Below are 70,874 nucleotides of genomic sequence, written 5' to 3'. Positions count from 1 at the left end.
CACCCAAGGCAACCAAACAGCGCCTGGTGTTCCGCGGCTTCTCTCAAGAGACGCCTCCGGCAGCCGATACACAAGAGCCAACCGCCGCAAACATCTTCAGCCCCAATACGCTGATCAACAAGGTCACCGAGCAGTTTGAAGCGTCAGGGGCCGTTGCTCCGAAGAAGCCCCGTAAAAGACCTAGTAAGAACAAGGAGAAGTCTCACGAGCCAGCCACCTCCGACGATCCGTCATCGGTACTCCATGGTACCTCCCAGCAAGGATGGCTTGACCAGAATGCATGAAGCTGGAAAACCAATACTGGGTCCGGAGCTGCAACACCTTGCTTCCGGAGATATGCTGCCTCTGTAGGACAGTATCCTGGTCCTAGAGAGTATCCTTCTTAAGGACAAAGATCCAAATTACCCGGTCTTCACTGGTCAAGGTGCCAAGAGATGTGGGCTTCGTCACTGATGCCCCCGCGGATATATTCTTTATAGCGTACGAGGACATCTTCAAGCTATTCCACGCGAGAAGGTTGGACTATAACTTGGTCCGCCTATTCGCGCTCAATCTGGCGATGAAGATCAAGAGAGAGAGTACCCCGGACGTCGCGATAGCGGATCCCTACTACATGCGTGAAAGCCAGTTGAACTTATCAGCGGTGTGGGTACGGGCTTCGTTGTACCTACAGAAGTGCTTCTTGGACAACAAGAGGAAGGACAACATCCTCTTGGCTTACTTTCCCGAGTAAGTACACATCCGCTAGCCCTGTAATAAATTTCTTTTCCATTGCTCATTTCCAACCTCGATCTTGTTCCAAATTTGTGTTGCGCAGAGACACGCACTGCGTACTCATCTCCATTGCCCCGAAGTTTTCTCTTGCCACCTATTTCGACTCGGGAGTGCGAAAAAGAAGAACTACGCCAGAATAAGGGGTGTGCTAGATGATGCTCTCGAGGGCTACTTCAAAAAGGGAGGCGCCTTCAAAGAAAAGGCGGAATGTTTCAGAGATGATGGTAAACACAAGTTCAAGCACGTGTTCGAGTTCCCCTGTGTCAAGCAGCCGGAAAACAGCACTCTGGACGCCTTCTATGTCATGCATCACCTAAAAGGGTTTGTCCGGGATAGCCAGAACTTGCGTTTACCATCTGCTCTCCGAGGATGGGCCGAAAAGTTGGCGCGGATCAACGATGATGACCTCAGAGAAGACTTCCAGGATACCAGTGTCAAGTTATCACATATCATCATTCAAGACAGGGGGAGGGCCCTTGCACCAGGGTAGAGCGTTATGCAAGAGGGACATCGAACACCGCCTCAAAGCGCAGGGTGACACGAGGACGTGGATTACAAAAGATCTGTACAAGCCGTTCCCGGAGCCCTGCGAGCCTTGACTTAGTGTGTGATAAACTAGCTATCTTCATCGGTTAGTTTGTATATATATCGATGGACGTGGTCTTTTGTGTGGGTCGTAATTAAACTCTAAGTACTATGTTCATCGGTTTATGTGTATCGGTGGACGTCGTCTTGTGTGTGCGTGTCGCAAACTTATTGTTGCCGTGCTCAACTTTACTATATACTTTGGTCTAATATTTATCAACATATATATATATATATATATATATATGCATGATGTACTAATATGATATACTAATATGCCCTTGTCAATAGAGATGCCGACGTACGTTGTGTACAAGGGTCGGGTTCCAGGTGTCTACGAGGACTGGCAGGACTGTCTCGAACAGGTGCACAAGTTCAGCGGGAACCGCTACAAGGGATACGCGACTAGAGAGGAGGCGGTAGCACAGTGGAGGGCACACGTGGGCAAGAAGAAGAACCGGCTGAAGTTCTTGGTCCCCCTCTTACTCACCGCCACCGCGGTTGTACTCTACTTTACTTTAGTCTAGGTGGCCGGTGACGATGCATGTGCATATGAGACGAGATGAACACATGTATGTGTATGCGACGATCAAACACATTTCTACTTGTGTAATTTGGATCTAAATGATGTAATGATGAAGACTTGTGTGTATCATGTCATTTGTGTGTCATTTCTGACTATTTCTATTATTTCTGGAATGTGCTATATATACCTGTATATTTCCTGTCAAATACCTGTATGTACTGCAGAAATGAAAAAAAAATCGAAAATCCAAAAATTAACATTCTGTGGCGCATGCGTTGGCAGTGCGCCATAAAAAATTGTAAGTATTCTGTGGCGCACGTATCCACCGGTGCGCCATAAAAACATTTTGTGGCGCATGCGGGCTAATGCGCCACAGAATTCCAAACTTCTGCGGCGCACTGGTGCGCATGCGCCACAGAATTCCAAACTTCTGTGGCGCACCCACTGCTGCGCCACAGAATTTAAATACTAGTCGCGTGGCATCTGTGGCGACGGCCATATGCGCCACAGAATCCTAATTTAGTGCGCCACAGTTAGCCCTTTTTCCACTAGTGGAAGACAGCGCGTTGAGGCCCACCACACCACGAGCGAGCTTATCTCTTCCACGAGAGCTTTTCCCTTCCTTCGTACATAGAGTTCTTCACGAGCGCGCCGCCGCCGATTACAACCTCCCAATCGCGTTGCCGCCGGTCGCCACCTCCGCGAGCGCGTCGCCACCCCCGCGAGCGCGCCGCCGCCGGTCGCCACCCCCGTGAGCGCCGTCGCCCGTCGTGAAGGGAAGGGCCTTCGCCTCGCCGTCCGGCGCGCCGGTGATCCCCTTCTCACCTGGCGGCGTCGGGAAGGGCGAGCCGCTGGGCCCTCTCTCCCATGGTCCAGCGCGTCGCTGGTCCCTACCACCACTCCTCTTCTAGTTAATTTCCGCTCCTCCCAGGCTCCTTAGTTCTACATCTAAAAACATCCAAGGATGTAATAAAAGCATGCTCCCCATTGTTCTGGTTGTATTTTTTTCTTTGAAGCTGTATCTATTTTTCGATTTTTTACATCCCAAATGATGGTAGTGGTGGATGTATTTTTTCTTCCTTTTCTACATCCAAGATCTGATTCGCCCCTATTTTCGATGTAAGAATAGTAGGTTCACCTCAGGTTTTTTTTTACATCCTGAATGATGGCAGTGTTAGATGTATTTTGTTTCTTTTTTCTACATCCACCGATCTGGAACCATAAAACTTTCTTGAACTTGAAGTCTCGAAATGCAATAGAAGTAGATGATGTATTTATTTTGCAGGATCGATCTTGTATTTTTTTTCTCTCGTCATGAACTTGAACGGAGCCACGAAATGAGAAGTCGCTGATTTTGCACATCCCGTGTGTTTCACTTGCAGCGGACATTCCAGACAGAAAGAAGAACGTGTGGGAGTAGACTTTCTATTTTTAGAAGGTGGGGAATGTTAGACTAGTTTATTTCTACTAGTACGAATGCCCGTGCGTTGCCACGGGTACTAAATTTCATTTCTCAATGCACATATATAATTCACAACTTTCTACAAAAATTAAAAACAAACACTCACTCCAAAATTTGCATTATCCATGTTTAGAAACACTAGTAAGCGTGCACGTGCAACACACGATTTCTTAGTTAAAGAAAATAGGTAATAATTCACAAATCATATCGTACCATCAGATGCAATCCCATCAATCCACTATTGCCAGAGGAGTTGCGGGTACCGACTCAATAGTAAAAAGATGTTCAAAAAGTCGGTGCCGACTTTGCAGTAAAAATCCTAAGCCTTAAACGATCAGGGAATTATGTTCAACAACTATGCAACCAGGGTCTTTGACATATCTAGAAGCCTCAACTTCAAAGCTCGCCATCATCCAGTTGGGAAGTAAATAAAGTAGAGTAGCCAATATTCCGGATCTGAGCACCTCACGTAAAAAAGACTATATTTGGCCCATTCGCCCTCCAACGGTGACCCAAGCTCCGCCACTGCCTCAATGGATTGTTTTTATGGACCATATGCATTGATCACTGGCCAGAGACAAAAGGTAGGCCCTGGCATCACAAAAGTGGAATTTACACAGCTGTTTAGCAATTTGTCCACAAATGAGTTAATCCTCCAATTAGAAGGAAAACAAATAATGTCAAATGATAATGAAGCACTCATGCAAGGATCGCTCAGGGATATATAAATATTTCGTTGCACATGATTGAAACTATGCAACTGGGATGGGCAATCAACGCATGCTATGTTATGTCAAGATCAAAGCAATTAGATAAAAATTTGTGCCATCAGAACAACTGCTCGGTAAAAAAAGGAGGTAAAAAGTGCAACTCAAAATTAATTTGGACAAGCATGTATACATTCTTGCAGCAGTCTGAAGTGTTTTTACGATGGAGACTGTACCGTTCGTAACTTGGAGATTGGATCATGCATGTATGTGGAGTACAATACCAAAAATCGTAAAAAATACCCATTATTCAGCTAGAGCAGCGGTACAAGCATATGCACAGCCACTATTGATCGGAGACAACTAACATGCACCGAATAATATCCAAACACAAAGGTTTTGATCTGGAGAGTGATTCCTGTGCTAATTATCCGAGCTATAGTCAGTTGTATCTCCCCTTGTGATCAACTCCCGTGTACATAGATTTGTGAGCCTTCTTTTACCATGGGATTAGGATTTTAAGCAGGTAACGTCAATCACAAAATGTGCCTCGGTTATCATACCAATTGTGTAAAAGGTTAAGATTATTAAAGCGAAGGAGGTAAATGACATATAGTATAGAGGCAAATCAATGCTAATATTTCTTTGGTTTTGATTTACCCATGCCTGCTCTGATCCAAAAGTTCTATTTGGATTCCTAGCTGTTTATGCAGTAGCAAATATCACCAAATTGGCAGGTGCAATTCATCAAACAACTTATGATTCTTCAGTTCTTCCTAGTTATGTGATTCAACATTCTCAGTCAGTAGATTCTAAAAATCTAGATCTGAACCAGGTAGATATTAACAAAAGTGCACATCATTTAACATATCTAAGCTTACATGATCATACACTCATACTCAGAATACACACTTTCGTGTTGTAATAACTATCATAATTGAACATTCGATCTATATCCATTCAGGTTTTATTCCCTCTATATCCATTCAGGTTTTATTCCCTGATTGTCGATCATTAAAATCTGACGCAAAGAGGAAGAAATTGATGTGATACCGGAGAAGATCCACGCCCTAGCTTGACTTCTACTGTCGGGGGCTGTTGCCATGCTAGGTCGGCCTCTACGGAAGATATCAGCATGAACTCAGCTTCAGGAATCGGGACAATATATAGCATGGCAGTAGACCCCAACACACAATAATTAAGAGCTTATAAGTGCCTGCAAAAAAAAGATGTCAGAAAGCAAGTTCCAGCTATCAGTTTCTCTTATGAAAATTTACTTATATTTTTGATAATTGATTCCATAATTGCTGATTGCACGAACAAATCTGTCATGCTTTAAAAAAATGAATTGTTGTTAATCGCCTAACCTCGCCTCCTGTTTCCATCGCCCCCACATTGCTTCTGCATCCACATCTTCTGTGCCTCTATCTGGGTTAATAACTGCAAGATGATCTGCTCATTAATTGTTTCGAAATACCAAGCAACAACATAATTTTCTTGTACTAAACATACCGATGGAAATGCATATTTCAGAAAAATTCAAAACCGAAAAGGAAAAAAGATAAGGTTGAACTGAAGAGACGTCAAATGATGTGTATGTTAATATCGGAGTATGCCAAACTGCATTTACATCTAAACTTTCCAATCACAGTTCAGTACTGACCGTGGCCTATGTGCTATCACAGCCCTCTCACCACATAGAGAAAACGAAGTTCATGGTAAATAATAATTAAAAACAGTAAGATGTCATATCACGAATGCAAAATCATGGAGAGAACAAAGTGGGGCAGGGCCACAATGGCTACTTACGGTTGATGAGGCGGTGATGGAGTTGCGCTTTCCAAAATCTAAGGGTGGCATTCTGGCGTTGCGCTCCTTGCCGTGCACAGGCGCTCCCCATTGTGGACTTGCAAGGTGCTTCATAATATTCCCAATCACCGGATCCAGGAAGTTGGGAATCAATATCGGATGTGGTGGCGACTCCGTCCACGGTCGCAGATTCTATGGATTTGGCGGAAGTTCCTCTAGGCGGCAGGCCAAACAGCGATGCACAAGCTCGAGCGCTTAGTAAGAACTCCAAAAGAAGCAGCTTTACTGAGAAATTTGATAGAATCGACCTGGTTGCTGCTCACCTGCGAGGCACATCCGACGCGACTTCAGTCCCCTGCCCTCTCTCCCTGGAACTCCGCCTCTGCTCCCTCCGACTGGGGTGGCACCGCGGAGGATCTAGGCACATATGGCGGCATGGAGGAGGCGTGTGGGCGAACAACAATGAAGGTGGTCGGGAGTTGGGATACGGCGGAAGAGAAGCAGAGCGGATGGGGCGCGGCGGCAGGATTCTTCGATTCCTGGGGAACTCGCGAGGAAGAGGGCAATTTAGGGGAACCATAATTTTGGGATGCTGAAATCTCGGGAGGGATATTTTTGATATACAAGGGGCGTGGGAGATTGTCCAGCGAAAATCATGGGTGGGGAGAATGGATCATTCTGCACCGTGTGATGGGAGTGAATGGAGGGTTCAGATTGTATTTTCCAACGGCACTTCGTGCCTTTATAAGTAGTAGAGATGATATTAGGGTAGTCGTACACTTGTACATAAGGGCATAGCTTTAGGAAACGAAATCTCAATTGAGGAACAAGAATTCTTGTATATCTACAAGAATATTATGTTGATTCCTTCGCTGAAACAAACACAGATGGTCAAGAGCACGATTAGCTGGTCGGCAGGTCAATTAAGGGAAGGAAACAAAGTAAAACATTGAAAAATGAGGAAGATAATAAATGATGCAACATGTCCTTGACACTGCAGCGGGATCCATAATCTCAAACTTCTCGGCAACAATGACGATCTTCCTATCGGCAAGGCAGCAGAACCGGCCGAGGTCCAAGTTTGCATGGCAGAACCGATAAAGGTCCAAGTTTTGCATGGGCCTTCTCCCTCTGCAGGTGTAGCAGCATAGACATGGCCTCGCTAAAGGCCAAGGTATGACGGCGAGGCTATCCTCTTCCACCTAACCCTTCAGCACCTCAATGATGTCCTGTGCTGACTACTTTGTCATGCTCGAATTGAAGCACATCAGCATGAACACACATGCAAACTGGTTCTTTCAACATAATCTTTTTTGGCAACGGTTTTTCTTACAAGTGCGGATGACGGGTCGCACAGATGATGAATCTCCCTCTTCATAGTATTAGAGATTGTCATATGTACTATCGATGGCGCCACTATAATAATGTGAAAAGTATAATACCGTGTGATATCTCGTAAAAAATATGACTGTACCTGAAAACTAATAACCAAGGAGTAAATATTTGTATTAAATGACCACATGATCAGAGCCAAGTAAAAAAGATTTGTCCACTATACATGACAACATAAAAATATCCGATTTTCTATTCACTATTCGTGTTTAGTCTAGAATAAATTTTGCTTGTTCCAAGAAGTTGAATACTACTATGAGCATGGTGTAGTTGAAACAAATTAAAACGTAGTCAGCACAAGACAATAACAAAAAAATTACAAAAAATCATCACTACGTACCTGAAGCTCATGTAACTTATTCACATCATTCGAGAAAAAACTCCTGCATCCTCTTGAAGCATATTCTCCCGACTCAAATGTCCCAAAATATCCAGAATGACAAGACTTGAATAAGCAGAACAATCATGCATTTGTTCTTTCCACATATCCCAAATACTTGCAAAGAAGAGAAATATGATCAAGTAAAACCTTGCAAATTAATTCTCTGCCACATGCAATTTTATACAATACTGACATCAGCGCTCATAACTCCCAGTTGAATCCTTCTTTTGCATAGTCCTAACTGTATCTCTTATACAATATTGTCAAGATTGCATCTTTGTACATCTTTACACTGTCATCTAGGAATCAGCAATAAGTTAATACATGAGAGATGATATTCCAGTAGTAACATATATCAACACATTATGAACTTGATTTTTTGCTGCTCCGTTAAATCAACACAATCTGACATATGAGAGATACCAGTGTAATAAGTTAATAAACATCAGAAACAATAAACCCCTTGTATGCTTTAAAGGTGGCTTTCCTAGACCCAGATAAAATCTTGTCATTGTTCGCAGAATAGCTCTTCAAATCTCACGAAGCAATGCAGAAGATGACAATATCTCCCTTTGTAAAATCCATCAGCAGGTATATGGAACAAAATTAAGTTACTAACAAGTCCACAATTAAGTCACTAACAAGCTCTAGAAAGATCTTTATCTTATTGTACAGTGTATGAATCTTATGAATCTGAAGGGCAGCGTTGAGACAAAACCTAAGAACTTCTTGCTCAACCTTTTTAAGATATGATTTATTTGTGCACAAGAGATGTCATGTTCCTGTGGCCTGTGGCATGTGGCCGGATGCTTTTGATTCAGAATCATTCACCTCAAGCCACACAATGTGTTGCTTGCTCTTCATCAAGTGCTCCGATGACAAGGTCACATCCAGAATAAAATTGGATTTGAGTTTTTTACACTTCAATATTTTACTATTGCTATTTTCTTCTTAGTGTGCAGATATATTTTTATGTCATTTTAATACTACCAGTCAAAGATAAATACATGAGAAAGACATATCGGTACAGGCCATGCCTACGTAAATGATCAACCAAATTAAGAGAGGGAACTCAAATGTTAAAGCTAATACACATATTCCGAGATATTCTTATGCATTTGAATCAAGAAAGATGCTCCTAACAAATGTGATAAGTGATGCGATTATAAGCTGGGATTCCAAAAGTAGCATTGGCTCCCTAGACCTGATTTCTAGAATCTATACCTAGTAATGAAGGAGTAATGTTTCTGCCAAAATTTTCGTCCAACAATTTTTTAGACCGTTTTGCCCTCTCACCAAAATACATAATACAGACAAAAGCCACTATACCGGTTCAGTTTATACTCTTTCTAGCGCTCGTCGGTCCAAGCAGCAGGGAAAGCAGTCGCGGCGCATCGCCCGCGTGGGGAAGGCGAGCCTCGCCGCTCGGAAGGGGTGGGGCAGACATGGGCGTCGCCCTGATAGGAGGAGGGGCGTCTGGTGTGCAGTTGGACAGAGGGGGCGGTGTCGGGGTTAGGTAGAGAGGAGCTCGACGCGGTGACAAGAGAGAGAAGGGGAAAAGCATGAACAACCGCAGAGGACACGACGGTGGCAAGCTCAATTAGGATGAACCGCAACCAAAATACGAGTACCAGATGGTGCTAGATGCACAACAATTAACAAAGGCTGCTCTGTCTCCTTCACCACTGCATGCACTGCACGCATGCCGGCACCTTAGGCATGATTAAAGATTCTGCGAGGCACAGTGGAAAGCAAATAAGGGCATGCATGATGTGGTTACCTTGAGTTGAGCTCGCAGACAGGGCAAACTGTCGGTGCACGAAGAGTATCCCATTTGACGAGAGTAGGAAGAGGTAGAGACAATGTTCAAACCGCTCGAGCTACCCGCCGCCCCCATACCTCCTGTGAACAAGGGCCGTACCAGCAAGAAGACGACCATAATATTATGTGTACTAATGTTAAATTGTTTTAAATTTGTATCTTACTAATAAAAATTAAGGATGGAGCCCACCATTATTACAAGTTAGTGCAGTGAAGGGTTTGCAATCTGATTTTATTATGCATAATTATTTTTATCATGAATAAGAGAAAATGTGACCACCATCAACAATGGTAACAAATAGAAGAGGCATGACTGCATGAGTGTTTGAGTATTTGTCTTTCCCAGTGCAATGCACGGGCACTTCTGCTAGTATACTATAACTCGAGTATCTAACTTCCAAGATACACCATAGACTAAATTGAAGCATGAGATAAACTCTACTGAACAATACAATGTTTGACACACAAATTTTAATATAAAAAAGGAACATCAATAATTTGTGCTAGTCATATGCTTACCCACCAGAAAACATCTATCTGGTACATAAGCTACTATCTTGAGTTCTAAACAATTATACCAATAACCCTCATTGGGAAAATAGTAAATCTAACCAGAAAGCAGCATGTAATCAGCCTTTCAAATAAAATAAAATTCTATCCATTTCATCATAAAATATATAAATCCATTTATCATACCAAAATGTTAGACGTTGGTTGAGACTGGTAAACTTACACATACAACAAAATTATAGAATGCTTGATAAATATCCAAAATGAACATACCAGGTGAGTGCAATGAGTACAACTCGATGAGAAACGACCCTGCTAGTTTATCTAGCCCTGGCATCAAATCCAGCACTCCTTTACTTGAGAAGATGCAGCACACGCAAACCTTCTTCCTGTCGTACAACAAGATGTGCATGAAAATGCAAAGCATAAAAAATAGGCTAGAACAACACTGAAATTATGTCTTGTAAACACAATAATGAAATCCAGTAACAGCCATATGCATCACTACGTATTAAGGAAATATGCTTTATGCGAGCATGTGTATCAAAGGTAAATTTTCAAAGTCAGACTTGCAGGCTGAAGGGCATCAATTAGTCTGAACCTTTCTTATCCCCTGATGGCTTTTCTTGAAGATTCCTCCTAGAAACAGGAAAAGAGGACCTCTGTCAACAAAGGGCTTAACCCGGGAGAAGCAAAAGCGAATTGCAGAAACAAAATCTGAAGTTAATAAAAAAGGAGAAGCCCTCTATCAACCATCATCGGCTTAACTTGTGACGTATATGTAGAATTTCTGTCCACCTGTATAGATCGTGTGCCTCTTCCCCTCTCGTCCTAACTGGCATCAAATCAAAGAAAAGGAATATTACTTCTGCACTATGGAGATGGAGCTGAGTCGATGAGCTGCAGGTTAGCACCAGTGGCTCACCTGATGATGTAGGCCAGAGCCGCTGATTGGTTTGTTGCCCTTGACGGATGCTTGAAGGCTGGTAGGAGGCTGAATCGCGGGCTGTAGGCTGCAGGGGTCGACGACCGGCGGAGGACGGGTCGTCTTGTCGTTGGATTTTGAGGAGTGGAACGGCGATCAAAGCATTCCCCATCTCATTGAGAAGAAAAACCGGCCGGCCGATTAGCTGCACCAAGATCGACAGCCTTGATGAGTGTCCCGTAGGAGAGCTTCCTAACCTTTTGTCAAGCCGGCGATCTGGTCATCCGTTCGCCGGGCGCCGCATCCCTCTCGCCTTCGGTGCGGGTGCACGCACTGCGTTGGAGAGGAGCGCGCCGGTGCAGCCACGTGCTTGGTGCAGCGCGCCAGAGCGACTCCTCTACGCCGGCCGGATTGAAGGGGCGGACGCGGCGGGGCGGACGCCAGATCAACAGGTTGAAGATCGAATCGATGAATTTTGGGGAGATCGAGCAGGGGTAGGTGGATTAGGCGGCGGCGGGGATGAAGCCTGAATCGATGCATTTGGGGGAGGTCGAGCAGTGGAGAAGGTGGATTTGATCTGCAGGTTTCATTGGGCCTGGCCCATGTGGACGACGGACGAGGAAGCGCGACCACGAAAAGGAACAACGAAGCAATTGAAGCAATTGACGTATTGTGGATGGCAGAATAAGGAATCACTTTAGTCTTTTTAAGTAGTAGAGATAGTTGGTTGGGGCACTCTGTACGACTAACCGGTGAATCACAGCCACCTTCCCGGCGAGCCTCTGGGAGCTCGACCCCGTGGAGTAGCTGCAGTGGTTAGCGATCCCGGGCAGCGCCGCCGCAGCTCCATTCTTTCCTCTGAGGACGATCTGCATCGCTCGGAACATCTTGCCGGCTGAATGATCTCAGGTTCGCACCGAGCAACGCTACAGCTAGCTGGAGTTGTGTTTGCTCGGTGAAGTGTGAAGCGGTTGTGCGCGTGCTGAAGCCGCTATTTAACATGACCAGAGGCGACGCCGCCTCGTGCCGGAACGTGGCGCGAGCGCCGACATTGCCAGACATTACGTTGTCTTATTAGTCACAGGCTCACAGCTCATCATTTCCCCTATTCCATATTTGACATTTCGCCTGATCTAAATTTGGCGACCGGCAGTGAAGCATAGATGATAGTCTGAAGCTGGTGTGTGTACTGAGGACAGTGCAGAGCAGAGCCATTAGCATCTCCAACGACGCGACGCATTTTATTGTCCGTGCGCGTCCATTTGCGTCGCGCAGCGGACGCTCAAATGATCGTTTTCGTTCGCGTGTCCGTTTGCGTCTGGGGTTGGCTCCAGCGGCCCGACGCATTTTTTGTTTTGTTTTTGTTTTTCTCTTTTTTATTTGAACAAAGTTCCAAATATTACAAATTGGAAGATTATTTTACACAAACTAATACATAGTTTGGAACATGGTTTACACAAACTAATACATAGTTTGAACCATGGTTGACACAAATATAAATATTTTAAAAATAGAAACCAGTTGTGTTGATTTCCGTATGTTCGCTGCCAAGAAAGAACAGGGCACACCCAGTGACCCAAACTGGAAAATCCAGCTGGAGGAATGACGGTGCCCTTGTTGGTTCTACCGAGGAAGAACAGACAGAAACCTTCCACTACTGGCTTCGTCTGACCCGTAGCCAGATTCGCCGCAAAGAAAGAACACTCTACGTTCTAACTATCGGAGTCCGACGCGGATTCGCCGGTGTGGTAGTGCCTGCGGCAGGTCGTGTCATCGAACACCTTGACGACCATCTCACCGTCTCCCTCGTAGAGGAAGGTGAGCTGGCAGCCGGGCTCGAGCGCGAGGTCACGGGCGAACTTGCCCCACCCGGTGTGCAGGTACATCTTGCCCTGCCCGTCGAACAGGACCTCCACGGTCCAGCGGCAGAAGTTGCAGCTGGCCTCCCGTAGCTGCAAATGCGCCGACTCGACGCCATCGACGAACTCGGCGAACTTGTCCGGGAGACGCTTGATGCCGAGCGGGTCGTCGTCGATGCGGAGGAGGAACTCGAAGCAGCGTTCCTCCACGTCGGAGGAAGACGAAGAGGACGCAGGCGACGGTGAGTGTGGGGCCGTAGCTGCTCCACCACGGCGGCCCCTGCCCCGTCCCCGGGGGCGCCCAGGGCCGCGGCCTCGACCGCATCGCCGGCCACCAGGACCCGCCATGGTCTTCCTCGCTGGCCTGGCTGCGTCGCAGGAACACCTAGGCGGCGGAACGCTGGAGCTTTGTGGCGGCTAGGGTTTCTATGGAGGAGTGGATGAGGAAGAAGAACGCACGGCTCCTTTATATAGGCCGGAGGCATGCGGTGGCCGCGGGACGCGTGGCGACGCCATTGACGTGGTTGGCGGAGGTGGGCTGCGGCCGCTCGGTAGCCGAGGCATCGCCATTAACGTGGCGCAGACTGCCGAAGCGACGCAGCGGCGCCAGTCGCTGCCGTGTTTCAGAAGACGCATCGACGCAGGGTCGCTACCAGACGAGCCCGACGAAACGTCCGCCGGATACGAGCGGACACTTTCGGCGTCCGCACAGTATCCGCAGAGACGCATCTGACGCGCATATTTGTGCCAGGTTTGCGTCTCCGTGGACGGCCCGGTCACTTTGCGTCGCCCCGCTGGAGAGGGTGCCAGACGCATTTTCCGGTCACGGCGGACGAAAACGGTCGCTCAGCGACCATTTGTGTCGCGCCGCTTCGGATGCCCTTATCTAAGAGCATCTCCACTGGATGTGCAGCTGATGTGTCCGCTCTTCGGGTTGTTGGGTTCGGCCTGCGATCGCGGGATAAAAAATTGGTCCAAGCCACCAAAAATTGGACACCTAGGAGCACGACTAGGGAAATTTCGTCCATCCGACATTAAAAAACGGCCTGAGAGGGATTGCTGGGGAGCCGAGTGAAGATGCTCTAACAAGACCACATGCGACGCCACCCCGCCGTCTCTAGCAACGAAACATGGCCCGACGCTGACTTGGCTGGTATCATCTTGTCTTTAGTCACAGGCTCACAGCTCATCGCTTCCCTCATTCCATACTTATTTGACATTTTCCCTCTAAATTCGGGCCTGGCAGTGAGCATAGATGCTAGATCAGCCGGTCAGGTGCGACCTATTCCATCTGTGAGATGGCTATTTGCCGTGCATTTGGGACGGCCGGTGCGAGGGCATGTACAATGAAAGTAGGATAGAAAACAAGCTTTTTTCTAAGTCGCTTTCCCTATTATTTAGATAATGTAATATAGATATATGGTGTATAATATAGAATTGAGATGCAATAGTTATGTCAACCTAAGGTCTTGAACTAGTAAAAGGTGTTAGGTAAAATGTTTATTTCAACACTCTCCCCACCTCGTATCGGCTATTTTAGTTCTTATAGGTGAGTTTGTTAAAGGTCGCATATTTGTTTCTTTAATACTAGGTCAGCAGAGTCTTTTGGCTTTGATACCATATAAAATTGATGCACGTACTAAGCAACTCAACCAAAACCAAAATTGTTAGAATAAGCTAGGCAATCTAATTATTTCAACATAGAATGCACCATTTATTACTGCTATTCTCGCAACTAATAAGAATTAATTAAATTCTAGAAGAAAGTAATGTTACTAAGGAAAGATATATGGTGCAATGGAGAAAAATATCTTCTCTTGTCTTCTAAAGGGATCATCCCTTAGTTTAGTAAAAGAAACATTTGCTTTCCATATTATGCGTGGTGGCTCTAAGAAAAGGCTTACGTCATTATCATGGTTTCAATCGATTGCCTACCCACACCGGAGTTTTGCCTCTGCTCGTGACGTTGGAACACAGAACACCCGAACAAATCATATGCATGTGTCGTCAATTTCCAAATTATAATAAGATTGCACCATAACTTATGATGGCTGAGTTGCAGCATGACGGATGATCGCTTCGTGGTTCATGTTAGTCGTAAGTTGCAAGTAAAACTAAATAACATCACGATGGCTAAGAATTCTCAACTTGCTAAGCTCCGTGCCGACCCATGTGGAGTACTAGTAGCTAGTTTTGCAAATAAATACTACTCCCTTCAATCCGAAAAATATCGAATGCCACAGTCTAATTACATTTTACAATTAACTTCTTCTAAATTAATCAAAGGAAGCCCATCACCAGCTCTCCTCTCCCGATCTAGTTTCAAATTTCAAAAACATGGTCCAGCTCGCTCGCGTCCATGATCGCGAGCTGTTGCTCGCGCAACTCGCGTGTCGCATCTGTGCAGTACTCACCAACCCCATGCATGTCTATGCTGCCGCTCATAGGCACACGTGGGAACAGACATGCATGAACGTCAAAGGCGGTGGACCATACGTCGATCGTTGGTGTAGGCGTGTAGCTTTCTTTTTGGGAAAGCAGCGTGCTTCTTGTTCCATCGAGTTTCTTATTTTTTTCGAAACGAATTGCACCCTTCAGCGGGGCTACCACAAGACAAAACTCGCATTTCTTTTGTCTAGAAAACTCGCAGCAAAAACATAAAAAGGGGGCATTCCGAGAATCGAACTCGGGACCTCTCGCACCCAAAGCGAGAATCATACCACTAGACCAAATGCCCTCGTATGCAATAATTCATTGTAAGCCTTATTTAATTAATCAACGTACAACAGTCAACTGTAACCCCCCTGCCAAGCCATGGCAACTAAAGTTAATGGAAATCAAGGTTAAAGAGGGTTGCCAGGTTCCTCATGTACACTAAATCTCCATCCCTTACATCACCTGTACTCTCACCCCTCTTATCAAAAAAAGTATTCAAGATTCACTCTTTAGCCTGTATAATTTATAGCAATTCTAGAAAATACAGAAGGTCCAAGCCGCAACATACCCTGTCTCTATCCTTTCCAAATATGCAAAACAACACTGACACTTATAATTTTCTCTGTGATTACTTCTAGAGATACATACGTATATACATGATGTACACAAGTAGCTATGGTAGAAATAAGAGGTATATAGTTCGCTCGATCAATAGTAATAAATAGTTTCAATGTCTCCAAAGACCATGGATCTTTTAAATGTAAATATTATTTAGTTTGCTATTGTATTACCCTAATACTTATCTTTGCGGAGTACTAATATGTTTTTTTAAATATTTTATGTGGGCTGAAGTGGAGGAACCTCACGGAGATTGTTAAGGGGTCCAAGAACACCAATCATGCTTAAATTGTAAATAATATTTTTTAAAAATAGCCTAAATATATGTATATGTAAGGAAATTTCTAGAGTAGGGGGCCATCGCCCCCTGCCCTAGAAAATCTTCGCTATTGTAAACAACAACTAGTTAGCTACATTACCCTTGCAGTCAAATGGTGCATGTGCGGATCCACCACAGCTGTGGTAACCGCTGATAAGTCCAAGTTGAGCTGTGATGACACCATGTACATCTACAGCATAGACGAGTGTGTCGTAGCACGACGCTGTGGGAGAGTGAGGAGACTCCTGCCAAGATAGTGTCGGGAGGCTACTGAGCTTATCCCTGCAAGTGCTAGGTGGCGCCAGGCCCGATGCCACCGGCAGAGGAGCATAGGCGAAGCACATCACGACAAAGCGCAAAACCCTAAGTCCGACCATGGTTTCTCCTAGCAAAGTAAGGACTTAAGAGTAAGAATGAAGGTTTTAATTAATGAAACGAAGCAAGAAAACGTGTTCCTCGAACGCAACAAAACTGACCAAGCGTGGATGGGGGGGGGGGGGGCAGCCCCCCGCGGTACGGATCAATGCCACCGTCTATATATACCTCTTGTAAGCCGCCGGCTAGGGTTTATCAGATTACAAGATAACCCACGACGTTTGTAAACACTCCGTGATATAGTGAAGTTTTGCTGGTTGGCGTCCGTGATTTTTTTTTTCTCTTTCAAAAGGGGTTTTCCACGTTAAATCTTATATCTCCGCTGCATTTTCTTTTATCGTTCTTCATTATTTAGTTGTCGCCGTATATAACATTTTCCTTGAAGATCTGGAGGTTCTTTGCTCGCCCCGTGCGCTTTGCTTCGCCTCTTCCAATTCTGCTCTTGTGTGTGTAATCCCTTCTGCCTCACTGGCTCTTATAAAGGCAAACGATTGTAGCAGTTAGGTGTCAAATACTCTGACCATGCAATTCTGGTTAAAATTGTTGTCGAAAATAATCCTGCAGCAAACTATTATGGAAAAGATTCCTGACGTGTCCGGTTCCCCTCCCCCCCCACGTCTAGAAATGAGCAGACACAAAAAAAACTCCACGCCACCATCTTTCTATTTTCACGTGGACCTGGAGCTGGTTATAATCGATCATCGATGGCAACGTAGATTTGGCGCCCCGGCCGGCACGCTAGCACCATTACTGGGCTCTCATTTTTGTTCGACCAACATGCGGTTTGCATCAATGCATCGTGCATCTAGAGGATTACATAGGCCCAGTTCTTTTGGCGGCTTCTCGGAGAAGCTGCCCTCCCCCAACTTTCTGAGGAAGCTGGTTCTAAAATTTTTCGAGACTTCTAGAATAGCTAAAGCTAAACTAATTTGGAAGCCTCACAAAATTTTGTCACCGGCTTCCCCAGGGGAGGGCAGCTTCTTGGAGAAGCCGCCAAAAGAACTGGGCCTACATGCAGCTGTATAAAGATGTGCATGCAAAAGACTGCAGATTCATGGTATAGAAGAGCAAAAGAAATCCATCACTCAATTCTTTTATCATTGAATCTCGGAATATAGAAAATAAATTAACAAATTGAATTTTCCTATGAATTCCAATCGGAGTCAACAAAAGCATGATCAATTAACTTAGTCGGAAATTAAAAGGAAACTAGGAATTAGATTTATTTATGTGCTTCGTATGAATTGCATGAATAGATAATACATCAGCTTTACACTATATAATTGGTGTATGGTTCAAAAAACAATATCTCCATTGCATATACTAGACCCTCGCGGTGCCCCTGGTGCACCGCAATTAGGTAGTAGATCTTTTGCTGCTACGGTCGATCAAATGCACGTTCTTTTAGAAAGGATGACGGTAAGCACACCATGTTTTGGTTGAGCAGATCTTAGAGGGAATCCTAAGGACGGGCTGTTCACTGTTTCTCTACTACGTAAAAATACTAAACTGGTTCCCTATTTCCCCAATACGTTAAAAAGTTTCATCGTTTCCTTAGTCCAACATTAGTCACATGTCGCTTCGTTTAAAGTCTCTGCACCGAGGTCATCTCTGCCATCTCCGCCTGAGCCTTCGTCCAACCTCTCACAACGCTAGCGCAATCTCCGCCCTGACCTCATGCGCCATAAAAAAAACCATATCCATCCCTCCCCGCGTCGGCTACGCGCCTCCTAGATCTCATTTCGTCTCCTACGGAGAAGTCACCGTTGTCCTTCGCGCTTAAGGATGGATGTACGGGCTGAGTTTTTAGCTCAGCCTGAGCTTTTCCCGGCTCACTCCGAGTTGAGCTCGGCTCGCTGTTGAAGGTGACCGAGTCGAGCCCAATAATCTGGACCGCCGCAAGCTCGTGGCTCGGCTGGCTCGGCTCGTTCCAGCCCAAAAGCTTACCGTTTCTGTTTTCTGTCACCACGGTGACCACGGAAGAAGGCATGCCGCTCACGTTCCCAACAACCTTTAGCTCCTTATGACAAAATATTGCGCCATAGCGTGTTCATGATAGTTTCAAATAGGGGTGTGGTGTTAGATTCAACAAATGATGTAGGTAAACATGTCATTGTCTTCTCCCAATAACTGCAGATAAATTGTTTGACTAAATGTTTTTCGTATTCCTGCTGCCATGCTTCTCACTGCCTCTGCACTCTCCCTACTCAGGTGCTGTGCTCGCACTTAACGTCCGACCACCTCTGCCATGCTTCTCCGCTGCTGTAGATGGTGGAACCCACATGGTAGTGACACAACTATGGTTGGCTCGCGAGCTTCTCCGAGCTGCATCGAGTTTGTGCAAGGCTCGGGCCGAGCCCATTTCTCTGGACCGAGAGGCAAACGAGCTGTAGAGAGGCCGTGATGCTCCACACACTGTAGAGGCGACCACAAGCGGAAAAAACTTGTGCAACGGTAGATAACCTGCAAAAGAGAAAATGATTTATTATTAAAAACCTTGTCATTTCTACATAGCCAAAGCGACCAAATAAGTAGTTTAAACCTAGGATCCACACCATTGCTCTCATCCTAATAAGTAGTTTAAGCCTAGGATCCACACCATTGCTCTTTTCCTAATAAGTAGTTCAAACCTAGTATCCACACCATTGCTCTCATCCTAATAAGTAGTTTAAACCTAAGATCCACACCATTGAGCCATTTGCCGAATATGTTCGCAACACTTCGCGGTGGATATAAGGTAGAACCTATATGGATGGTGACCATGTAGATCTAGAAAATTTACATTGGAAGAAAAAGTGTTTTATTGTCTCGTCATGATGACAAAAGACACACTTTTTTACTTCCCTGCCAATTATGTTTTGCAAGGTTATCTTTGGTGCAAATAACCTCGCGACGAAGATACCACACAGACACATTAGTTTTAAGTGGTATCTTCATTTTCCAAATTTTCTTATTATTATCAACTGGAATATCAGGTTGATTAAAACACAGTACACTGAAGCCACCGAGAAAACACCACTATCAGTGAGATTCCAACGAAAAAGATCTTGCCCCTGAGTTAGATGGACTGAGTCCACACGATGTAACAAAGTATTCCACGATGCTTGTCTAGGCCCAGTGAGACTTCGTCTGAACGACACATTCGGTGACACCGTTTTCATCACCTTAACAAGTGAATCACTCTTATGCCGCACAATATTGTATAATACCGGATACTGTTCTTGGAGCGTGGTATTTTTCAACCATTTATCCTCCCGGAATCTAATCTCCGATCTATCTAATAGAGAAAGATCCATATAGGAAGAAGCTTCTTCGTCACCATAAGACCCGCCCATAAATGAGAATTCCTAGGTTTTCAAGAAACTTGAGATAACTCATTTAAGCTGATGTACTTTCTCCTAAAAAAGAGTTTGCCAAATTCCATCCTCCCTAAATAGCTTGAACAGCCATTTACCGAGGAGGGTCCTGATTTTGAACTCAAGGTTTTGGATTCCAAGTAGATTAAAGATTAGGTAAAGATTAAGTGTCGACTACATGCATGAGGGAATTCATTTTCGTACAACCTTGATGCGATATACTGAAACACCATTAATGCACTCAATCACGTGAGGTCCTTGTAGTCACAACAGATTGTTGACTACAACAGGATGTGTAAATACAGCTGAATAAAATGGAATAGTCCATCAAGCAGCATGGTCTACGCGTGCCACATTTGTCAAGATGATCTGGTTACCAAGTGGCGGGATACTCTGCTCGTTCCTGAAGTAGTCGTTGGGATCTATCTGAGCCTTCGCCATTGCCAGCCTCCTGAAGTTGCCCTTGTAGTACTTCTCGCCCCACACCCTGCCGGCCTCGAAGCTCGTGACGTTGCCGCCGCCGACCATGTTCTCGCCAAGCGAAAGGTCCTTGTAGTTAACGTACGCCTCTCTCGGGTTCTTGCTCACGTGCGGCGCCATGAACGTGTACAAGTCCCTGACCCATCCCGTCCGCGCCGCCTCCTCGCCGGCGCTTCCCCAGAAGTTCATGTATTGGACGTTGTACAACACGCCTGCGCGGTGCGGGAACGGCGTCTCCGATTCCGAGACGCTGGCGATCTTGCCGCCGTAGGGGTCCAGGATCATCAGCCCGGCCGTTGGCCTCGCGAGCCAGCTGGTGAAGATCTGCGCCCATATGTCCCTGGGGATGGCTTGTCGGACGTAGTCGGACGTGGCCTTGTTGAAGACGGCGTCCCCGGAAGCGGTCCGCTTCAGGAGGTCCTCCACGGTGGCGCCGTCGCCGAGGAAGATGTTGGCCACCGACTGGAGCCAGTTCATCTCCTTGCAGTGGTTCCGATCAACACCGAGTTCCGGGAAACGGCTGCTCATCACCGGCAGCAGCGCGTCGCATGTGCCCAGGTACAGGGACTGGAAGTTGGCCACCTGTCCCTGAGCGACCACCCTCACGAGCAGCTCGTCGGGGAGAGCCGGTGCCACCTCTTGCCACTTGGTGACGATGTCGATGGCGCCCTGCTGGACGGATTTGGGGATGTTGAACACCGTGACCTTCGACGGAACGGCCACGAGATTCACCCGCCACGACAGCACGATCCCGAAGCTCCCGCCGCCAGCTCCGCCGCGGATGGCCCAGAAGACGTCGCGCCCCATGGTGGTGCTGTTCAGGAGCCGGCCCTCGGCGTTGACCAGCAAGGCGTCCACGACGTGGTCGGCGGCGAGTCCATGCCTACGCAGGAGCATGCCGAAGCCGCCGCCACTGAGGTGGCCGCCGACGCCCACCGTCGGGCACAGGCCCGCCGGGAACGCGAGACGGTCGCTCACCTTCCCGATGGCGTAGTACAGCTCCCCGAGCGTCGCGCCGGAGTCCACCCACGCGGTGGCCGGGGTTCCCCGGGTGACGCGCACGGACCGGAAGCCGGCGAGGTCGACCACAGCAAACGGGGTCGCATCGGCGCGCACGGACCTGTACGATAGGCCCTCGTAGTCATGCCCGCCGCTGCGCACGCGGAGGCGCACGCCGTGCGTGCGGCCGCAGACGACGGTTGCCTGGACGTGGGACGCGTTCGTCGCCGTGACGATGCAGAGCGGCTTCACCGTGGCCGCAGTAAGGAACCGCGGGTTCCGGACGGACGACGCCAGGACGGACGCGAACGATGGGGAGCTCCGGGTGAAGACGATCTGGTTTGGTATGGACGCCGAGAGGCACTGGAGGAAGCTATCTGAGGAAGCTTGGGTATGGGTAGAGAGGAAGAAGAAGCTCGAAATGATGAGCATTGCTAGAGCCATGATTCGCGACGAGGCCATTGAGCTGCACTGCACGTCTCGTGATGAACAAAAGCTGGGCCTTAGCTAGCCTCTTTCTTTGCCTAGTGCAACAACACAACACGTACGTAGTTATATAGTGCGTGGGAGCCGGATTATATACTGTTGGTTATCGACCGGTAGTTGATTGGCACCAATCGATCTCATGATCTCGATCGTGATCCCGTTTGGGCAAGAATATAGAGTCGTTTGCTCAACCGGTAATTTAATGTACATCTCGATCTGGTCGGAATGGCCGCACAGTTGGCTGCTTTTGTAATGGGTAATACTGCTGTGCACGTCCCAGGCGCTACAGCACACACACGTCATACTCTGAGGAAGGCGGCCCTGCAAGGCTGAAAACCTAGGGCATATGACTTCCTCATCATTTGAGAATGCAATAGATAAAAAATTGTACAATGAATTGTTTCTTATTGTAACCAACTAGCAAGGTGGCACTCTCAAATGCGAGGGCACTATCTTTAGTGTGTCAAAAAATAATTCATGATTTTTCTGCAATTTTAGTTAATTATGGTGAGTAAGTGATCATATATAATAGGCACTTAATCTAAGAAAATAGAAATTTGGTAGGTAATGATTTATTTTTTGTAAATTTGAATTTCTAAGGGCTTAATATTCAAATCTACTACCATACTTACAATATTCTTCCATCAAAAAATGAAGATAGGGTCATCTAAAAAAATTCGTTCTCCCTGGTTTCTTTTGACTTCTATTAGACATTGAGAGGTGAGTTTATGCTTTCATCAATTTATATTAACCAAAAAAACAACAAAATCTTAACAAATAAATCAATTATCTGACTTCAAGCTTTGATTTGGCAATACTCATATGAAAACATAGTTGAACACTTTGGCAAGAAATACATGGTTCAACATGTGTATCCGCCTGTTGCGGAAGGTTCGAACGGCATGTCTATTTTTGGGAATTAATGTGTTGGTTGTTTAGGATATCCCACGCACAATGCTTGATGATTTACTTCATGGGAAATGATTGGACGCAAACCTTGTATAGAAATTTTTCTCCTCGTTGATATTAAAAACAAATCTATTTGTACACGAGAGGGGAGAGATAACATGCAGTCGGACATTAGTGGTGACGGGTGGAAGCGTGGTCACCGTCCGTGATATGTATGCAAAATGGTTGTCGACCGGAGACGTTGTGCTGCCGGATATTCACGGTGATGAGTGGCAGCATGGTCGCCGCCCACCAATCTATATGTAAGATGGCGGTTGGTTGGACGCGCAAGGGCAAGGCTACCTAGCTAGTAGTAGCAGGTCGTTATATGCATGGACGTGTAGCTAGTTGTGCCCCTGGGCAGCCGGATGGATCGGATCTCTCATGCTTCCGTACCAAGCTAGCAAAATGTGCTACTCTAATCAAATGTCCATGCCAACGTGTTGATGTAGTATTTAATCTGGGTGCACGCATGTATCATGCCAACAACGATAACTCACCTGTAGGATTGGCCAACAAAGAACCCTCACGCTAGATGAGGATGGTGGCCACTTGCGCTGTAAGCAGGTTAAAATATTGTGGAGACAAATGGGGCTTGAGGAGGCACGACTAGCTCTACTGGAGTGTCCGAACGCAAAGGACATGTTGATGAAAATTTTTGGGATGGAGCAGACGCGTAGATTGCTGGTTATTGCACTAACGTGGCAGTGGTGGACAGCAAGGAATAAAACAAATGCTGGAGAAAGGAGCTGGTCTGTGGACGAGGTGAGCTTCCAAGCAAGAAGATGGGCTACAGAGTTTACTGAATTTTATGCCAAACAACTTCAGCAACAACCTAATGAAGATGTAGAAAGATGGAGGCCTCCGAGAGAGGGTGTTCTGAAGATTAATGTAGATGGAGCTTTTAAGGAAAATCCTAAATCAGGTGGATGGGGTTTTGTCATCAGAGGACAAAACGCTGAAGTGTTGGGTTCTGGAGCTGGTTGTCTGATGTTTCCACAGAGTGCGCTGCATGCTGAGGCTGAGGCTTGTATCCAAGGGCTCACGGCGGCAATGAACTGGGGTATGACAAGGGTGGAGGTTGAGTCGAACTGTCAATTGCTGGTGCAGGCATTGAACAATCAAGATTTTGACCGATCACATATTGGTGTGTTGGTTCGTGATGCGAGGATGTTAGCTAGGCTAAATTTTAATTCGGTTTCTTTTGGTTTTTGTCGTCGTGGTTGTAATAAGATCTACGGTAGTTCTCCACTAATAGATTTAAACTACATGATGCAAGAGCTTAAACATGATCTACTTGAGAGCTCAAAATAATTGCCAAGTATCAAATTATTCAAGACAATATGAGGCATTTTCTGTTTCCAACCAAATAGCAATCAACGAAGCGGCTTTCAACTTCGCCATGAACATTAAAGTAAAACGAAGAACACAAGTGTTCAAATGAAAAAGCGGAGCGTGTCTTTCTCCAATACAAGGATAGCTGGGATCCAAATTTATTCAAACAAAAACAAAAATAAAAGCAAACAGACGCTCCAAATAAAGAACATAAGATGTGACGGAATAAAAATATAGTTTCACTAGAAATGACCTGATAATTTGTTGATGAAGAAGGGGATACCTTGCTCGTCTACGGTGTAGACGAGAGAGTCGATGCATGACGATGTCGGAGAGTGGGGAGATTCATGGTAGAATAGTGTTGCGAGGCTGAGAAGATCAGCCTTGCAAGTGCCCGATGCCGTCGGCAAGGAAGTGACGATGCTGCCATCAGCCGGCAACCAGAGTCAAGATGTTGTAGGTGCCTATATCCGTGTGGATATTTTTTGAGGTTTTTTCTGCGGATCATCCTCTAGATGTGGGCATCGGAAGATCCAGAGGACCGTCGACAGTCACCATTAGCCTCAACCGCAGAAACATGGAGGATTTATGTCATGGCAGCCCGATCAAACGAGGCAGCTTTTCAATAAATAATTCTAATAAACATGGCCTTAACGAGCAACCGGTAGCACAAGGCATTGGCACGATAAGCAATCGACCCGATGGCGAGAGGCCAGTCTGCAAGAGTGCCCTGTGGCGCTGAAGGTACTGACGCTGGCTTGAAAAATAGCCATGAATGCACACTCGCTACCCAGGCAAATATGCACCATGGTGGAATGAAACTACCCAGTATATCCATACGGGGCAATGGGCGGGAAGATACTTTCCACACTTTTATTACTGCCAGCTGGCAAGGAATATGTTGGAGACCATGAGGTCAACCTCGAGTCTTTTTTTCGATAAATGATGCTTTATTACTTTAAGAAGAAATTACATCCAGCCTCTGCATAATCAGGATGCACACAATCGTTTTTGTTGTCTCAAGTCAAAAAGGATAAATATAAAAACTAGACGAGATACATATCGGAACGATGAATCATATGACGCTTAAGGTGTAGGTGGGGCTTCTATCCATAGACTATGCTGCAAATCACTGATACTGGAACGGAATGGCTACTCCATATCTTCTACCAGACTGGCGGAAATGCAAAAGGCTATGATGCTCATGGTCTTATGGAGAGTTTGACATATAAACAACGAAGTCACGCATGCAAAGCCTATGCCATCAACTAGAAAGCTCTAAGCGCTTCCTTGCAAGCTACTTGGATTCATTGGTAATGATTAAGCAATGACCTAACGCAGACATGTTAAAGGGCAAATCAGTGGTGACTCGTGGTCAAGATTTCTCGTGAAACACACCGTGCTAGTCATGAGCTGGCCAAACTTGGTAGAGCACATGATAGAACTGCTACGCTTTTTAGGAACTTTCCTATGGAAATTGCCACGGTGATATCTTCTGATTGTAACTCTATTAACTCTTAAATAAAATTTCACACCGAGTCGTCTCCCCCCGCGTCGTCCTCCTCTGGCGACCAGGGGGGAACCCTAGCCGCCACCGCCCCTAGGTCCCCTCCCCCTCGCTCCCCTGCCTCGCCGCCACCGGAGGGGGGCCGGCAAAGCCGCGCGCTCCCCGGGGAAGGTGGCGGCGGGGCGGTTTTCTTCCCTCACGCGTACCTGATGAGAGGGAGCTCATCGGGCGCGGCTGCGGCGGCGGGCGCGTCGGCGGTCGGTGGGCGCGGCGACGGCGGCGGGCGTGGCGGCGAAGGGCGTCGGGCGCGGCGGCGAAAGGCGTCGGGCGCGGCTGGCTGCGGGCGGCGCTTGGTGGCCGTGCGGAATCGCTGGCCATCCGGGCCCGATCTTGGCAGCGATGGGCGGCGTGGCGGCGTGGTGCTGGGCTGTGCGACGGCTGGGCTGGCAGCGTGGGCGGTGGAGCCAGCCGGAGGCCATGGCGGCGGTGCTGGTTCTGGTGGCTGCGGCGATGGGCGGGCCCGATCTGGGCCTGTCGGGCCAGTTTGGCTGTGCGGTGGCGGCTTCGGTTGGTGCGGGGTGTTCACGTCTGCGGACTTCGGCGGTCGTCCTCGAGCCTCGTGTCGGTGTTGTCGGCGTCCCCTCTATGTGGCGTTCCGGCGGCGCCCACGGTGATCTTCGGCGGTTCTCCGTTGGCTTCGGGCTGTGCTGCCCTCTGCGCGTCGGCGACTACGGCTTAGCGGTTGGAGATGGTGGTTTTGTGCCGGTCCTTGTTGGCGGGCGGGCGCGAGGTCTTGGAATTCTTCGCTGGGCGAAAGCTCTGTCTTGGCGGCCGGCCAGGACCGACGACGGTGACGCCTGTGGGCGCCGCATACTTCTTGAAGGCGTCGTCGAAGCGGGTGTTTCTTGTTCTCCGCTCGGGTTCTCCGGGGGAAACCCTAGATCTCTCGCAGGATCGGGCGTGGGCGGCGCTCTTGCGTCGTTTTGCCTCTTGAGGCCTCGCTTTGGATGTCCACCGGACAAAGGGTCTTGTGGAGTGTTTTGGTGGTTTTTCGGCGGAGGCGGGTTCGTCTTCGGCCAGGCGGGGCGCGGCCTCGGGGCCGGTGTGGTAGTTGGAGCGGTGGCTCCGGTCTTTCGCCTCCGCCTGTTGCGTTGAGGTGTGGTGTCGACCTGGTTGGTCGTCGACCCGTGTGGAGCGCAGCCTCGGGGCTGGCGTGTGGTGTCGTGTTGTACGGTTTTTCGGCCTGTTTTCCTCATAAACGGGCCAACTCTTTTCTCCTATATCAATGAAAGGCAAAGCTTTTGCCTCGTTTCAAAAAAAAAAATTTCTTTTCCGTGAAAAAAAGCCTCAGCCTCAGAGTAGAGAGTTTGCCATATTGTATCGAGATAATGTTGAGATACTTATTTTAATAATGAACGAATATGTTTTTTACAAGATGATTACTCCAAGTGAATCGCTAAATGCGAGGTGGGCAACAAAAATAAATGTATGGAATCATCCCACTCTAATCTTACTCACGATTAAACTTAAGTTAACCAACTATAATCATTCTAAGCTAAACACAACTGATCGTACCACCTGATATCTGCAAACAGGAAGTGGGCTCATCTCATTCATGCCAACCAAACACTTAATCTTTATCATCCCATCTACACAATCTACAGAATTCCATCCCATACTTATTGATCCTTTCAATCAAACACATCCTAAGTGGCGGGATGCTTTGCTCGTTCCTGAAATAGTCTTCAGGATCTATCTCAGCCTTCGCCATTGCCAGCCTCTTGAAGTTACCCTTGTAGTACTTCTCGCCCCACTTTCTGCCAGTTTCATAGCTCGTGGTGTCACCGTCGCCAACGACGTTCATGCCAAGGTCAAGATCCCTATAATTCCCGTATGCCGCCCTCGGGTTCTTGCTCACGTGGGGTTCCATGAACGCATACACGTCCCTGACCCACGCCATCTGCGATGCCCCCTCGCCGGCACCCTCCCAGAAGTTCATGTACTGGATGTTGTACAGCACGCCGTTGCGGTGCGGGAACGGCGTCGCCGACTCTGGCAGAGCGGCGATTTTGCCGCCGTATGGTTCCAGAATCATCAGCCCCGCGTCTGGCTTCGCCAGCCAGCCGGTGAAGATTTCCGCCCACACTTCCCTTGCGATGGCTTGTTGGACGTAATCCGAAGTGGCCTTGGTGAAGACCGCGTCCTCGGCAGCGGTCCGGTTCAGGATGTCTTCCACGGTGGCGTGAGCGCCGAGGTAGACGTAGGCCACAGACTCTAGCCACGTCATCTCGTTGCAGTGCGTCCGGTTCACGCCGAGCACCGGGAAGTGGCTGCTCATCACCGGCAGGAGCGCCTCGCAGGTGCCCAGGTAGAGGGACTGGAAGCTGGCCACCTGTCCATGAACGACCGCCCTCACGAGCAGGTCGTCAGGGAGAGCCGGGGCGACCTCTTGCCACTTAGCCAGGATATCGACGGCGCCCTGCTCGACGGACCTTTGGACGGTGAATACCGCCACTTTCGGCGGCACGGGCACGAGCTTCACCTGCCACGACAGCACGATCCCGAAGCTCCCGCCAACGCCCCCGCCGCGGATGGCCCAGAAGACGTCCCGCCCCATGCCGTTCCTGTCCAGGATCCGCCCCTCGGCGTCGACCAGCGTCGCGTCTACGACGTGGTCGGTGGCAAGGCCGTGCTTGCGCAGGAGCATGCCGAAGCCGCCACCGCTGAGGTGGCCTCCGACGCCCACCGTCGGACACAGGCCCGCCGGGAACGCGAGACGGCCGCTCACCTTCGCGATGGCATAATAGAGCTCCCCGAGTGTTGCGCCGGAGTCCACCCACGCGGTGGCCGCTCGCTGCTTGACTCGAACGGAGCGGAGGCCTGCGAGGTCGACCACCGCGAACGGCTCCTCTGCGCGCAGCGACCTGTACGAGAGGCCCTCGTAGTCGTGCCCGCCGCTGCGCACGCGGAGGCGCACGCCGTGGCGGCGGCCGCAGACGACGGCGGCCTGGACGTGGGATGCGTTCGTCGCCGTGAAGATGCAGAGCGGCCTCACCGTGGCCGGCGTGAGGAACCTCGGGTTCCGGACAGATGACGCCAGGACCGACGCGAACGACGGCGAGCTCCGGGTGAAGAGGAGCTGCTCGGGTATGGCCCTGGAGAGGCACGGGAGGAAGTCATCAGAGGAAGCATGGGCAGAGAACAAGAAGAAGCTAGAGATGGCGAGCATTGCTAGCGCCATGGTTCCCCACGAGGACGCCGAGCTCAATCTGCTCATGCTCAGTGAACATTGCTAGTGGTGCACGTCGTCTAGTTAGAGTACTACGTAGAGCCGGCGACTAAAATTTGAGTCTCCGTGGCTAATTAACAGCGCTGTATTATTTTTGGCGGGAAGTATAAATAGGAGTACTTAATTTGAATCCGATCTTTATCGATCTGACATCTCGATCGTGATCCCATGTGACATATATATACTCGTTGAATGCATAGAATCTATGCTTGGTGATCCTAGCATCGGTTTTACTTGATCATGGTCACATGGGGTCCGAGCCCTTGAGGTGGACCACCATGAACCGAGCGTCGACTTGTTGGGCCCACCTGGTACCTATGACTTTGTCCATCATGTCCAGCCTTGTCTCCATCATTTGTTCCATTTTTGTGTCTTTTTTAGACTCAATCATCACATCATACCTTGTGACGAGGACATCCCTACCTCACCACTACCTCCGTCATTACCAACTAAAGATGAACCTGCTGTGAAGCTCAAGTCCAATGAAGTCAGGATTGGACCAATGACACGAGCTCGTGCGAAGCTACTTAAACAACAGGTGAACTTGTTCCTAAACGATACCTTAATTCATGAGAGCTTTATACTACCTAAGTCCTATTACTTATGTATTATCAGGTATGAAGAGGAGACAAGCATCGCACGAGGAGAGGAGCAGCTGTACGTGAAGATGGACGTGAAGCTGGACATGGAGCTGGACATGAAGATATCTCATGGACGCGGGGAGGCATGCGCGAGAGGAGACGAAGAAATCCAGGCCGGTCCAGCGCCCGGTCAGACCGGCCGCCACGCCGGGCCGCCCGGTCCCTGGCCCGGTCGACCGGCCGCCAACCGGCCGCCAACCGGAGGAAGCCCCTCGTACCGGACGAAAACCGGAAACCTCGCAGATTTCCGGTTGCCGACCGGTTGACCGGACCACAGACCGGTCCGGCCGGTCCACGCCCGGTCGACCGGATTCCCGGACCGGACCGGTCCGAGTCCGTCTCGACCAGATCTATTCTGGGTCGGTTATTTTCATACTTTTTGGACCTGAGGTCGTCCCAGACGCCTATATAAGTCCCTGGGACGCCCCACAAGTTGCTTTAGACCATGTTTAAGATAAACCCTAGTTCTTAGTTGTTTGCTCTGCAAAACTATTAAATTCCCTACACCATATTGCTTGGATATTGTGTAGATCATGTTTAAGTCTTGTGTGATCTGCAGTTCCATTGGGAATTAGACGATTGCAACTTACCGCTTCGTGGTCGGCGGCTACGTGCGCAAGTGTGTGGAGTTGCGAATATCTTGCAGGGTTGAGAGCTGTTGCATCTGGCGACAGGGACCAATCGAGGGATCTCGTTGCGTCATACAAGTTATCATCCACTACATTGTCGTGTTTCTCCGTTGCCATCACCCCGTGATCATCATCACCACCGTAGCTTACTGAGAAGATCGGGCCACCCCTTATCATCTTGGTATCAGATTTCTAGTTTTCCTCGGTAAGCCATCCACAATCCACCCCATAGTTGAGTTGTGAGTGTTTTCCTATCCAGAAAAAGCCAAAAATATTTAGGGTTAGGGTTTGCCATAGCCATAGCTTGCACTTATTTCGAGTTTTAGTTGCTTTTCGTAGTTGTTTTTGCGTAACTTTATTTTTCTTCTAGTAGAATTGTTAGGGTTTGAGTTGTCTCTATCATCTAGTTTATCATATTGTGTCAGTTTTGTTACTCCGAGTCCACATAGCGTACAGTGTGCTTGTTCCCAACCATAGACACAGCCTTTCGATATTCGTGACTAGGAACTTCCCCAGAAGAGACTAGTTTTACCGCTCGACAGGTTGCTCGTTAGGGTTTTTGGTGCTTTGCATATCTTGTTGGCCGTGTTATCAAGGAGTTGAGTCATAAAATCAAAAAAAAAAGAAAATAGAAAAGAAGCAAAAAGAGCTACATAGCTGCGTGTATTACAAAAAGAAAAATACAAAAAGAAAAGTGTCGTGCTAGTTGAATCAAGTGAAAGGCCTAAGTTTTCTTTACTGCACCCGTAGTTGAGCAATCTTGTGCCTGTCTTGTTGAGCTTTGCTAGCGTCTCTCTAGTGCATTGCAACCTTTCCTCCATATAGTTGCATTGCCCCATTTATATCGCCTTGTGTGAGTATCATTGGTTGTCTACGGTCAGCGCTAGAGCTTGTTATTGGTGCAAATAGGTAGCCTACCTACAGCCCCACATATACCCTGTTTTGTCGTGTGATTGTTCTTATACCCTTGATATTCTCTTCGCTACATCCGTGCACTAGTTGTTACTACAAGTGGTAAGCAACACTAATTTACTTTGGAACGGTAAGATTTCCTTTTCTTATCAGTTTTGAGTGAGTTGTGAGAGTACCACCATATATCTTTGATTTAGTGCACTAACCTACTAATCATGTCTGCTAGTGATCATAAGATTGTTAACCAGGAGAACAAGGATTCTGCAGATATTATTAACTGGAGGGAGTTTGAGGCTCTTCGTAATGAGATGCGACGTGAATTCCGCGCTCAGGATGAGGAGCTTAAGGGTACAGTTGACGAGATCAAACAAACGCTGGATGCTACTAATGCAACTGTCACTGGATTGTCTGATCAAGTGACGGATATACAGCGCAATATTGCAGATATGCTCATCGCTATTGAGAATTTGACTGCACAACAACAACAACAAGACGATGATGAAGATCCTGAGCTTGAAGATGATGCACACAATGCTCGTGGTGCACCTCGTGGTCATCGTCCTCGTGGTTGGGTTCCACTTGGCCGCAATGGTCGTGGACAGGATGAAGAAGATGGATTGGGTAAGCCCAAGTTTTCCATACCCAAGTTTGAAGGAGGAGCTGATGTTGAAGAATATCTCACTTGGGAGCTCAAGATTGAGAAGTTGTGGAGCTTACATCCCAATTACTCTGAAGATAAGAAGATCAAGCTTGCTTCTTCTGAATTTGATGGTTATGCATTGCGTTGGTGGGATTCTTTGGTTCGTAACCGCGACGAAGATGGTGCGCAGCCTATCCGGACATGGCGTGCAATGAAGGAGGTTATGACTTCTCGTTTTGTGCCTACAAATTACATGCGTAATATATTTGATAAGCTAACACTATTGAGGCAAGGTGTGAAGACTGTTGATGAGTACTACATGGAGATGGAGATGCTTATGCAACGTGGTCGTGTCCGTGAGTCTCTAGAGATGACAATGCAGCGTTTTCTGAATGGACTGAAGTATGATGTTAAAGGCATTGTTCGTCATTACACCTACACCAATATGAATCAATTGTTACATCATGCAAGAGAAGCTGAATCACAGATGGCTGAAGAAGCAAAGGTTAAGGGACGTGCTACAGGAGCTGGGCGTTTTACACCCCGCGCGCCCTCTACAGCGCCGGCGCCTTCGACGCGCTCTGCTCCTTACTCTAATCCGCCTAGCAAACCGGTCTCCAATGTATCTAATGCAAAGAAGTCCAAATCTGCTGCAAGTACGAGTGGTTCTGGTGTGTCTACAACGCGCAACCGCGATATGCTTTGCCATACATGTGGTGGCAAGGGTCACTTCAAGAGAGATTGTCCTAACCGCAAAGTCATGTTTATTAATGAGGACAATGAATATGAGACTGGAGATGATGTTGATCCAAATGCTCCAGACAATGATGACTATGACACTGATGGTGAAGATGCATATCCTTCTGATGCTCGCACCATTGTTGTGTCGCAGCGTGCTCTTAATGTGTTGTCTAGTGCATCTACTCGCCGCTGCAATTTGTTCCAAACCAAAGCTTTAGTTGGTCCTGACAAGGCTTGCAAGGTCATTATTGATGGCGGGAGTTGCCGCAATTTAGCAAGCAAGGAGTTATGTACCAAGTTGAAGTTGAAGTATCTACCGCACCCGCATCCATATTATATTCAGTGGTTGAGCGACAATGGTGAGATGAAGGTAAACCACATGGTGCGTGTTGAGTTTGCGATTGGACCGTATAAGGATTGCATTGATTTTGATGTGGTTCCTATGACGGTTTGTCACCTCTTATTGGGTCGGCCTTGGCTCTATGACCGTTCAGTGCAACACAATGGCCGTGCCAATACATATCACTTGGAGTACAAGGGCAAGAAAATTAACTTACAGCCTATGTCACCACAACAAATTGTCAATGAGTCTCGTCAGAAGATCGAAGTGAATTTGGAGGATGCACCTCTAGATAGGCGAGAGAATTGTAATGTCGTGAGTGATATAATGAAAAGTGAGAGAGTGAATTCCTTAGTCTCATTAGCCACCAAAGAAGACATGAGAGAATTTAGTGAGGATCCTACGGCCATGCCTCTTGTGCTTTTGTACAGGGGTACGGTTTTGGTTTCTAACGACATGACCCCTCTTCCTCTTGGTGTTTCTAATGTTTTGCAGGAATTCGGCGACGTTTTTCCGGAGGAGGTACCCGCAGGACTACCACCATTGCGAGGTATTGAGCATCAAATTGACTTGATTCCCGGAGCATCGCTGCCCAATAGGGCGCCATATCGCACTAATCCCGAAGAGACGAAGGAGATACAGAAGCAAGTACAAGCGCTACTCGACAAAGGTTATATCCGCATAAGCCTTAGTCCTTGTGTTGTTCCTGTTATTCTAGTTCCTAAGAAAGATGGTACTTGGCGTATGTGCGTAGATTGTAGAGCTATAAACAACATTACTATTCGATATCGTCATCCTATTCCCCGTTTAGAGGATATGTTAGATGAATTGAGTGGTGCTGCTGTTTTCTCTAAAATTGATTTGCGTAGTGGTTATCATCAAATTAGGATGAAAGAAGGGGATGAGTGGAAAACAGCCTTTAAAACAAAATTTGGTTTATATGAGTGGTTAGTAATGCCTTTTGGGTTAACTAATGCACCTAGTACTTTCATGAGATTAATGAACCATGTTTTGCGTGAGTTTATTGGCAAATTTGTGGTTGTCTACTTTGATGACATATTAATCTACAGCCGCAATGAATCTGATCATACTATACATATTAGACATGTTTTGCAAGTGTTGCGTGATAATCAACTCTATGGTAATCTTGAGAAGTGCATATTTTGCAAAGATAAGGTCATATTTCTGGGTTATGTTGTCTCTAAGCATGGAGTAGAAGTAGATGTGTCTAAAATTGAAGCTATTCAAAATTGGCCTACTCCCATGAATGTGAGTCAAGTAAGAAGTTTTCATGGTCTTGCTGGGTTTTATCGCAGATTTGTGCCCAACTTTAGCACTATTGCTGCACCTTTGAATGATTTAACTAAAAAGGGTGTTGTTTTTGAGTGGGGCGCATCCCAAGATCATGCTTTTGATGAACTTAAGAGATTGTTAACTTCTGCACCGTTGCTTGCACTTCCTGATTTCAATAAGCAATTTGAGATTGAATGTGATGCTAGTGGTATTGGAATTGGTGGTGTGTTGATGCAAGAGGGTCGCCCAATTGCATATTTTTCCGAGAAACTTTCTCGGTGCTAAGTTGAACTATCCTATATATGATAAAGAATTGTATGCTTTAATTAGAGTTCTTGAGGTTTGGCAACATTATTTGTGGCCAAAAGAATTTATCATACATTCTGATCATGAAGCTTTAAAATACCCGAAAGCCCAATCTACTTTGCATAAGCGTCTAGCTAAGTGGGTTGAGTTTATTGAGTCTTTTCCATACATTATTAAGCATAAGAAGGGAAAAGATAATATTGTTGCCGATGCTCTATCTAGGAAGAATATGCTATTAACTCAACTTGATGTTAAAATTCCTGGTTTAGAGATACTATGTGATTTATATGCTACTCGATCATGATTTTGCTGAACCATATCGCTTATGTGCTCTTGGTAAAGCATGGGAAAAATATCACATACATGATGGGTTCTTGTTTAGGGCTAACAAACTATGTGTTCCGGAATCGTCTCGTGCGTTTGCTCTTATTGCGGGAATCACATGTCGGAGGTTTGATGGGTCACTTTGGGCGTGAGAAGACGCTACTCATGCTAGCTGACCACTTTTATTGGCCAAAGATGAGGCGGGACGTGGATCGATATGTGAGGAGATGCATTACTTGCAACAAGTCCAAGTCCAAGCTGAAGCCTCACGGTTTGTATACTCCTTTACCGGCACCTACTACACCATGGGAGGATATTAGTATGGATTTTGTGTTGGGTTTGCCGCGTACTAAGAGAGGCCATGATTCTATATTTGTGGTAGTGGATAGATTCTCTAAGATGTCCCACTTTATTGCTCGCCACAAGAGCGACGATGCGTCGCATATTGCTAACCTGTTTTTCAGGGAGATTGTACGTCTACATGGAGTCCCAAAGACTATTGTTTCTGATCGTGACGTGAAGTTTATGAGCTACTTTTGGAAGACGCTTTGGAGAAAGCTGGGGACGAAGCTGCTGTTCAGCACTACTTGTCATCCCCAAACTGATGGTCAAACTGAAGTGGTGAATAGAACATTGTCACAACTGTTGAGATCCATGATCAAGAAGAACCCGAAGGAGTGGGAAGAGTGTTTGCCGCATGTGGAGTTTGCTTACAACAGGGCGGTGCATTCTACCACGGAGCTATGTCCTTTTGAGGTGGTGTATGGTTTCAAACCCATTACTCCACTTGACTTGTTGCCTTTGCCTATACATGAGAGAGTTAATATGGAGGCATCCAAGAGGGCAGATTTTGTGAAGAAGATTCATGTGAAGACTAAAGAGTTGATTGAAAAGAAAGGCAAGAGCAATGCTGCAAGGATGAATAGAAAGCGCAAGGAGATGTTGTTCAAGCCTGGTGATTTGGTCTGGGTACATTTTCGCAAGGATAGGTTCCCGAAGCTAAGGAAGTCTAAGTTGAAGCCTCGTGGTGATGGTCCTTACAAAGTGCTTGCCAAGATCAATGATAATGCATACTCGATAGATCTTCCAGAGGATGAGTTTGGTGCCAGTAATTCTTTCAATGTTGTTGATTTGACACCATATGACGGAGAAGACCTTGGAGCGTCGGGGTCGACGCCTTTTGAAGGGGGGGAGATGATGAGGACATCCCTACCTCACTACTACCTCCGTCATTACCAACTGAAGATGAACCTGCTGTGAAGCTCAAGTCCAATGAAGTCAGGATTGGACCAATGACACGAGCTCGTGCGAAGCTACTTAAACAACAGGTGAACTTGTTCCTAAACGATACTTTAATTGATGAGAGCTTTATACTACCTAAGTCCCATTACTTATGTATTATCAGGTATGAAGAGGAGACAAGCATCGCACGAGGAGAGGAGCAGCTGGACGTGAAGATGGACGTGAAGCTGGACATGGAGCTGGACATGAAGATATCTCATGGACGCGCGAGGGAGGAGCGGGAGGCATGCGCGAGAGGAGACGAAGAAATCCAGGCCGGTCCAGCGCCCGGTCAGACCGGCCGCCACGCCGGGCCGCCCGGTCCCTGGCCCGGTCGACCGGCCGCCAACCGGAGGAAGCCCCTCGTACCGGACGAAAACCGGAAACCTCGCAGATTTCCGGTTGCCGAACGGTTGACCGGACCACAGACCGGACCGGCCGGTCCACAGCCCGGTCGTCCGGATTCCAGACCGGACCGGTCCCGATCTGTCTCGACCGGATCTATTCCGGGTCGGTTATTTTCGTACATTTTGGACTCTGAGGTCGTCCCGCACGCCTATATAAGTCCCTGGGACGCCCCACAAGTTGCTTTAGACCACGTTTAAGATAAACCCTAGTTCTTAGTTGTTTGCTCTGCAAAACTATTGAATTCCCTACACCATATTGCTTGGATATTGTGTAGATCCTGTTTAAGTCTTGTGTGATCTGCTGTTCCATTGGGAATTAGACGGTTGCAACTTACCGCTTCGTGGTCGGCGGCTACGTGCGCAAGTGTGTGGAGTTGCGAATATCTTGCAGGGTTGAGAGCTGTTGCATCTGGCGACAGGGACCAATCGAGAGATCTCGTTGCGTCATACAAGTTATCATCCACTACATCGTCGTGTTTCTCCGTTGCCATCACCCCGTGATCATCATCACCACCGTAGCTTACTGAGAAGATCGGGCCACCCCTTATCACCTTGCGCCATCGACATGCATCAGAAAACAAGGGCCAAATTTTTCTAAACGTGGCAATCTAGATGAATTTTCTCTGCAGGAGTTATTATTGTCACAAATGCATAACTAGATAGTAAAAAAGTTAAATTCATTTAAAGATTTTTGATGAATTTGCACTTTCACCATGTTGTGGTTACTTGGTTTCCCCTATAATGTGTGTCCACAAAACAAGCAAAAAAAAAGTACAGATCCAATTTATCTTAAATTCTTAATCGAACATACCTTGATCCGGTTTGCAAAACCCAAACGTTCTGGATCAAATCCATTGTCCCAGAAGAGTACACTTTCACAGTATCATATTTGTTATATGAAAGGAATGGGAAAGCATGGTGTAAAATGAAGAGTGACTTATATTATCTGATTCTGATCGCTGTGCATTATTTTCAGGGCGAGGCTGCGCACTTCATCTATCTTATTCTGATCGCTGTGAAGTTGTTGAGATTGTAGCCGTACTTACAAAGTAAATTTAGAGCATCTCCAACAGGCGCGCTATATCGCGGCGCGCTAAAACTAAGAATCCGCGCGAGGTAAACAGATAGCGCGTGCTGTGCCGTTTTTTCCTCCGCCGGACGCGCTATTATACAGCCCGTAATTCATTCGCATGTACTTTCATGTTAAACTTCTTCACTTAATCAATAGATTGGGGCTATGATGCCGGGAGAGTAATCCCTTGTAATTCATTCGCATGTACTTTCATGTTAAACTTCTTCACTTAATCAATAGATTGGGGCAAAGCTTTTGCCCCCGTTTAAAAAAAAAAAAATTATACAGCCCGTGCGCGCGCAGGAAAAATGGTCCTCCGCCAGGCGCGGCAAAATACAGCGCGCGCGGGCGCGGAAAACAGATTTCTAGACTATTTTGCATTCACAAAGATCAAATAAACAAACATAAATTGCATTCATAATTCATGAAACAAATGATACAAAGTGCAACAACATCACATTGTTCAACAAGGACACACAAAATGACGTAGTTCAACAATGACACACGACATATGGTTCAAATGGACAAAGTGGAACAATGCATATCACAAATGCATATCACACTTCCGTATTTTCCAAGTCAACACCTTCTTCTTCCTCCTCGTCATCTTGGGTTGAAGGAGGAATAGTAGTATTCATGGAAGACACGAAGCCACCCGGTGGTGCTCCCATACTCCCATACACACCACTCACGGAGCCTCCCATGGTCCCTCCAAACACTCCTCCATAGCTTGGTCCTCCAATGCCGGCCATGCCTCCATAGCCTCCCATGCCGGCCATGCCTCCCATGCCGGCCATGCCTCCAATGCCGGCCATGCCTCCCATGGTGGGCATGGGCATGCTTCCCATGCCGGCCATGCCTCCCATGGTGGGCATGGGCATGCTTCCCATGCCGGCCATGCCTCCCATGCCTCCTCCAAACGTCGGCATGCCTCCTCCAAACATGCCTCCTCCAAACATGCCGGTAGTGGAAGTGTTCAAGTTGGCTACCAACACTCTCTTTTTGGCCAACACTTCATCGCGAAGAAGGTTGATGTACTCATTTTGCCTCTCATCCATATGGGAAGTATCCATCAAGAAAAGCTTCCTCTCCTCCTCCGCTAGGCGTGCATACTCCTCGGAGGCTTGCCTCTTCTCCTCCAAAGCCAACTTCCTCTCCTCGTTGGCGGCAATCCTCTCCTCCAAAGCGGCTCTCCTAGCTTCAATAGCATCCATAGCCTCTTTCTCCAAGTTTCGTTGCATCTTTCTATCTTCATTTGCTTGCAACCTTGCATTTGCAATCCTCTCCATAGCCATGGCAATGTCATCATCTCCGGCCTTCCTTCCCTTCATTTCCTTGGCGGTCTTCCTACCATGCACATTCCTCCGCCCATTGTTGACGGAGTGAGGAGTGGAGCTTCTCTTCTTCCCTTCATCACTTGAATCATCATCATCGATGATTGTTGCATCACCGGTAGCATTGGCCGCCATAGTTGCCGCATCCAACTTGCCGCGCGTCTTCCACTTCTCTTCATTCCCTAGCACTTCATAGCAATGATGCAAGGTGAATGGCTTGCCAAGAATCTTGTTGCCTTTCTTGTTCTTCTTTCCCACATCCCTAAACATCCCTAAACAATGCCTTTCTTGTTGCCTTTCTTGTCCTCCGCTATGGTGTAGTTGGCGGCCCGACCGGGATGGCGAGGTTCAATCAACCCTTCTCCTTCCTCATCTACATCCTCATATTCCTCCTCCCCATCGGCGGCTTCATCGTCATGCAAGAACGAGGATCCAACATTCATTGCCTCCATGAATGCCGCATCATCCACTCTACATTGCAATGAAATTCATTACCATCGGCTAGGTATGCATCTAAACCACAATTCAACAAGAAAGTAGTGTTTTTTACCTCTTGGGCATTTCACCATCCACCATATGTGCGCCCGCGCGGTTGCCGGACGGAGGCGTCGGCTGGGTCGGCGGAGGAGGAGGAGGAGGCGTCGGCTGGGTCGGCGGCGGAGGAGGAGGCTGTCGGCGGGGGACGGACGCCTTCGCTTTCTTCGGTGCCGTGACGGCGGCGGGGCCGATGTGAGGCCGTTTGGTCGACGGCGCCTTCCCCCTCCTCGGCGCGGGCCGCGCGTTGCCGGCGCCCTGCGCGGCCATCTGCGCCGCGGCGCGCCGCTGCGTGCGGCGCCCGCGCGGCGGGACGAAGAGCGCCCGCGCGCAGCCGTTGGGTTCCCGGCGCGGCGCCGCCGCTAGGGTTTGGCGGTGGCGCGGCGGAAGTGGCGGCGGCGGAGGGTGTGACAGAGTAGGGAGGGGTCGGCGGGTTGCCGGCGGGGTCGTCCATCGTCGGGATCGCCGGCGGCGCGCGGAGACGACGGATTGGGCTCGGGGAGCGACGCGGAGGAGGAAGTTTCAGCGCGGGGGATTTTTCGCGCTTGGACGAGCGATGCCGCGCGCTGTAGCCGACGCGCCAGATATGCCGCTCCGGATTGTGCAAAACGCCGCGCGCCCTAAAAATTTTACAGCGCCGCGCCATTTATCACGCCTGCTGGAGCGCCACATTCTGTTCCGCGCGCGCTATATCGGACGTTTTTATGCCGCGCGACCTATATAGCGCGTCTGTTAGAGATGCTCTTAGTATTCACGCGATATTAGCCGTACGTACGCATCGCGCGAGGCTATTCTTGGCGGGTCGCGAGATATGGACAAGATAATACAGTAGTACGAGTAGTACTATAGATATTCTCTGACGCAGATCGAGATAATGTTTTCTTCTATGTATACTGTACTTTTTTTTGGATGAAGCAGATGGACACAGTTTTCTGACGCAAGGGAGGCGAACGGCCGGTTGGTGGGTGGAACCAAACACGCGCCGCGCGAGCTGAATATTTTGCTCTTGCTTCGGTGCCCGATCATGCTTAGACAGCGACACAGCGTGATGCCAGCGAATGCAAGTCAGCGCGTCCCGGTTGCGGCATCGCCGGAGAGGCCTCGTCGGCTTGTTAAATAACGGCTGCTCTGTAGTCACACGGTCACACCCCCGCTTCACACTTCACAGATCGTCCTCAGGAGGTCAGTCAACCGGCGAGATGTTCCGAGCCATGAAGATCGTCCTCAGGGGTAAGAACTTTACTGGGCTGACGATGCCGCGCGTCTTCACCGGTAACCGTGGCTACTCCACGGCCCCGAGCACCCAGCGGCTGGCCGGGAAGGTGGCTGTGATCACCGGTGGAGCCAGCGGCATCGGCAAGGCCACCGCCGAGGAGTTCGTCAAAAACGGCGCCAAGGTCGTCCTCGCCGACGTCCAGGACGACCTTGGTCACGCCCTGGCGGCCGAGCTCGGCGCCGACTCGGCATCCTACACCCGCTGCGACGTCACCGACGAGGCGCAGGTCGCCGCGGCCGTGGACCTCGCCGTGTCCCGCCACGGCAAGCTGGACATCATGTTCAACAACGCCGGCATCCTGGGCTCCCTGGCGCGGCCCCCGCTCGCCTCCCTCGACCTCGCCGACTTCGACGCCGTCATGGCGATCAACGCCCGGGGCGTCATGGCCGGGGTGAAGCACGCGACGCGCGTCATGGCGCCGCGCCGCACAGGCAGCATCATCTGCACCGCCAGCATCGCGGGCGTGCTGGGCCAGCTCACGCCGCACCCGTACAGCGTCTCCAAGTTCGCGGTGGTCGGGATCGTGCGCTCCGTGGCGGGGGAGGTGGCGCGCTCTGGCGTGCGCGTCAACGCCATCTCGCCCAACTACATCCTCACGCCGCTGGTGGAGCGCATCCTGGAGGCGTGGTACCCCAAGGAGGGCAAGGAGGAGCACCGCCGGATCGTGGAGCGCGACATCAACGAGATGGAAGGGGTGGTGCTGGAGGTGGAGGACGTCGCCAGGGCGGCGCTCTATCTGGCGTCCGACGACTCCAAGTACGTCAACGGCCACAACCTCGTCGTCGACGGAGGCTTCACCGTGGGGAAGGCACCCAACATGCCGGCGCCGGCGCAGTGAAGGACACGACCATGCGGAAGTGCAGCGACGCATGGGGGCAGCCTGGTCGGGGGCGAGGGCAGGCCACGGCGTAGAGTTTGGATTTAATTTGGCGTGCTTTCGTAGGTACAATGCGTCAATATACAGTTAATAATATTCAGAGTTCATGAATTTCAGTTCGAAAACTACTGACCAAGAAGAGCTTCGATCCACGGGATTTTATCTTGCCGAGAGGCGAGAGCAGATGTTCCAGTCGGTACATTTGGAGTAAACTATCTCAGAAATTGATTGAAAACATGGTAGGATAGATTTACTTTTGCAGAGATGATTTGGAACCTTCACATCTTTCTTCATACCGGATTCATCGTCAATCACATTATTACACTGAGAGATGAGCTCAAGGAATGAACCGATAGTAGCGTAACCAACTTAAAATAAAAGCAATATTTACGAAAGTCATCGAACTAATCGCGGATCGAACATGAAACGGGTTCGTTTAGGTAGGACAAGTAGTGCTGAGGTTGTATGAAAAAACAAAAAACCGCCCGTCCTATCTAGACTGCCCACCATGCGTCAAGATGTGTGCGGGTCACCGTACATTTTCTACGGACACGTTTGGTAGCTTGTAGCCCACTTGACTCACATTCGGAGGCACGCAACTAGCTAGGTTATCTAGTATTTTAGCCTTTTTTGACATTGTTGTATGAACCGGTTTTTAAAATACCTTTGGGTCAGGTTTTTAAAATACCTTTGTACGATCAACAGGTGCCATAACAAAGAAGAATTTAGATATGTATGTCTGGTTTCACACATCCATGCATGACCTACCAACATGCTCTTTGTTCTACGGTTGGCTTACACATGAAAAGTGGCCTTGCCCAGTATGCAGGCATGCTATGACTTCCTTTTGGCTAACATAGGGAGGCAAGTATTCCTATTTTGACGAACATCAACACTTCCTTGCCCCGGATCATAATTTCGGAAGTGAGACAAATGGATACAAGAAAGGCGTTGATGTCCATGCTCCAAAACCACGTCCGACGTCTGACACCGAAATAAAGGGGTAGTTAGTAGCTCCTGGTCTAAATCCAATGGCATTGGCTTTGTGGGATATGGCGAGACACACCAGTGGACCCACATTCCATGCTTCCGAGTTTCTTTAAGCATCTTGAGCTTCCGCACTACATTTATCTAATGCACACTTAAAATAATATTGATGAGGCCCTTTGGAGCACAATCATGGACAATAAAAAGATGAAGGATAACATCAGGGCTATACTCGATCAACAACAATGGTGTGATAGGCCAAAGATGAACTTGCAACCTCTTGGAGTCAAAACGCCTAAAGTGGTATCACAGTGTACTGCTTTTCCTTTGCTGGTGGATACACAAGTAATTCTATGATGAGAGCGAACATGGAAATTTTTTGAGTAGGAGGGGGCTCAAGAGTTATGACTATCATTAGTGATTGAGCGGATAATGTCAATGATGATTTAAGGCAATGTCGACGAGGAGACTTGGCGAGTGCTACCGGAGTTGAGCTTTTTCTTCCGTCAGCTTTCTAGTAAGGAGTTAGATCATAAATTTGTTAACAAGATACATGCATGAACAAGCACCTGAGTTGTTTTGCAAGCTAGAGATGTTCCTTCCACCAGGGTTCTTTAATCCGATTCAACATATGATCTTGCATCTTTCGTACGAGGAAAATAAAGGGTTGTAGTTTTCTTTTGGTTGACGAATGGAAGTATCTTGGACTTGGAAGCATTGCCGTCATGCCCATGATATCGAGGAAAAATTCGGAGATACGTGTCCATCACCAGGTGGTTTGCCTATTTTGGGTAAGTTTCTTTGACATTTCATCATTCAATAACTCCGAGGTTGACAATAGTTGCACTAATGACTTTGTACCTTTTTATCTATGTGAATGCTTTTAGGTGTACTTTACACCAACCAAGGGTCACCATGATACTTGCATCCTAGTGACTCACGAGGTTGCCAAGAAGCTTTTCGCGGACATGCACCACAAGGCACGTGTTAGTTACATCATCAATTGGTACACCGATCATCACAAGATTAACCTATCTAAGGATAAAGCCTGAAAGAAGCCATTGGGGGCGTGGCAGTAAATGCATGTAGTTAGTTGCATTTTCGTATTATTGACTAGGTTTCATTAATGTGTTTATTTTCTGTATGTGATGCCTCCTCAATGGTGCAGTTCCGACACGGAATGCTTCTCCGGGATGGTTGAGTGGTGGACCAACGTTGGCGAAACACGCAGATCCAGCACAGGACATCAATATGCTAGCTCATGTCTCCAAGAAACAAACATCATACAAAAAACTTAATAAACAGTCACTCCATCCGTTTAAGAAGCTCCAGTCTAGTATTTGACCTAACCTACTTCAAGCAACATCACAAAGAAAAGAATGTCCGGTTCCGGTGTCCAGCTCCACTTCGCACCTTCACATGGGGCAAGCCAACATGCTGCTCCGTCGCCGAGTGCCACCGGCTTAATCAGCGCACCTCCTTTGTCACCTGCACGATAACATACCAAAGAAAGTGACACCTCCACATAAGACAACTGTACATGCATAAGCAAAGATGGCAAACTGAAATAGCACGAAAGTAGCACTACTCTAACGTCAAGAAGAAAACGCTATAACATGTACACATAATTTTATAGCCACATCGGAGCTACATATCAGAGTAACCAGCTACATGTAAATGTCTATATCTAAAAGGGAAATCATATGAAATTCAATGGTCATATGGTACATTCAAAAGAAGCCAAGAGGGAATCCTGCTGCTTTTCATAACTTTGAATCTCTTCCAAGGTGTAAACAGATGGTTCTAATTGGTCACATCAAGTCAATAGGTTCTCCTAACGGTGGACGAGAAATACTTAGCAAATCAAGAACTAAGCTCAACTAGGATAGTTCCCCTCTGTCAAGTATTTAGTGTAAATGTCAACTAAAGGTTTTCCTTTATGGGAACATCTCAACACATCTCAACGTCTATTCAAGCACCCAAAGGATATGCAGTACGCTTCTACTGCATACAAAAGCAACAAGGAACGAGTACCAAACATACCATCTGAGTTGAGAGGAACAAATATATAGATTAGTATGTAGATGATGCCATGAATATAACCAAGGGACGGTAGCAAGCAGATGCAGAACTTCATCTTTTTTATGATATACAAAAGGAAGCTCAATAATAATGGTGGTATGCTACCAAGATATAACATGGTACTATCACTGTTGTTGCCCCAAAAAAATGCTTCATCAATATATTCCAGACATTTATAATGATCAACGCAAAGCATCTGAAGCAGCTCACGCTTCTAGTGGGGAATAAATCTCGCTGCCAAGATAAGTTGTGGTAAAAGATGCATCACTACAATGCATTCTGGTAATTTAGTACACGGTGGGTTAAGTTACGAGCTAAATCTTGTTCACAATTACAAACCAAAATCAACCATCAAAATGAAGAAACCTGTGGCCATGCATCATGTATTGATGTAACTATAACATATGTCAAAAGTTCGAACTACAAAGAGGGCACCCAACAGCCAGAACATCATATTATTTACAATAACAAGGGAATTGTGCCATATTTGTGGACTGGTATAATGCGATTTGACATTTGGTTTGAGGATTTATTTCTTCACCTCCTGTAGTCACAACTCCGGAGCAAGTTCAATGATGAACCATTTTAGATATAGGAGCTCACCATTCTACGGGAGGGTCTTAACACCATATTTGTGGACAAATATATATGGCTGTTTTTCTTGATGTATCTATCAAATTCGCTATCTTGATTATTTTTTTGGCCACAAATGTTTTTTCTCATCTATGTATAAGAGCTTTCTTTTTCCTTGTTAATATAATTTATTCACAGTTGAGCCAAAGGAAGCGGGAGAACTATTTGAGGGAAACCCGTACCATCTTGAAGAGTCGCCAACCTCAGGGTCACCAAATGTTGTCATCAGGTCAGGGTCCTGTAAAAAACAATTGTCAATTAGTTGTTTAAAGGAGGTTTCTCCATATTTGTAACACCTTACATCTGTACATTTTTCCACTTATATATAAAAAAAATCGACAAACGGTAGGGTTCTTTGCCCTACTGTGCAGTTGTAAAAAAAAGGAGGTTTCTCCACTATCAATGGGTTACAAGAAAGATAACAAAAGAAGATATGTTGTGGCCAAGCACATACATTCGGGATGAGGTTGAAGAAGAGACCCGTTCATCACCTCACGGCATGACCTCTGCATGTACATGGAGACTGGAAAACATAATAGTATCAGCACGTGCTCTTTAGGAAAGACTGAAAAAATATACTAGGCAGTAAAGTATTCCAACTCGATTTACACATTCAAAAAAATGAAATACACTAATAAGAAGATATGCAAATCGTGGTTAAACCAGAACAAAGAATGGAAGGGAAGATTCAATCACAAGATTTTCTCAATTATCAACCCATTCAAACTTGGAGTGCAGTGAACCAGAACAAAGAATGGAAGACACAATTCAATCACTAGATTTTCTCAACTATCAACACATTCATTCACATGCCTATGTCAGGGACCAATTTTCTAAGAGAAAATGGATGATACGTGATCACGTCAAACTAAGTGTAAAAGTAAACAAGTAGGCAATAGATGATGGAGTTAGTTCAGTCTTGTACATAGGTACTGGATGAAGAAAAAACAAAATTGAGACTAAATGCCAATAGATGATGGAGAGGTACTGGATGAAGAAAAAACAAAATTGAGACTAAATGCCAATAGGTTGAAGACAATGGAGCACACTTGAGCTTATCAGACCAAGTATAAAATTAAACAAGTATTGCTTACATGCGGCGGCTACAGGTAGGCAGGTCCCAAATGAAGATAGCTAGCTAGAGAGGTCCCAGATGAAGACAAAATATTATGGATGCACCAAATGCGTCATAGGCCATCGGGTGCACAAGGTACTTGTTCAAAGATGTCGTCCCCTCACTTATTTGAATTGCACTTTACTGAATCTAACCGACCCTTTTACAGGGCCCTCATACAAGTTGGATATACTAAGATTGTGGACTGATGGCTGATGACTGAAGAGAGGTTTTATTAAGATCAACACAAATAGGTAGAAAATTGAGCTCCATGTAACTACAAATAAAACCAACACTAGACTCTATGTGTTCATCATCACAAAATAAAAAAAAAGATGATTTATCTGATTATCGAAGCAAAAGAATATACCATGTCTCATCGCATATCAGGAACCTAAAGGGCAAACAGTAATTTTTGGTTATATTCTTAATTGTTTGACACAAGCAAATGATGCATCTAGAAAAAGTATGCATCAACTAGAAAAATGTAATTTCAAAAGGAGTCTTTAATACAAAATAGAACTTACATCTCCGAGCAAGAGTCAAATAGAACATACCAAATGTAGACATCGGGACCGGGAGCTCCTCCAGATCCACGCATACCACCAGCCATTCCCGAGGCATACCACCATCCATCCATTCCTCCAGCGAAGCCAGGCATTCCACTTGGCGTGCCTCCTGAGAAGACCCTAGAAGATGCATTTCTAGGTGAGCAGCTTGACACCTGCTCCTTCTTGGCATTCTTATAATCGCACTGTTGAAAGTAAATAACATGAATTTAGATCTGACCATGAAAAACAGTATGCCTAGAATGCTCCTAACAGGGGTCGGAATTTTGGTACGAAAATTACCTCTGCCTCGAGATGCCAATGAAGATGGTCACGCTCAAATTTCTTATCTTCGGTCTACCGAAACCTTTCATACTTCCTGCGGCACCCAAATCACTAGTTCACTATATTTACCATCACTGGACATTTCACGCATACTAGTTGAGTTTATCAATCTGCCATGCTAAAATGAAGTAAAAATATGGTGGATTTAAGGATTCCATTACCAACTTTTTCAGTTACTCATAGCAATTGCTCGGGGACGTGGTAGTCACAAGATGCCAGCAGCAGCTCCAGGTGGACCGGGGCTCACCAGCGGAGTTCTGTGGCTAAGACCAGAGTTGCTGCTTCTATACGTGATCATTTACATCTTGCAGCAGGTTCACTTGGCCTTGAGCACCCAACACACCCTTGACGCCAACAACCTGAAATAGAAAGAGGCCAGATAAGGGAAAAATATTTGGATCATGCACTACTAATCATTGGATGTACAAGCAAATATTTGGATGATGCACTACTAATCAGAAATTTTAAAATCATCTCTAGTGCTAGGGTAAGGATAATGTCCATTAGCCTCTAGTGATCCGAAATGGTCAACCTGACAAGTTTTCAAAATCCAACGCAATTCACTAGTAGAAGGAGAATAGTTCAACTCATGTTTAGAACTCACAATTAACAAGTACATGGGACAAATGCAAACATTCAGAAAGTGTTCCATGTCCAAGTCTTCCTTTACCTAATGTGAAAGAGAAACGAGTCACTTTAGTGTAACCGACAAAAATGGACTTCTGGCCAAATAAGATTAGAAGTGAGCCCTCCAGTTTCCTTCTCAAGCAACCCCAAATAGCAAATGTGGAGGGAGAAACAGTAACCAATAATGCCAAAGGCCAAACTAAATTATCTTACGACCAAGCAGAGAAAAAATTCTAACCAAAGTAGAAGTGTCAAACCATCATCAAAAGTATAACTGATAAAAAATGGACCTAAGGACAAAAAGAATTAGAAGCGGAGGCGCTCAGTTTAGCAATTTTGTATGGAAATATCACTGTTGTACAACACATACACAGGAGGAAGCACGGAACAATACTAATATAAGGAGAGAAGACTATACAGTAAACTCATAAGGGCGAACAACAAAACTTTCAAAGAAAGATTTCGCTCATCCAAACAAACCTATGATAAACAAGTCTGAACAGATGCACATCAGAAGAGAAAATGGTGTTTCCTAAGATCTCCATAGGCCACAAGGTGAAACACATGACAACAATGTAGTGAAAATCTAAAAACATGATTGTCTAAAGCATGATAGCACATATCAGTTTCTAAAGATGATAGGAAGATCCACTTGATTATTTACTTTTCTGGTTCATTGATATGTTTTCATACGGGGACTACGGAACAGCAAGGGAATACAACCTATTTTGCAGCAGATGTTTTCATATGGGGAGTATTTTAGATAATAGACATTATCCCAGCGATCTGTGCATACAAATTTTCAACTAACATCTGTGTTCGGATCACAACAGAACTGTAATGCAAACAACTCTAACTCGAATTGGTGGCGAACAATGCAAACAAGATACATAACCTATCTTGTATTTGTCTCAATACTCAATAAGTGGAAAAAAGCATATGCATGTGTAGTAGCAACAAATTACCTACATAATTCAGACGTTGGATTATATGCTTCTCGTTTGCTACTTGGCCTAGTATAAAAGTATATTCGGCCGTCCATGTTCCATATAAATAGCTGGAGAAATCAGGTAACACCGATCAAAGATACACATTATGGGAGAAGAGCAAATAGACAAGATATCACTGGTCAAGTAAAATAAATCAATCATTAGTTCACTTTACCGAAATTACTTATACAACCACCGATTTTGTAAGTAGTAATATAAACAGAGGACATCAATCACTTTATTTACTATCATCAGGCACTTCACGCATACAAGTTGAGTGTATCAAACCACTGTGATGACACGGAGTTAAAATATGGTGTGGATTTAATAAGGATTACATTACCAATCTTTTTCAATTACTCATAGCATTTTCTTGGGGATGAGGTCGTATTTATACGTCAACAGATCCAGGTGTACCGGGGTTCACCATCAGGGATTTGTAGCCAAGGCCGAGACCGCATTTGTTGTTGTAAGTGATCATTTGCCTCTTGCAGTAGGTCCTCTTGGCACCAAGAGCATGAAATAGAAAGAGGCATGATAAGGGGAAAATTTATCTCCACCTCAAATAGCATCGATCCCTAGGTAATGCTTTATACTTCAACCAGGACAATATAATTGATATTTCAGCTAAGGAGCATGTAAAGTTTAACATAACTAACACAGAAAATCACCACCTCGAATAACATCGATCCCCAGGGAACAGGGAACGCTTAATACATCAACCATGCATAAATATGGTGGAAAATATAGCTCAGTAATTTAAGATTGACCACATCAATAGTTTCACACATCATGCTTCCATACAAAAATATAAAGTATGCATCTAACCAGTTATCAACTCGCTAATACACCAGCATTACTGGCTCTCCATTAGTTGGTTTTGTGACCAATAAAAAGCAAGAGAAAACAAGATGGAAATATCACTTCTTGGGCTACTCTTTACAATCAAGTCCTGTGTCACTTGAGCTACTAGTATATAACATGACAAACAAGAAATATATCTATGGGTTGTTTCAGAGAGACGAAACCACATTATGATTACCAGTGGCGTGCAACTAGCTAGACAAGCAACCATAAAGAAGAAACGAGATGATTCTGTCTTAACAAGTAATTTTTAAATCACATAATAGCAGGATCATTTGTAGATTTTCTTATTTGTTTGTGTGTTGCACATGTATTGCCATTATTAAAAAGGCTTGAAAGTTATTTTTGGATAGATAGCACGGTTGTATTAGGTTTTTTACAATAAAATTTGTAATAGATTAGTTAATCCCCCTTTAGAATTGGCAGTCAAATTTCTCAATTGTTTGTGTGTGAGTATTAATACTTTTGCATGTGGTATTGTCTTATTGGCACCATTATTCAATAATATATATTGATTGTGTTTTCTCAAATGAAAAGTTGTTAGCACACAAGGAGGGGAGAAGAAGAATCACACCTATACCGTGCAACCAGGACAGAGGCGAAGCCGGAAGTAGGCAAAGCCGAGGGGCAAGTGACATCATGGACATGGTTCCACACTGAACTTCTCTAGCTTGGTTATTGGAAGGAGGATCTTCCAAAGGACATCGTGCATCTCCCAACAATGTAACCGTTAGAAATAGGTCTCCTAACAACAAAAGCATAACAATAATTAGAACTAGTACAAGGATCTAAAATAAAGTGGTTCCTGGCCATCCTTGATGTTTTCCATCAGCACACAGAGAGGAGGTCAAAGTTTTATGCCTCCAAAGTATGTTTCACGAACAAAGACCCATACCTAGGTTAATTCCGATGCTAATAGCCTTCCTTGCTGCCCTAATCTCAGCTTGGAGCACACCCTGAATATTGTCAAGTCCTCTCACACACGTTGAACAAAGCTTCTCTCCATCTTGATACCCAAAGACAGACCCCCGTCCACCAGAATTGTTGACTGCATGAAAAGAGGCAGCAATGTTGATCTTTACAACACAAAATAGCATGCTAATTAACTTGATGAACATAAAAAATACCAGCAAGAACTCTACAGATATAAAATTATGGGAAACTTAAAATAACATAGCACAATAGGTTCTCCTTACCATGACAAGTTCAATTTCCATGTGGCTCGGGTAATTTAACTATTTTGCTTTATCCCTTCCAAATGTCTGGGTACGGGTACCACGAATCAGTTTTTAAGATGTCTTCTATCACCTGAAATAGCACATAAATAGTTGGTTACTTACCTGGGAGGCAAACCCTCAAAAAATAAAGCTAACTACGAGACACACATGTAGAGAGGATGAAAGAAGGATTTCGGAGAGCAGCATTCCACCAACTCTATTATCACAACAGAGAATAGGCTAGGTAACACACTCTGGCCAATCCATGTCAAATGACATTCGAGTACTAAACAGATAGACATAAGTCAAAAGATATATGGATACTAGCTACAATTTTCAGTACAATACACTGCAGACATGACAAAAACAGCAAGAAATCAATATCTCAGTAGCATACAAGGAAGATAACTGATGCAGAAATGTGTTTGTTGGAATTACTTAAGAGCAGCAAGTGTAATGGCTCAATACATTCAGCATAACTCAAAAAAGTATTATGAGGAATCAATGATATCTAGTGACAAAGGTAGATCAGGTCATTACAAACCATGGTTAAAAAAGGCATTGCCAAGTGTACGCTTAGGCGTAAAACTAAGCGCATCGGTGGACAAACGATTTGTTTTGTACCAAAGTGGCCCATTAAGCGCTGAGCGTATAATTATATATGTAACTAATTGTCCAGCAAAGGAAGGGGCATTTCACCTGGTTTACGATTGAACTCCTAATTCTCGCAGACAGTCCAGGGCCCGAGGACAGCGGGGTTGGTGAGGGTCCAAGGGCTACGGCTTATCGGCTGGCAACATCAGCTCTACGTGGTCCATACGGTCGCGCTGCCGCCACCATGGATGCCAAAGACGAAACCTTTCTGTTCCTGAGCCTCTATAAGGCCGAAATTAATAGCAATCCCTTCATAGAAGATGCTTTGATAATATTGCTAGAACAGCAAATTAATTATAAGAATTGGTGTCTAAAACATAACCTTAGCACAGACAAGGAGTAAAATGGAAAGCTAGAGAGCGCTAGGATTTTCCTATACTTCATGAGTCCACTAATGTATGGAATCCTCTCCAACTAAAAAACACTGAAACTACCTATAGCATGCAGATAGGATTTGTCAAGCAAGTTAGAAGAAACATGACAAAAGTGAATACCTATGGGAGAATGGAAGCAATGTAGGTTGAAGCTGCAGGCCTGTAGGATGTTAATGCCATTACAACCAGTGGTAGGGGACAACTGACGCAAGACATCATGCATCAAATGTGAGTGGCTTGTAAATTGTAGATTGCCGTTGGTGTCCATTCTCCCGGCCGAACCATAGTCCTAGAAAGATGTTCAGGTTGTCAACAATCCATTTCTATAAGACAGAAGAGGAAGATGAATATACCTTTTGTAGTATATAAGGCCACCGGACTAGTTGATGACGAGAAGGCTGTAAATTGTTGTTGTCATAGTGACACAATAACGCGGAGTCGAGATACAAATAAATTTCTCGTATAAGTTGCAGAATAAAATATGATAAACCATTAAAATCTCAATACACGTAAGACAACAGTAGAACAAAACCATCCTTCTACAAATAGTTAAAAAAATTCATCAATTATCCAGAATGAACAACAAACAGATCACTTTGTAATTCTGAGAACAAGATAATACAGAAACTATGCATTAAAATGTGAACTCAATGCCTGAAACTGCATAGTTCCTTCCTCGTACTAAGGATCATAGGAGGTCACACATAGCACCGTTCTTTCCAGTACGCTCCCTTGCTACTACTAGTTAGTGTTTACGTGCAGCGCACGATCTTTCTCATACAAATTAACAACAATTTGGTCACACGTCACGTGACAAACCAGATCCCCATTGATTGTGCAATTATATTTGTCAATGTAAGTTCAACCAACATAAAACAATTATTTAATAACTTTGTTTTCTAAATTTCAAGACAAATGAGAAGCATTTTTATGCACCTTCTAAACAGTTTGTTTTATCCGCATATATTTCCACAACTTCTATAGGCATTCCATAACAACAGCCTAGTGCAAGTGGAAGCCAACGTTTGCTGGAGAAATGGTAGTAGCAGCGTACGATCTGGAGCAGAATCTATGGGCAGCTCCATTCCTTAGTCTAAAGCACTGACATATAAGAAGATTATGTACCTGATTATACATATGTACATGGAAGCTTGGTCCTAGCCTAAATCTAATCATGTAGAGCTAGAAAGGAAAAGATAAGAAAACAATATGAAGAACAAAAATGCATACCTACAATGAGGCTATGTGTTCTCTATCAAGTATTAAACTCAATACTCCATCATCAAATATGACACTGAACAACCAATAACGGGTAACAGAACTTCAATTCCAATTATCAGTAAAGAATTGATTGATTGAAGTTAAAAATATTTATTTATCTGAAGGAACGGAAGAAACCAATTTATAGAACTTTAAAGCTTTCAGTATTAGTCATCTTGGGAAACAACCTGTGTATTTATGTTCATGCAGAAGGAATTTTATATGGGCCATTTAAGATATAAGGAACACAAACAAGTTTTCCAATTATCAAAATTCATTGTTGCTTCCGATTCTCGATAGTAAGTTGTATTGGTTAGAAAAGGTGTGATTTTGTGAAAAAAGACATATGAGGAACTATTAGTAGGTACCCGTAAATTTCACAGCAACTAATTGTGAAAAAGACATAAGAGGACACTTGTCTGTAAGGGCTCTTCATAAATTTCACAGCAACATATAGTAGCAGTTCAAGTTACTTGTTTCTTGTTTCTTCTTTGAGTCCAGAATAGGCTTATCAGCACCAAATATCAAAAGAGTTAGAAAGCCTCTACCCTTTACTTGCTCATCAAGTACTACAAGATTCAGAAGCCACACAATATGTTTGAAAATGTACAAGGTTACCAGTCATGCAGGGACCAGGTTCCTTTTAGTATGACTACTCACCTGTATATGATTTCATCCATCTCAATAACATAACTAAGTAGCTATAGGAGAAGAACAATACGTTAAGATATCGACAGCTCGGGGGAGACGGGGACGTCTAGGCGAAGGACAATGCTGCGTTGGTTGCTAGCCAATTCAGGGAGGACGGCGACAACCGTGGGAGTCGAAGCACGAGCTGACAACAAGCCAGCTATCCCAAGGAGGCACCGGCGTCTACTCTAAATTGGGGCAAGTAGACTTGGCGTCGGACTAGCGGAGGGAGGCGGCGAAGTGGCGCTCTGATTGAGGATCCTGTAGCCTGGCCTACAATGTCTTCACAATTGGATAGAACATGTCCGCCGACAACAAGACACTAGTGTTAGCGAATTGCAACGGAGGAAGCTGAATCTCGTGTCGGTGATCAGCATCTTCGCCCGCATCGGCGAAGTGTGCGTCGGGTGGATGGTGGGGCGGTCAGCGACGGCTCAATGGCAGGGGCAGCAGGTCTAGGCCACAAGGGAGGATTTCAGGGACAGGGCTTTAATCACGCAGATTGGACGCATGCCTTTCCATTACGATGGGGAATTTTTCGTCTGCCGGACCGTGATCCACCAATGTTTATTGCTAACTGCACTCATGCATCCAATTAGGTTAATGCGGCCGGTTAGTTCTGATTATGTGGGTTAATTTGACGGTGCTAATAAGGCAGGGTACACTGAACAGGGTGTAGATGCATTGAAATGCACACCAATCCTCCATGTTCAGGAAACGTCCATTTAAATAGGCCATGGAGTAGCAAATATGTGCTCCTGACTAAGCATCTACGTCGAATAGATTTTTATCTGTTCAGGTACTTTCATAATCGTCAGTAATTATATTATATATTACATTGGTGCTCCAATTTATGCATCCAATATCCCGTTTTAACTAAAACAAGGTCTAGAAGAAGAAGTTCACAGGTTCCAATAGTAGAACACTAAAATTTGTGCCGATCGTATCGTTTTACAAGTAGCAACTGTCCTGCAACTTGGTTCAATGTACAAAAAGAGAGAATATGAGATGTCTCACCGTTCCCGTGGCCTTGTTGTTGGCGAGGACGGAGGCGGGCACTGTGAAAGGATTCATGGGGAGGAGGTTGCCCAGTGGCCACTGGGTGGATGGCAACTCCAAGCTGCATGTTGCAAAGAAGATGATTAACTCAGCAGCATAATAATAAATGGCACCAAAACCCAATACTAGAAAAATGTTGAAAAATTTAGAAATAGAGCACATTATACACAAAAATAGCTAGAACAGTGCAAGTTTATTTGCGAACACTTCACTATTTGACAAAAATAGACGGTTCAAGAAGACACTTAGATACATAACATACTATAATGTCTATAAATGTATAAATAGTTTACCATAGACAACTATCAAACCACAAAACACACCAGAGATCCTCCAAGTTGATGAAAATGTTATTCTGAGCATCAAGAAGTAAAATCTGCATATATGCCATCAAGTCCATGGTGTGACCAAAAAAAAGGACACATTTTAGTTTAAAAATCTACATTGTCATTTCGCACCAGGACTACAAACTTGGCCACTGCCATGAAAACCTATAATAAGAAAACACACAGAAGATAAAATGTCCCCTACTACAGTCTGCCCTGCCTATTAGTATCACGCAATTTTCAAGCATACAACAAAAGTAAGCGCAACAGTAAATCCATCACCGGACCTTGGCTCATCAACTAGGCCAGGGCGGGGTTGCAAGCAGGAGGGCACATGATGCAGTGGCAGTGCCGATACCAAGAGCATGGCTGTGGTCAGCACCCGCCGATGAGTTCTGTCTGCTCAATCTATTTGTCTCGCACCAACATAACACCCATACAACTGTTGCCACCGAACTCAAGGTTGGCGGTGGAGGCTGGCTTGGAGACGGGAATGCAGCCGGAGCCAGAGACATCCAGGATACCCAAATGCACTTGCGGACGGTGCAGGCTCCAATGACAGCGACGAGGGTCCCAGGGCTGCAGCTTGTTGGCCAGCTACATCTGATCAAAATAAGCATGGCCACGAGTATGATTGTAACATAAATAAAGATGTTCATGGTTGTGTCCAGTCCACCGAAAGGAAGAAAAACAAACAAGCAGACCTACTATGGGGCAGAGGTAATTTGCACACCTCCTGGCTCTCAGTACGGGCGGCGGAGAGGCATGAGCAGTAGGGTGTGTGGCGTGGCGTCAACGCTAGCGTAAGCGCCACTATGGTCGCCACCAGCCAACGAGCTGCTCCTGCTCAATCTTCTTGCAGCAAAATGTAAATATGGCTTAGCAATGTAATGTGCACCTCTGGATCACAGCAAAACAAGGCAACTTTTTCTTTGGTTACACAGTAGCTAGACACTTAGAAAAGAACTATTATATCTTGACTTGTGGCCGGCAAGATCGTGATCCATCATCAATCTCATCTAGTATTACACATCGCGGCCTGAAATCTAGCGTTTTTAGGCCTGGACAGTGAGAGGGGTTGCATGGGGACCTTACAGCGAAGACGGGTGGTGAGCTTGTGAGTCGGATGGATCGGAGACATGGATGAGGGCCTCCATCTCCCACGCCGGATTGAGCCTCGGCCACTGCTGCGTGTCCATGTCAGGGAGTCCATCCCAAGCCTGGGAGGCCAGGTCGCGCGTGGTGGCCGGAGAAGATGAGAATGCCGGCACGTGGCAGGTCGTCCCTCGTCTTTGATATCGGAGGCGAGCAGCAGGTCGGCTTCCATGTACCTGGATTGGACGACCGACGAGGAGGGCCATACTTGACATAGGAGGTAGGGGAGAAGGAGCAGAAGCCAAGCAGGGGAGCGCTAGGGTTTGCGCATGGGTGCGACTGGGGGTGCGGGAGTACGGCGGCTGTAGGGGAATCGACAAGGAGGCTGCGCATGGGTAGCTGGCGAGCAGCGAGGATGGGCTCTGGTGAGCGGCGAGGCTTAGTTGGGTGGCGGCGGCGGCGGCGGCGGCGGCGGCGAGATATAGCACTACTGGGAAGAAAATTCCAGAAAAATGAAAGAGAGGCGATCTAATTCGGCGGCGAGATATGATCAGTCAGCCTAATTTTAGCCGTCTAGGTAAACCGCCTCCACGATCCCAGGCACAAACAGCGCCATCAGTCAGCCCAATTTTACTCCTAAATATGCGAAACTTTAGCGGGCTGTGTACTCCTTAATTTCGTCATAACATTTTGGTTTGGCGCCACCTTGACATAACTAATCGCCGATATTTCTGCCCTCATATGCATATATCAATCGAACCCATCATGCTCATTTCGTCGGAACTCCGATCTGATCTAGGGAAAAAAGTGTTCGCGTTTGAATCTATCAATCCATCTAGCTAGGTTTATGCAAACGAGTAATGCAACTAGCTAGGTTTCTCATCTAAATGTAATCAAATTATCTAGCTGCCTTGTGTATACATGTAGCCATCTCCAAATTGAATAATTGGGCTTGGACCGCTTGGTGCCTCGGTCTTGATGCAAAAACGGTTTCATGGGTTTGCAGGTTTTAGCATAGTTCATTTTTATGCACTAAAATGAAAGTGCAGATTTTATCTGTGAAAGAAAAAACTACTCCCACTAACCGGTTTGAAAGGTTTCTGTTTTGCACACCCCTAGCAACCTCGTACGATGAGCATGACGGAGGCCGGAGACATCGCAGCTATGTGCAATGTGTGGGTATGATGCGGCATGTCGATGGAAACTCCATCAACATATGACAACACTTACCAATGGTGGCCCCTTAGGGAGCCCGCATGTTACACAATGCATGGCTAATATCCAGAACGACGCAATTACGTTGACATCCATAGTGCTGAGGCGGGCGGTGCTCCAACCAATAAATCGAGGAACGCCGGAGTTGATGGTATGCGACAAAGTATATATGAGCATGAGTGCAACATGGAGACTCCTACCACCTATGCGCCCTTGTATAAATAGAAGCACATTCGTCATGGAAATGAGGTCAAACCACTACACCAAATCGCCGTCTTAGACTCCATATATAGCCATGTGCCTTAGATCCAATTTGTAAACCTCATCGGGTGCATCTATAAGACCATCAAGTTCAACTTTTAAGTCATGTACAATCTTATGATCGTACAATAATAAAGTCTTACAGAAAACTCTTCATCATTATCGTCATGTCTTTGATCCAAATATGTAGATCCGAGCCCCTTGCTGAACAAATAAGCCCATCTCCGATCTCTAGAGTTAGATTTTGACTTTGGATAGTGCAAACAATTTTAATCAAATATATAGTGTAATATTAATTACGGTTTCATGTGTGGTAAATGAAATATTAGAGGACATATTTTCTTGAATAATGTATTTTAGTTAACTTTTGTATTAACGTGTGACACATATAACAATTAACATAGTGTTATTATTATAAGAACCAAACAATCATTTGTTATAGCCGGGTGGGGGTCGTCCGTGTTGGAAGTTCCCTCGCGATCAATTTCGCTACTGTTCTACAAGCATCATGGCTAGAGAAAACCTAGACATTCTTGGCCTTTGTCGTCGCGCCAATCATGCTTGTACCATTTATAATTACCATTATCATTCAGCCTGACCCATATGACTATATTATTGCCGCCTACAATTCTATTCCACTCACCAGCCCCAACCACCTTAAACGCCACCACCCGACACATGGAATGCTAGGTATCTTGGACCCTGTGTGAGGACACATAGAATGCTAGGTGATCTCGGACGCACGCGGATGGTTCAATCTGTTTCTGTCAGGCATCGACATCTACGACACCGTCGACTACTTATTTGGCAATTCCATCATCGTCTTCCCGGACTGCACCCTCCACAACCTGCTCTAGATTGCTAGCCATAGCAACATTGTGACGCCGCAGGGATGTACCGACCGATCCTGAGCACGAGCACTGCCATGCAGGGCAGCTGCATGGTAGCTGCGTTGGAGCTCACCGGCAACACACGACCTTCGACATGACCAACTACCTAAGCGGGTCGTGGAAGCTATACTCGCGCATAGTGGTCATCGGTCCTGACCACTGCCAACTCCTACGGTGAGGATGATGAAGCTGGAGGCACATAACTTAGGTTGCTTCCCTAGTAGATATAGCACTATTGTGTTATGCGTGGGCGTGTTGCGGCTAGTTGATGGCACCTATATCAACGGGTGGCAACACGTATCGATGGTGACCCCTTAGGGAAGTCGCATGCTAGAAAATGCAGGGCTAGCAAAATAATCTAATGATCCTCAGAACGATGAGATCATGCAGAGATCCAGTGGTGTGGCAGGTGGTGATCCATAGTATTACCATATTTTATTAGCACTAGGTCATGATCGGGGTATCTATTGTGAAAAGGTAGCAAATCCATAGCAAAGTTGTGGGCTTGTCCGCCGGGTGAGGCGGGTCTATCTCGCCCATAGTGGTCATCGGTCCTGACCACTGCCAACTGCTACGGTGAGGATGATGAAGCTGGAGGCACATGACTTAGGTTGTTTCCCTAGTAGATATAGATATAGAACTATTGACTAAAATCTAGGTTCCCACAAGGCTTTGTATGAAGATCTCATGTATTCCACCGTTTTGTAGGCTTGGCAATGTCTACCCTTTATATTTTCGCGAAAAGTGGTGATTTTATGTGTGTTCCTTAATTTTTCTTTATGTTTTTATGGGCCATAGGAACATGAAAAGCCACAAATTAAAGAGTCCAATTATTTGTAGAATTTATCCTAGAAAGAGGCTTTGTCATGCTTTATAAGTAAAGCCACATAGGACGAACGGATACAAGGTGATGGGAAGACCTACTTACAAAGCAGATCAAAGTAACAAGAAAAACGAGGAAGAAACACCACCGGGGACAACGATCCGAGGCCGCGATGAACGGGGGCTCCACGACGCCCACAAGAGGGTACTGAGATTCTACCCTAAAGAAAGAAAAACTTTATGCCCCTCAACGTCTTCCATTGACCGGTTTTTTCCAAGTTGTTTTTTAGTTAATTGATTTCTGGGTTTGACATGGAGAAAGGAGCAAGCATGAGTTCAGTGAAATACTTGAATTGAAACTAGCTAAAAAAAAAAAGGCAAGCGGAAGTAGCGAAGCTTTCTGGTGTGCGATGGATCACAAGTAAATAACTTCATAATCGTGTGCTAATTGATGGTGAATTTGCTGGGTTGGTACGCACTGTACGTGAACAAGCACGTACGCAGCAGGTACAGCATGCGCGCGGCCATCGATCGATCGAAGAAGAAAGCATCCCATGCGCGCGCATGCCAAAAACGAAAGGAAACGACCGATCGCATCGCAGCAGCATCCCACATGCCAGCATGCGCGCGGACTGGTTGACCGGTCAACCCAGCGCCAAGCATGAGTGTCGCCATAAATGCATCCGCGCGCGTGTCGCCATAAATGCATCCCGATCGAGGATTTTGCCTGGCTTTCCGTATAAGCGTTACCCAATACACACGATGAGACGGATTCAGTATCAGTCACTGAAAATTGTTGGCACGTCACCATCCGATACTGCTACGCTCCTTCCTAATCCCTCTCGTGCGCCTTTTTCCTGGCAAGCTCTCTCCTCTGTCTATATTTGACTGCTAGCTTCTCCATCCCCAAAGCAACACTCTCGCGCTATCCTACAGCATCTGCTCTGGTCAACTATTGATCGCGCGATCACGCAGCAACAGAGACGGGCAGAATGTTCCGAGCAGTGACGCATGTCGTCGTCGCCGGGGCGAAGAAGAGCCGAGCTGAGCATGCCATGTCCGCCTTCGCCAGCAACTTCTCCGCGGCTATTAACTCTCAGAGGTGCGCGCTCGATCTTGCCTAGTGTTTGGTTTCTTGAGTTCGTGAATAATCATGGACGATCGATCTTTAAGAGCTTGTGCGAGTATGTAGGTTGGCTGGGAAGGTGGCCGTGATCACCGGCGGAGCCAGCGGCATCGGCAAGGCGACGGCCGAGGAGTTCGTCAGGAACGGCGCCAAGGTCGTCCTCGCCGACGTGCAGGACGACCTGGGCCGTGCCCTCGCCGCGGAGCTCGGCCCTGACTCCGCGTCCTACACCCGCTGCGACGTCACCGACGAAGCGCAGGTCGCCGCGGCGGTCGACCTCGCCGTGTCCCGCCACGGCAAGCTGGACATCATGTTCAACAACGCAGGCATCAGCGGCTCCCTCACGCCCGCCCCTCTCGGCTCGCTGGACCTGGCCGACTTCGACCGCGTCATGGCGGTCAACACGCGCGCCATGCTCGCCGGCGCCAAGCACGCCGCGCGCGTCATGGTGCCTCGCCGCGGGGGGAGCATCATCTGCACGGCCAGCACCGCGGGCGTGCTGGGCGGCGTGGCTTTTCCGGCATACAGCGTCTCCAAGGCGGCGGTGCTGGGGCTCGTGCGCGCCGTGGCCGGGGAGATGGCGCGCTCCGGCGTGCGCGTGAACGCCATCTCGCCCAACTACCTCCCGACGCCGATGGTGATGGGGTACATGGCCGTGTGCTACCCCGGGGCCAGCGCCGAGGAGCACAGGCGGATCGTGGAGAGGGACATGAACGAGATGGACGGGCCGGCGCTCGCGGCGGAGGACGTGGCCGCCGCCGCCCTGTACCTGGCGTCCGACGAGGCAAGGTACGTCAACGGGCACAACCTCGTCGTCGACGGCGGGTTCACGGTGGGGAAGGTGCCCAACATGCCGGCGCCCTGACGACGTTGACAGGTCTTGACGCGATCATGATGTGTTCCGCGTTGATATACACAAGTTCTTCACCATTGTTGCGCAGTAACGCCTTCAGGTGTGGTAGTGAACAATTCTTCGTGATGAGACAACTTCAGAACTTCTACAGTACAATTATTTCTACCGGTCGGGTTGCATTTCCATTGTCTGAATTCTTAATTGTAACGAGCATACAACTCTTTGTTTTAGTTTCTTTGTTGTTTGCTCGCATAACAGTCGTTGACTTACGAAACACTTGTATATGACTCCTAACAAACTGACAATAATGCATGACTTCATTTCCATGTTAACATATCCCTTGCCTGCCGTAGTGTTTACGCACACGAAAGATATACTGATTATACGACCTTCCGATTTGGCAAACGGCCAATATCCTCCTGTCCAACATAGTTTAGTGTGAGAAAATGACAAGAGTTGATTTCTTAGTTCTAATTGCTGATTGCTCTAGTGCGTGCGACTACTATTGAGATGGCCATTCTCCGTTGGACCGACTCGACACACAGTTCTTCCCCATGGCAGACTATAAAATTTACCAGAAATTACTATTAACATAATAAGCAATTATTACATCACTAAAGAAAGTAGACGAAAAAGATGATTGGTAACGCTGTACAGCGATAAACACCTACATCCGTGGAGCATTATTTTACGGGCGCTCCTCCCTAGGTATTATCATAGTACCATCAAGGATAAGCCTGTCACGGTATACAGATACGGTCTAGTGCCTCTACCATGGGCATTGGATCGTTCCCAAAAATCAATCTTGTGTCTAACTTATTTTTCGTCTAGTATATTTTGGCTACCTCATGTGTCTTTATATTAGTCACAAGTTACAGAGTTCGACTTCAACATGTAACCTACCCGCACGGTCCAAATCAAATTGTAGCCTATACACATATTTGACACAACTTTGGCAAATATGTCGCCAACATGTAAATCGTAATCTTCGCGTGAACATCTGTATATGTTGAACTTGGTTTTCCATGTTGCTCACTTGCCTGAGTCGGCATCCGAATCCTCATTAGACTCGGTTGCCCGATCCCGCCGCCGCTTCCTCTTATTCAGCTCCACTAGGAATGATGCTGGCATGCACCTTGTACATGTTATTCGTAGTTCGCCCGCTCTTCAACACCAGCTTCTTGTCCTTCTTGACTCGCATGGTCAACTTGTTCCTATCATCACGGTAGACATAACTGTTGCCATGAAATTCCCCAAGTGAGATAAAGGTTCCTCTGAAGCCTTCAGACTATCTAACATACAGGAGCACCAGTTCATAACCATCTTAAGTCTTGACTTGATATATCCCTTGCCCATAATAACCCGAGGCACACCATCGACTTGACATACAACTCCAGAATCATCAGGCTTGTAGGTAGAAAACAACTTCTTGTTAGACGTCACATGATAAGAGCTCCCTCCATCTAGCACCCACACTTTATCCGACAATTCCCTTACTAAGGATAGAACTTCACCATCAAAATTAGTTGCTGAGGTAATAACAATACTTGCAGCTCCACCAGTCTTGGTGTACGTTGGACAATGCTTACTAATGTGAGACCACTTCTTTCCGTGAAAACACTACGACTTTCTTCTTCTTCGGAAGTTTTCTTTTCTCGTTGATCATAAGATAACAGACCAATTTATACTTCGCTTGAAGTGATGCTTGACTTGCCGTACGTGAGAGTAACAACCAAGCTCTTGTAAAGCTTAGGCAACAAAGTAAGCATAAGCAAGGCCATGTCCTCATCCTCCACGTTGGCCCCATACGTTTCAAGTCTGAGACCACACGGTTGAAGGAATTGACGTGTTCAGTAAGGTCCACCCCTTCTTGCATCATCATGCCACATAGCTCCTCCTTCAGATACAGCTTATTGGGTGCGGTCTTATCTCGAAACTTCTCTTCCAACATCTTCAAGATTACACTTGGTGACTCCTTATCCATCACATGATACAGAACCTGATTAGCTAGACTCAGCCGTATAAAACCAGCGGCCCTGATTTGCATCTCAGCCCAATCATCATCATCCATCTTGGTAGGCTTCACCACATCAGCTTTGGTTGGCTTCAGGTTTCCAGGCTGCCCCAGCAAATCCTTGACCCTCGACTACCATAACAGTAAGTTACCCGCACCATCGAACTTCGTCACCTCGAACCTGGTTGTGGAAGACATCTCGTCCTCCCGCTGCTCTCCGACGAACAGCCACTGATCTGACCGCTTAGACCACAAGCGATTGAACCAACCCAAGCCTCTCCTCCGGTTCATCAAAGCCTTCTTGCTAGCGCCACCTCACTTCTGAAGATATCGTGCTCGAGAATTAGGGGTAGCTCTTCGATACGTTTCCCTCCTAGCCCCACCGTTTATTGACCTCGAGATAGTTCGGATGTATGTCCACCTTCAATCGGATCCCACGTGACTTTTCTGAGCTCCAAGTCACACCTTGCGTCATCCAACTAGGCTTTCCATAGTTTCGTCCGTCATTGACCGATAACGTCTGATCGTCATTAGAGGTACCGAAAAACACACCGGTCCGGTATAGCTAGCTTGTAAGCAGAATGACTGAGAAAATTTCCGACTTTTGAGGCCTCCATGAACGAACTTCGCTAGCGGCACGCGTAGATGGTTTTATTTTGAGGATTTTCTGGATTCAAGAGATTTAATTAAAATATTGTTTGCGTTTAAAATTTTCAAAAATTAAGTTCAAACAACGTTTAAATTTAGAATGTTCAGAAACATAAAATGATCAAAATTCAAAAATGTTCAAGTTTAAAAAAAATAACTTAAAAAAAAATCAAAGCTGTCCGTGTAAAATACAAAACCAGAAACCAGGGGAAACATTCTAAAAAAAAAAAAAAACCAGGGGAAACAGGAAAGAAACAACCGACATAAAATGCAAAAAAGCCAGAAAACCTTTCGGTGATGGGCCGGCCCACCACGCGTGGGCGTGCGTCAAATAGGGTCTGCTCTCGATTCTCGAAGCATCCACGGACAGAGCGACCAACCCAGCCGCAAACCCGCAACTTCTTCCGCGACGCATCTTCTTCCCCACACCGCCGACTTGCCGTCGTATCCAAGCCGCCTCAAATACCCTCTCCCACTCCCAATACTCGCCCAATCCAAGCCACTCGCCGCCGGCGCCGCTTTCCTCCACCGCCGCCACCTCCCCGTCTCCACCCCCAGCCCCCCGACGGAGCGCACACAAACCCTAGGTTCCCCGCCCCGCCGCCCAATGCAGCCCTCCACCGATCAACGCCGCGGCAACGACAACAACCCACCCACGCCCGCCTCCTCTCGTGGCCTATGGCGCCCTCGGTACGCCGCGCCGTCCCCCACCCCCGCCGCCGCCGCCGCCCCCCGTCCGATCCCCACCTACGTCCCTCCCCACCACCGCAACAACAACTCCGCCCACACAATCCCGGCCTCCCACGCCCACCACCGGAACACCAACTACCGCCAAACCCCGCCGCAGGAGAGGCCGTATCCCTTCAACCACACCACCACCACCACCACCACCCCCCGCCGCGGCCCGCCGCACGAGAAGCCCGCGCCCGCGCCCGCGCCCGCGAACGCCCCACCGGCGGTGCCGCAGCTGGTGCAGGAGATCCAGGACAAGCTGGCCCAGGGCGCGGTCGAGTGCATGATCTGCTACGACATGGTGGGCAGGTCGGCCCCCGTCTGGTCCTGCGCCAGCTGCTTCGCCATCTTCCACCTCGCCTGCACCCGCAAGTGGGCGCGCTCCCCGGCCTCCCACTCCTCCGCCTCCGCCGCCTCCGCCGCCTCCGCCGCCTCCTGGCGCTGCCCCGGGTGCCAGTCCGCGCAGGCCGTGCCCGCCAACGACATCGCCTATGCCTGCTTCTGCGGCCGCCGCCGCGACCCCCCCAACGACCTCCTCCTCACCCCGCACTCCTGCGGCCACCGCTGCTCCAAGCCCCTCGCCAAAACACCTCCCGCCAAGGCCGCCTCCTCCGATGCTGCCACCAGCTGCCCGCACCTCTGCGTCCTGCAGTGCCACCCGGGCCCATGCCCGCCCTGCAAGGGGCACGCTCCGGCGCAACCCTGCCCCTGCGGCAAGCAGCAGGCGATCACGCGGCGGTGCGCGGACCGGGCCACACCGCTCACCTGCGGGCAGCACTGCGAACGCCTACTCCCCTGCGGGCGGCACCGGTGCGAGAAGGCCTGCCACACCGGGCCGTGCGGGGACTGCCAGGTGAACGTCTCCGCGCGCTGCTTCTGCGGCCGGAAAACAGAGACCGTGCTGTGCGGCGAGATGGCGGTGAAGGGGGAGCTTTCGGAGGACCAAGGAGTGTTCTCTTGCGGTGCGTTTTGCGGCCACGGTCTGGCGTGCGGCAACCATGCCTGCCGGGCTCGTTGCCACCCGGGGCCGTGCGGGGAGTGCGAGCTCGTGCCGGAGAAGGTGACCACGTGCCATTGCGGCAAGACGAGGCTGCAGGAGAAGGAAAGAACGAGCTGCTTCGACCCGGTCCCCACCTGCGACAAGGTTTGCGAGAGGAAATTGCTGTGCGGGGTTCATCGGTGCAGGAGTGCGTGCCACGAGGGGAAGTGCCCGCCGTGCGTGGTGCGCGTCGAGCAGAGGTGCAGCTGCGGCTCGTCAGGCCAGATGGTGGAGTGCTACGTCATGGCCTCGGTGGGAGAGTTCCGTTGCAGCAAGCCCTGTGGCCGGAAGAAGAACTGCGGGAGGCACAGGTGCAGCGAGTGCTGCTGCCCGCTGTCGAAGCCGTTTGCGCAGCATGAGGGCGACACCATGGATCCCCACTTCTGCCTCATACCGTGCGGCAAGATGCTCCGGTGTGGGCAGCATGGGTGCCAGCATCTCTGCCACAGTGGTCACTGCGATCCTTGCCGTGAGACCATATTCCATGATCTCACTTGTGCCTGCGGCAGGACATCTGTTCCGCCGCCGCAGCCGTGCGGGACACCGACTCCGTCGTGCCCACACAAGTGCACGGTCCCTCAGCCTTGTGGGCATCCAGCTTCCCACCAATGCCATTCTGGGGACTGCCCACCTTGTGTTGTGCCGGTGATGAGAGCGTGCATCGGGGGACATGTGATGTTGAGGAACATCCCTTGTGGTTCGAAGGATATAAGATGCAACCGTCAGTGTGGGCTGAATGCTTCCCCTCGTGATCCGGCTAGAGCCGCGACAGCGCTGAGGTGTCTGGACTATGGGTCTGCATACCAGGGTGATGCGATGTTGTGCCCAAGCAGCATCACTCAGGCTTCTTCAACAGGCAATGTGTGGGGTGGGGCACAGAGGGACGGAGGATCCGCTGCAAAGAGCAGTGCCAATCCATGGAACAAGGCTGGTGCCTCTGAGCCTGCATCATCTGGAGACTCGACAGTACTCAGCCATTCTTCAGGGATGAGCGTGCTTGGTCAAGTTCCAAGGTCAGCGTGGAGGCGTACTGATACTCACGGTCAAGTCATGGGTACCAACAAATTGACTGCTCTGGAGTCTCCTGCTTCCACAAGCTCATCTTCGCACTGATGCTGGGTCCAGTACGTGCAGCACAAGCCCAAGCTGCAGCCGGACTTCGAAGTGGAAAACTGGGAAGAATCGTGCAAGTGATGAGGCGTAGGCAGTTTGGTCGAGATGCCTTGTTTTTATTTGGATATCATTTATCTCTCGGTCTTTTTTTGACTCTATTATATATCTTGAGACTAGTATTCTGTCAAGTAGGTTCCTATTGTTGCTTGTTGTTGACTGTTCGGTGGGAAGTACTGATTCTGTCTCTGGGGCAATCCCCCTGTTAAGGCTGCTCCTTCGTCTGCAGACCTTCATTTGAACTAAGAAGAAATATGGCATAAATTTGCCTTCTATTCTCTCATCGCTTTCTCTGTTTGGATGTTACTTTGTGTGATCTCACGTATGTTATGAATTCCTTGTGTGCTCCCTGTAATTAGGCTGAGTCGTTCTCCTGCTAATGTTTTCTTATGCAGTAGTGTGGGGGAAATGCTGTGCAGATTTTGCTTCTGTTGCAAGTGTTGATATGTATGCAGCTACATGGTGCTTCTGTCCTGGGTCGAGTCACACTATCCTTTACAAAATCCTACAAATACAAATGGGTTTTTTTCCAGCTATATACAAATTACGAACACAGCCAATTCTTATGCGATGGAAATAGTTGTTCTTCCTGTGTTTGCTATAATTGGTTCCATGAGATTTGGAAAGCTAGTACATTTAGTGGAAGGCCAAAATTGGATAGCTGCAGGTGGCCAGTTTGATCTATTCAATAGCTGCACATTGAGTGAAAGTTTACCCTGATTTAATTCCATACTTGCACCTTTGGAGTACACCTTGATATTTGGGGTTTTGCTTGCAGTGTGCAGTTGGTCCTATTGACTATTGAGGATGCGCAGCTGATGTTCGATGGATTGCCTCTGTTGGATGTGTGCTTTCTTTCTATTTTTATGCTGAAAATAAAATCATCGACATTTTTTTTTGTAATCAACACTAAGCACTGGTGCATTAAATATTTGTTATATACAGTAAATTTTCAGCTGGATTTTACCTCCAAGTTGAATAGCTTATGTATTGCATCAAGTTGACTAGCTGATGCATCATGCGTGGCATCACATATTTAGCCTTCCTAATAAAACGGGCAATACAAATTGTTCTAACATGAATCATAATGATGCAAAGTTTTTGGCGGTTAGATTAGGAGATACATACACACTTAATAATTTCTTTTTGTATTTGCATGTTATGCTTCAGTTTTATTGGTCTTGATCCTGTGCCAGCCCTTTTCATCTTTTAGCTGTCTAATAGGTCTATACCCATCACTTTTCAAAGTGAAATTGTTTAATATGCCTTTTTCTTACATGTGCTAAAGCAATTCTATACCTGTACTAATTTTCAGATTTCTATGCGCCTTCCTCTGTTTGTAGCTTGCAGATTCCTTGTCTGTTTCTTTTTACTGCGGTGCGCTCCTTTGTGTGGTTGCTCTAAGGTGAGGTTGCTCTCCTCCAGTGATTTGATACACAGATTGTGGTTAGTGATGTGATAGTTCTGTTCATTTACTAATGTATCAAGTATCTACCAGATGTTTCATATTCATGTTTCTTTCTCTTCATAATTCTAAATTCTGTGAATTCTTGTGAGTAACTGAAAAACATTAGTAACGCTTCCCTTTGTTTGTTTTAACATCACAACTGCAGAATTAGTTAAAACTTATACCAAATGTTTTACTCATTACTAAGTCAAATCTAACATATCCTTCCTTGGAATGATTTCCATCTAGAATGCATGTCAGATATAGCAACCCGGATATTTCTAGAACACATGTCTACATCTCTGCACTCAGTTTTGCAGCATGTTTTTTTTATCTACAATGCTCAGAAAACAATATGACACAAATGTGCATTTTCCCTACCTTTCCCTTCTCGTTGCTATTCTGGCCCCGGCTTACACAAGCTAGGCTGTGGTGGGCAAGGAAGGTGAGGCATTTCCGTAAAGAAAAAAAGGAAGGTGAGGTCTCCCTGTCAAAGTTCTCGTTTGGTCACCGTTGGCCCTCAAGCCTCTCCCACACGCTGGTTGCCGGCCCTCACCACTGATGGTCCACCATGCTCTTCGCTAGGCCTTCCTGAGATCATCGACGCGAATTCCAAAGCCTTATGACGTCGTTCCCTTTGTATGGTCATTCACAGCTGTAAACATGAATCGAGCAGCAAGTGCCAGCTCGAAGTTCCACGGTCGGTAATTTGCAGTGCTCTTAGAGCTATGTTTAATTTTTCATGTTCAGTTTCTCTTATTCATCAGAATACATCGGCGTACAAATATAACAGAATATGCATTGCAGATTTGGTTGTTCAAATACGAGTCTTCTGCTTTAGAAAAGATGAGTTATTCGCTCCTGTTTGTATGCAGAGGTATATTAAGTCAGGCTTGCACACCAGTGACGCTAGGTAATGGTGGTCTCCACCCCATGACTTGAATGCCAGAGCTACAGATGACTATATATGGCTGCAACACATGTGCGGGCTCGCCATCCTTCTACAGCCCCTTGCTCTTTGTCTTTGGCCACATCGTCCTCCTTTGAGCTACAAGGGATGTTCTTGAGTGATCTACAGCAACAACATTACAGCTTGCAGGTAATTGTTCCTATTATTTGCTCATTTTTGTGTTATATTTCATTTCATTTTTGTTTTTAAAATTCTTCACATCCGTGCCTATTAATTAGTCACATATCCATAGATATTTATCATATATCTGTTAAATAACTCTTCACGTATAATTATTCGCAGTTTTACAGACTGAACTATACAGTGTTATCATGTTTTCTTCAGGTTGTTATTTGCAGGGGAAAAACATTGTCAGTTGTGGTGGTTAGATGATTCCTTTCACTAGGTTTGTCTTACTAACCAGGGTCATGCCCGAAGTATCTGAAATCTTAGAAGTAAAGAACACGAACCATGCTATTTAGAGCTCCTGTGTTATTTTAGCCTGGCCATGCATTGCTTGGTTCTGAAAATAGTTGCTATCTACTTGGTTAACCAGATAGATCAGGATGATGCCAGATCACCATGGGTTATAAAGCTTTTTGAGTTGCAGTGTCATACTATCATATGATGATTTCGTAGGAAATCAGGTTTTAAATTTGTATCTTATTTGGTAAGCACAAAAATTGTGGAAAATCAGTAGTGAAATACTCGCAGTATCTTTCGATTCACATGATCAGAAGGTCCACTTTCTTTGGTAGTAATGCTAGGCTACAAGTTGATATCTCTACCGATCTCAGATGGATTCTATCACTTTTACTTTATTCTTAGGTATAATGTGTTGTATATAAGGTATTTCTTAGGTAGTATGCATTGAATATAAGCTATAAGGTCATGTACGACCACAACTTACATCGTTGTTTGAGAATTTTCATCAGTCCTCAGTGCTCCGTGTAATTGTGGTCTCTTTTTTCTAAGTAAAAGTGAGGTATATCATGGTTGTTTTACAGAATCCCCAAATGCCAAATTAGGGAATGCAGCTACGTTATTTTCTGCTAATAAATATATTTGATCTATAAGCAGCAAAAGCACAACATTAGTGGATTTATAATATTTTTGACTTCTACTTTGATCATATCTCTGGCTACTAAAGTACATGCTCGCACGGTCCTAGTAGCCGAAATGATTGTTTGTCGTACTGTTTGTTTGTTTGAGGTTTTGTTAAGAGCTTTATATGCAAGATCATGAACTTTCAATTTCTCTATCTAGAGGAAAATCTATTGAGAATCAAGGCAAGGCAAAGAAAATTTTTGAGGCGATGTTTTTTTATTCTTATGTGT

The 70,874-nt window shown here is 46.6% G+C and overlaps 6 protein-coding genes, 1 long non-coding RNA gene and 1 other non-coding gene across 17 annotated transcripts; 3 read left to right on the top strand and 5 right to left on the bottom strand.

Moving 5' to 3' along the window:
- Positions 1-10,282: 10,282 nt before the first annotated feature.
- On the bottom strand, positions 10,283-11,218 carry LOC124677918. Of its 3 annotated transcripts, none has more exons than XR_006994273.1 (4): positions 10,894-11,218; positions 10,722-10,803; positions 10,570-10,607; positions 10,283-10,357 (listed from the first exon to the last, which is right to left on the bottom strand). XR_006994273.1 is itself a non-coding variant. In XM_047213856.1 (4 exons), the coding sequence occupies exons 1-4, from the start codon at positions 11,063-11,065 to the stop codon at positions 10,305-10,307; spliced, it is 330 nt and encodes a 109-aa protein (XP_047069812.1). In that variant the 5' UTR covers positions 11,066-11,218; the 3' UTR covers positions 10,283-10,304. The 3 variants fall into 3 exon arrangements, 2 of the variants coding, with proteins under 2 accessions (XP_047069812.1, XP_047069813.1); XM_047213856.1 differs by having other exon boundaries at positions 10,737-10,803; XM_047213857.1 differs by having other exon boundaries at positions 10,767-10,803.
- Positions 11,219-15,417: 4,199 nt separating this feature from the next.
- On the bottom strand, positions 15,418-15,489 carry TRNAP-UGG. The gene has a single exon. It is a non-coding gene; the product is annotated as a tRNA-Pro (tRNA).
- Positions 15,490-20,183: 4,694 nt separating this feature from the next.
- LOC124673450 (berberine bridge enzyme-like Cyn d 4) lies at positions 20,184-21,797 on the bottom strand. Its single transcript, XM_047209527.1, has one exon. It carries the CDS (start codon positions 21,795-21,797, stop codon positions 20,184-20,186), a length of 1,614 nt encoding a protein of 537 aa, XP_047065483.1.
- Positions 21,798-27,241: 5,444 nt separating this feature from the next.
- LOC124673449 (berberine bridge enzyme-like Cyn d 4) lies at positions 27,242-28,852 on the bottom strand. The gene has a single exon (XM_047209526.1). It carries the CDS (start codon positions 28,850-28,852, stop codon positions 27,242-27,244), a length of 1,611 nt encoding a protein of 536 aa, XP_047065482.1.
- An 11,701-nt stretch (positions 28,853-40,553) lies between these two features.
- LOC124679371 (momilactone A synthase-like) lies at positions 40,554-41,468 on the top strand. The gene has a single exon (XM_047215144.1). The coding sequence runs from the start codon at positions 40,554-40,556 to the stop codon at positions 41,466-41,468; it is 915 nt and encodes a 304-aa protein (XP_047071100.1).
- Positions 41,469-46,704: 5,236 nt separating this feature from the next.
- LOC124676104 lies at positions 46,705-54,975 on the bottom strand. 8 transcript variants are annotated; one of them, XR_006993513.1, is made up of 10 exons: positions 54,909-54,975; positions 52,295-52,339; positions 52,062-52,230; positions 51,613-51,844; positions 50,893-51,004; positions 50,592-50,744; positions 50,271-50,441; positions 47,821-47,886; positions 47,378-47,575; positions 46,705-47,250 (listed from the first exon to the last, which is right to left on the bottom strand). It is a non-coding gene; the product is annotated as an uncharacterized LOC124676104 (long non-coding RNA). The 8 variants fall into 8 exon arrangements; XR_006993512.1 differs by lacking the exon at positions 54,909-54,975 and adding an exon at positions 48,809-48,900 and having other exon boundaries at positions 52,295-52,420; XR_006993518.1 differs by lacking the exons at positions 47,821-47,886; positions 54,909-54,975 and adding an exon at positions 48,809-48,900 and having other exon boundaries at positions 52,295-52,420.
- A 5,524-nt stretch (positions 54,976-60,499) lies between these two features.
- LOC124678983 (momilactone A synthase-like) lies at positions 60,500-61,632 on the top strand. Its single transcript, XM_047214827.1, has 2 exons — positions 60,500-60,661; positions 60,752-61,632. The coding sequence occupies exons 1-2, from the start codon at positions 60,552-60,554 to the stop codon at positions 61,548-61,550; spliced, it is 909 nt and encodes a 302-aa protein (XP_047070783.1). The 5' UTR covers positions 60,500-60,551; the 3' UTR covers positions 61,551-61,632.
- A 3,175-nt stretch (positions 61,633-64,807) lies between these two features.
- On the top strand, positions 64,808-67,084 carry LOC124673448 (NF-X1-type zinc finger protein NFXL1-like). Its single transcript, XM_047209525.1, has one exon. It carries the CDS (start codon positions 64,808-64,810, stop codon positions 67,082-67,084), a length of 2,277 nt encoding a protein of 758 aa, XP_047065481.1.
- Positions 67,085-70,874: the final 3,790 nt, after the last annotated feature.

This window comes from Lolium rigidum, chromosome 7 (genome assembly GCF_022539505.1).
Source record: "Lolium rigidum isolate FL_2022 chromosome 7, APGP_CSIRO_Lrig_0.1, whole genome shotgun sequence".
Lineage (NCBI taxonomy): Eukaryota > Viridiplantae > Streptophyta > Magnoliopsida > Poales > Poaceae > Lolium > Lolium rigidum.
Note: the sequence above shows the minus strand (reverse complement) of the source record. Positions and strands in the feature narration are given on the sequence as shown.

Coding starts and splice junctions, on each gene's coding strand:
- LOC124677918 (XM_047213856.1), bottom strand. CDS start 11,065: ATGGGGAATGCTTTGATCGCCGTTCCACTCCTCAAAATCCAACGACAA. Junction 10,608..10,736: donor ATTCTACATATACGTCACAA/GTTAAGCCGATG, acceptor TCCTGTTTCTAG/GAGGAATCTTCAAGAAAAGC. Junction 10,358..10,569: donor GCCATCAGGGGATAAGAAAG/GTTCAGACTAAT, acceptor GTTGTACGACAG/GAAGAAGGTTTGCGTGTGCT.
- LOC124673450 (XM_047209527.1), bottom strand. CDS start 21,797: ATGGCCTCGTCGCGAATCATGGCTCTAGCAATGCTCATCATTTCGAGC.
- LOC124673449 (XM_047209526.1), bottom strand. CDS start 28,852: ATGGCGCTAGCAATGCTCGCCATCTCTAGCTTCTTCTTGTTCTCTGCC.
- LOC124679371 (XM_047215144.1), top strand. CDS start 40,554: ATGTTCCGAGCCATGAAGATCGTCCTCAGGGGTAAGAACTTTACTGGG.
- LOC124678983 (XM_047214827.1), top strand. CDS start 60,552: ATGTTCCGAGCAGTGACGCATGTCGTCGTCGCCGGGGCGAAGAAGAGC. Junction 60,662..60,751: donor GCGGCTATTAACTCTCAGAG/GTGCGCGCTCGA, acceptor GCGAGTATGTAG/GTTGGCTGGGAAGGTGGCCG.
- LOC124673448 (XM_047209525.1), top strand. CDS start 64,808: ATGCAGCCCTCCACCGATCAACGCCGCGGCAACGACAACAACCCACCC.